This window comes from Lactuca sativa, chromosome 4 (genome assembly GCF_002870075.4).
Source record: "Lactuca sativa cultivar Salinas chromosome 4, Lsat_Salinas_v11, whole genome shotgun sequence".
Classification (NCBI taxonomy): Eukaryota; Viridiplantae; Streptophyta; class Magnoliopsida; order Asterales; family Asteraceae; genus Lactuca; species Lactuca sativa.
This window is the reverse complement of record NC_056626.2, coordinates 39,257,127-39,329,215: the sequence shown is the minus strand read 5'-3', so window position 1 is coordinate 39,329,215 and position 72,089 is coordinate 39,257,127. Positions and strand designations below refer to the sequence as shown.

The following is a 72,089-nucleotide window of genomic DNA, read 5'->3' as shown; positions in this document are numbered from 1 at the left end:
TGTGTAATAAACATATGAGAGGCCTCGTTGTTGTTTGATTTAGTCATCTAGCGGAGTTTAGATGACGACCACTGGCTATTCTAGACAGTCTTGTGGAAACATTAGCAGGTTCGCCACCTGTAGGTGTTAATGAACTTGGATGTTCATTTGCTGTACTCCATCCCCCTCATGGTTGCCTTATTTGACTTATATTGCTGAGGTACCCCCGAAGCATGTGTTGTCGCCCCGATGAAATATTCTTAGACTAGGTCCCTTATGTTAGTTGTCTTAGGGACATAAAGTGAGAATAACGGGAATGGGTAATTGGGTTATTGTTGGTTGGTGAAAATTAAATATGATTATTTATTGTGGGTTGAAAACCCTATATGCTCACCAGGCTCCCAAGCCTGACCCACTCAGTTTTAATTGTATTACAGGAAGTGGCGCGAGGGCATGAGATGGATGAACCATCAGTTGTTTTGATTGCAAGTCTGTATATGTTTATATTTGTTGAATGACTTGTAATGTATTTCGTTTATGCTTATTGGTCTGTATCGGAACATGACACCCCGAGTTTTGATTATAATGAAAATACATTTCTTTTATGAAATGCTTTGGTAAACATTGTTTTATCATGTTTTGTTTTTGGGAACAAATTCCGCAACTCTTTTAAATCAAATGGATTTACTCTGAAAATATTTTAAAAGCATAAATGAAAATCGGTCTTTTCTGGCCGAGATTTTGGGGATGTCACATTAACACAACTGAAAATGTGTTCACAAAGCACGACAATGTTAAACCAGAAATTAAAGAAGTCAACAAGCTATAAAATTAAATTCAAAAGAGTTTAAAGCACAAGTTGAAAAATTCTCAAAAGAAAATAATATTTCTAAACGTCAAGCAAGAACAACAATTTTTTGGCAAACTATTGAGTCATTAAATAAGAAATCATTAAATTTTTCAAAAGGAGGAAAAGATTTTAGAGGAAAATCAAAGATTCGAAATTTTGAAAAGAAAAATACTTCATTTTCAAATATTCAAACAAACTTTTCTAACGAAACAAAAACAATACTTCCAAGAAAAAGTTTTCATGAAAAGGTTGAAAAACAGATTTCAAAATCACAATTCAATACGTCTTATCATGAATCATATCTTTTAAAACCAGAAGTGGATTATGTTCCAAGTTCAGCAAAATGTTATAATCCTTCGAAGAAACAAGCTGACAAAGTATCATATGCGAAGGGTATAACAACTAAAAGAAATATTGATCATTGGTTGGAAGGAAAGGGAAAAATGTATCAATCAAGTAAGTTTTCAAAAGAACAGATACATGAGGCGTATGACAAGTATGCAAATCCTTCAACAAATGGCAGTTCATCATCCAAGGAGTCCAACATTACAGTTAAAGCCTGGAAACTAGTCTCAAAAGAGAAAAGCAACATATCACAAACTCAACATGCGAAGGGGTATATCAGTGAAAATTTGAAAACATTAAAAACTCATATATCTGACCCTTTGAATGAAAATGTTAAATTTGTTGACAGGTTCGAAACAAGAGTTTGTGATTGGGTTAATGGTTGTACTTTACAATTGAAAAGACATCTAATATGAATGGACCCAACAAGTTTTGGGTACCTAAATTTTTTCAATAATTGCAGGTACTTTGTGACGAGCAATATGATAACAAGTGGTATATTGATAGTGGTTGCTCACGTCACATGACTGGGAAGAAGGATAACTTAAGAGATTTTCGAAGTCTAGAGAATGGTGGAGTGGTTAAGTTTGGCAATAATCACAAGTGCAAAGTCAAAGGTTATGGAAAGATAAAGAATGGAACATTCACTGTCAATCAAGTTGCATTTGTCGAAGGCTTACAACATAATTTGATAAGTGTTTCACAACTTGTTGTGGGCACTGTAAATCAAGTTCTTTTTAATGAAGAAGGCAGTGTTATTTCGAATGTTGAGACAAATGAAGTTTTACTCAAGTCAAAACGAAAAGGTGATATGTTTACATTGGATATAGTTCCCATTGTTGGCAAACCTGCTGTGTGTTTACTTTCGAAGGCTGCTGCCGATGTTAGCTGGTTATGGCACAGGAGGTTATCACATCTCAATTTTCGAAACATCAACAAACTTGTCGTACAAGATCTAGTAAGAGGTTTACCCATTCTTAAATATGATAACGACAGTTTGTGTGCAGCCTGTGAAGTAGGAAAACAACACAAACAAGGTCATCCAATCACAATAGATTCAAAGATTGTTGAACCCCTCGAACTTTTGCATATTGATTTATGTGGTCCTTCAACAATTGCTACTCTTAACAAGAAAAGGTACATTCTAGTAATTGTAGATGATTTTTCAAGATTTACGTGGGTTTATTTTCTCAGGTTAAAATCCGAAGTTTCACAAATGATGATTGATTTTATCAAGAAAATGGAAATTTCGTTGAAGAAGCCAGTTCGAAAAATTAAAAGTGATCATGGAACTGAATTCAAAAATCGTGTTTTAGATTCATTTTTGGTGGAAAAAGGTATTTCGCATAATTTTTCATCTCCATATACGCCACAACAAAATGGTATAGTTGAACGAAGAAATCGATCATTATGCGAAGCTGCAAGAACAATGTTGCCATATTCAAATTTACCTCAATATCTTTGGGCCGAAGCTGTTTCAACTGCTTGTTTTACTCAGAATGGATCATTCATTCATAGACGGTTTAATGCTACTCCTTATGAAATCATCAATAATCGAAAACCTAATGTCAAATTTTTTCATGTTTTTGGATGCAGGTGTTTCATAATGAATCTTAAGGATAATCTTTCGAAGTTTCAAACAAAAGCTGATGAAGGAATTTTCTTGGGATATTCACATAATTCTATTGCTTATAGAGTGTTAAATAAGCGAACTCGCAAAGTGGAAGAAACATTCAATTTGACATTTGATGATAATTACATTAAAAAGACTAATCATCAATTTGCAAATTATCCTATTTTGCAAAATTCTTTGAATGAAAATGAACCAATTGAAATGGATGATGCTAATTATGAATCGATTTTTGGTATTTCAGATCAAACAATTCATGCAGAGAGAAATGCGAAAGATAATAAACAATCAGAAAATTCGAAGCTTGATAATGACTCAATTTCGTGTTCAAATCAAAACACAAATGCAATATATGGTGGTCCAATGGAGGGGGAGCACTTGGATTCGAATAGTTTTGTTGAAGGGGAACATTCTTACGAAACAGAAGTAATGTCAACCAATGTTAATGTTGAGGGGGAGCCAATCATCGAAGCGGAGCCAAACATCGAAGCGGAGCCAATAATTGAGGGGGAGTCAATCATCGAGGGGGAGCCCATACTTGAGAAGGATCGAATTCTTGAAGAAGAACATTTTGATGATGCTGAGGATGCGTGTTTAATAAATGGATCAGAAAATGATGCTATGTTTGAAGATGCTCCTTTGGATTTTGATCCTGATTATCCACCATTAGATAAATGGACAAGAAATTGTCCAAAAGAACAAATTCTTGGAGATCCACAAGCGGGAGTATTAACAAGGGCTCAACTTCATGCAAGAAATGAGGTATTAAATACTCACCAAGAGTTGTGCATGTTCAATGTTTTCATTTCCAAAATAGAACCAAAGACAGTTAAGGTTGCAATGGAACACTCTGATTGGGTTGTTGCAATGCAAGCTGAATTGTTTGAATTTGAAAGAAACAAAGTTTGGAGATTAATTCCTAAACCTGTTGATGTTTCAATTGTTGGACTTAAATGGATTTTTAAAAACAAAACTGACAAAGATGGAAATATTATTCGAAATAAGGCCAGACTTGTTGTTAAAGGATATTCTCAACAAGAAGGAATTGATTATGAAGAAACATTTGCCCCTGTCGCAAGACTCGAGGCTGTTCATATTTTTCTAGCTTATGCAGCTCATAAAGACTTCGACGTTTATCAAATGGATGTTAAATGTGTATTCTTAAACAGTGAACTCGAAGAAACGGTTTATGTTGAACAACCACCAGGTTTTATAAATAACGAACATCCTGATCATGTTTATATTTTAGATAAAGCTGTGTATGGGTTGAAATAAGCACCACGAGCATGGTATGCAACATTAACATCATTTTTGAAACAATCTAAATTTAAACAAGGATCAGTTGATCCTACTTTATTTCGAAAGAAAGTTGGGATTCATCTGATGCTTGTTCAAATTTATGTTGATGATATAATTTTTGGCTCTACTGACCCTACTTTATCTAAAGAATTTGAAGACTTGATGAAAAGCAAATTCGAAATGAGTATGATGGGCAAAATCAATAATTTTTTGGGTTTGAATATACGTCAAAACAGAGAAGGCATCTTGATTAATCAGGAGAAATATACGAAGAATTTGTTAGAAAACTTTGGAATGACGAATAGCACACGGTTACGAATACCAATGACAATGGGCATAAAGCTAACTCCTTCGTTAGATAAATCTGCTGTTGATATTACTCTGTATCGAAGCATGATAGGGTCTTTATTGTACTTAAATGCAAGTCGACCTGATATTATGTTTTCTGTTTGTAATTGTGCAAGGTATCAATCGAATCCACGTGAACCACATCTAACAGTAGTGAAGAATATTTTTCGATATTTGAAAGGCACTACTTCGTTATGTTTGTGGTATCCTTCGAAAACAGGGTTCTTTGTACAAGTTTACTCAGATGCGGATCTTGGAGGATGCAGTCTTGATCGAAAAAGCACAACTGGTGGATGTCAATTACTAGATGGAAAATTGGTCAGTTGGCAATCGAAGAAGCAAACATGTGTTTCGATATCCACGACCGAGGCTGAATATGTTGCTGCAGCTGCGTGTACATCACAAATTATTTGGATTCAAAGTCAATTACGTGATTATGCTATAAATATGAAAAAGATTCATTTATATTGTGATTCACAAAGTGCAATAAGAATTTGTCATAATCCTGTGCAGCATTCGAAGACTAAGCATATTGATCTCAGATATCATTTCATAAAAGATCATGTGGAAGAAGGGAATATTGAAGTTCATTTTGTATAAACAACGGAACAATTGGCAGATATTTTTACAAAGGCATTGGATGAAAAATCATTTCTTCATATCTTAGAAGGATTGGGTATGATTGATGGAAATTCACTTACATGTGATAAAAACGAAGAGTGATGGGTCTGAATGATTTGGTGAACTGACGGACAGGGTGATTAAGTGTTCAGAGGTTACTGTTCATGGTCAACGCTTCGAATGGTTCGCATTCGTATGATTTATTCAATGTTGCAGTTCATATTCAAAAACTACTGTTCCAAGTAAATGATTCGGATGCTTCGTGTTCGTATGTTTAGAAGATAATACATATCTCAACTAAGGTTAGAATTCTTGTTTTTTTTTTTATTTTCTTTGCTTTCGAAAAACCTGAAAAATCAAAAATATTTTCTTTTGATCCAAAAAGATTTTATTTTGTTATGTTCTTAATTTTGAAAAATTAAAAATCCAAAAAGATTTTATTTTGTTATGTTCTTAAATTTGAAAAATTAAAAATCCAAAAAGATTTTATTTTGTTATGTTCTTAATTTTGAAAAATTAAAAATCCAAAAAGATTTTATTTTGTTATGTTTTTCATTTTGAAAAATTCAAAAATCACAAAAATATTTTTGTTTTTCTTTGTTCTTTAACCTTTGTGTGCTGAGAATTTAGTACAGGACTAAAATGCGAAGAGCTCATATTTTGTGTCTTCTATGGGAAGGTATGCTTTCAATAAATCGTGTACTAGTTAGGATGTCCCTAGAAGCATGCTGCTGCATGTTGCCTGAAGCCTCATATGACTCTATGTGTGGGAAATGAAAGCCTTGATGAAATTATCTCATGAAAATTTCTTCCCAACAAGGCTTGTATTCGCATAAGTCAACAAGAGCTACCTTACTCTTCTCAAATGAGTTAAGAGTTTTCTGTTTTGTTCATTATAACAGAGGTACATTTCGATTCTTATCCAATCTTTTTATACCAAACAATTCTTTTAATCCAAATTTTTGAAGAGATTTGTCCTTGAGGTCTTTGATTAAACCAATCAAAACTTAGACAAATCACAAGTCTGTGTTTATGATCTCACATCATGAGTCCATGATGGAGGTGAAACCCAAATATCATAAACCTTAAGGAATTGACGGGGAACTATGTTCCAGAACTTACGAAACATTTGTTTCAGTACCTTCTATACTCAAAATCATATTCATTTCTTTTGAGTGATCTTAATCAAACATTCGAAACCTATGATGTTTGTTCCCAACAAGATCCAGCATCAAATTTTTTTTATGAATATGATTTCTGTGTGAGTATATTTCGAAAATCCTAGTTACTTTGAATATCATTCGAAACCAATTTGTCACTGACTACATTGGTCACACAAATAATTTCGGTTACAATTTATCATCTTATGTTAAGATTGATATGTAACGAAATTTTCGAAGCCACCCTTTTGCCTTATAAAAGAAACCCTTCGAAACTTCTCTACAAGTTATCGATTGTAATTCACGGGAAACCAAGCAAGCTGTTAATTATCTCTCTTGATAATTTTCGAAGAAATCTTTGCCCGGGACTCAATTGCTTTGTGTCAAATTAAAAATTTTGACATCACAGGTTTCAAAATTTTTGTTATTTGGTTCTTTTCTAATTTTTTTTGGAACACAGCACAAACAAAATCCTTGAGGTTTGAGTATTACCAACTCAATCTGATGATTTCAAATCTCTGGCATATGACTTCGTTTTTTCAACCCAAAAGCGAAAGAGCCTTACCTCTATTCGAAGGAATCCGACGGTTACACTTATTTTGGGGAATATCAATCAGTCTTGTCTCTTGGTGACGTATGGTATACGATACGAGTTTTAGGCGTGCTGACAGTTACGATTGTTACTTTTTGATGAGTACGACCCGTCTTTCAAGGCGCCATGTCAGCAAGCATTTAATGAATCCCGCTTCAAATTCAAAATTCTAGGGTTACATATAAAAAGGGAACTCAGAGGTCTATAACACTTTACGCGATCACACATTCTCAGTCATACAAATTCTCTGTACAATTCATCTCTCAAACATTTATCTTCTTCAATCATCTTGATCATACTTATCAATGGCGACTCAAAAACAAGACAGTGTTACATCATCACCAACAACTGAAGAAGTCGTTAGTGTTCCAATCTTGAAGATCCAAGGTTCAAATTACCAAGTGGAGTCGGATTTATCCAAATATCCGGATGAACTCAAAATGTTGGTGGTTGCTTTACAGAATTCAGTTCTATCCAAAGCCATGTTTGATTTCTTTGCTGTTCCTATGTCATGGTTATCAAAGGCTGCTTCCACTGCATCGTACAACAAGGAGACTGGTTGCGTGGAATTTACAATGGTGAATGATACTCGTATTAGGGTATCTAAGCGGTTATTTTGCAAAATTTTGGGGATTCCGAATACTGGTACGTATGACGAAATTTCATCTTCTCAAGTAGTGTTCATGTTCAACGAAATGGGACATCAACCTCCATTGACGCGTATCAGTGACTTTAAGAAGTATGGATTACCTACGATATGGAATTTCTTGTTCGGAATTTTTCTTCGATGTCTTACTGGAAGAACTGTAGGTCTCGATAAAGGACGAATGGAAGTTTATGCAATGGTGGCAGAGATTTATTATGATCTGAATGTTGATTACTCTGAACAGCTGTGGACAGAGTTTTTAACAAGTATTTCCAAGACAAGTGCCAAGCAGGGAATCTCATGTGCTCGATATTGGAGTTTGATTATCCAATATGTTTACAACAAGGAGAAGATCGAAGTTCCCGATTTTGAAGAAAAAACAGTGTTTCACATGTATGGCAGTCCGAAGGAAGTTGCTGATGATCCTAAGGTTTTTACATCCATAGCTCGTATTCTGGATGCGATGCCCAGGAAGGTGGATCCAACAAATGAAGTTTTGGTGTCATATTTGCAATCAATTGACACAACAGTTGTGACATGAATGTTGTATGAAGAAGAGAAGAGAAAAGCCAAGAAATCGAAGAAGACAGATGTTGGGTCTTCGAAAAAAGTGGTGAAGGATGAGAAGAAGAAAAAATCTCCACAAACTAAATCTGCTACAAGTGAAGATGTTTCTCTCATTTTAACAACAGTTGCTGATACACCTGTAATTGAAGCATCCCCTTCGAAAGAAACTATTCCATCGAAGACAGGAGTTTTTCGTCGAGTAAAAATAAAGCGAAAGTCTTCGTCTCAGCTTGTTAAGAAAACACAAGTTACACATCAGGGTGTAACTGTTAGGGAAATTCCTGCTCCGGTGTCTCCATCATCCAAAAAGCGAAGGGCTGAAGATCTTGCAAAGTTTCTAAAGAAAAATCAAAGAATAGAAGATGTAGAACAAGTTCCTGAAACACCGGAGATTCGAATTCATGAAGACGCAAAGACCAGTGTGTCTGTTGGTCTTTCGAAGCCTATTGAACAAAGTCCTATTGTTTCATTACCTCAGGTTACATCGACTATTGATTCTCCTACTTTTCAATCTATCATGGATCAACCATTCACTACCATATTTTCAACACAATCAACTGATCCACCAAACCAATCATCCCCAATTGATGAAACTATGGATGCTAATGATGAAACTGATACTGAAGGCTTTGGAGGTACATTCGAAGCTCTTCATTTTGATCATGCCAAAGAAGATTTTCCAGACCACATGTTGATGACAATGAAGCAATTCAAGATCTTAAATTCAAAATTGAATTCAATCTTGCAATCACAAGCTGATGTGGGTAGTAGTGGGGTTACAAGTTTGGAAGTTGATTCCTTAATCAAGATGATGGAGGGCCGTGTGATTTCGAAGGCATCTGGCATCATTCGGGATTCAGAGAGTCGTATTCTTGAAAAAGTTGATCAACATGATGTTTCGAATGAGAATCGTATTAATTCTCAGAGATCTGATTTTGTACGAGAGTTGGAAGATCTTAAAATGGTTACGAAGGAGCGTCATGTGCTCTTCGTACAGGAAGTCAAGAAAGTATGAGAAGATGTCAACTTACAGATCAGAGAACTTCGCGAAGACATGCAGAAGGAAGTTCAGACTGCTCAGCAAGATTATGCTTTAGCAAATAAGAAAATTGACATCATTTGTGATGTTGTTGTCAAATGTGTCAAAATGTTTGAGCAGATAAATCCACAACTGACAACTATTTCTGCCAAAGAAGAACAAATTTTTGGAGAATTGGTCAGGTTATTGAAAGAATTACAAGACTTGTCTTCGAAGAATGTCTCTTCGATTATTTCTCAAGAATTTCTGTCTCAAAAATTTTCTCAATTCGAAGCCATCTTACACAAGAATTTGGCTCCACTACTTCGCATTTCGAGCCTTTTACCAAATGTATCGGATGCCCCACCTACTTTCACAGGGGTGCAAGGGGGAGAAAAGATTGATCATACAAAGGCTGGGGAACAAATAAAGACAACTGAAGATACGAAGGTAGTCGGAAAAGTATATCCTTCGAAAGTGGTAGTAAAGCCAACTGTTGTTTCAGCTGATCTAGTCATTTCAACTGTGATTACAACACTTCCAATTTCAAAAACTATTTCAAAAGGTATTGTAATTGAGAAACAAATTGATGTCTCTTCTTCAAAGAATATAGCTTCGTCAAACATTAAAGACAAGGGAAAAGGAGTTATGATTGAGAAGTCAAATAAAGAGAAGAAAGTTGAGGTGGCAGCTGAGGTTGAAAGAATGAGACATGTTCAAAGTATAATGAGACAAAGAGCTTTGGATAATTCGAAAGTTGACAAGGGTGATCCTTCGAAAGTTTTCAACTACGAAACAATAGAATCCAGGGTGATGTTTGATCACATGTATTCTTTTGAGAAGGTCCCTAAAAAGAGCTATGTGGTTACAAACATAGATTTTGGTCAACTTGATTTTCCTTTCAATGAAATGATGTTTGTTATGCCACAATTCAAAGCTGAAATGAAATCATTGGAAATCGAAGAGAGAAAGAAGATGAAAATAAGATTTCATGTAGTGTTGGCTAAAGCTCAGGAAGAAGTGTGGTTTTTAGAGAAGATTAAAAAGGTGATATCCATAAAAAGGGATGTTGTATTCGAAGGGAAGTTTGAAAAACTCAAGTATACTGCGGCAAGAGCAAGTGGAAAGATACAAGAATTTACAGTGGCAGACTTTTCTTTGATGAATACGTATGATCTAATCAATATCGCCTTGATGCTCAAAGACAAATCATTTTCTTTTCTTCAAGACACTGAGCCAGATGTTTTTAGTCTTGGGTGCAAACACATCAAAATATTTTTGGAGAATTACTTTGAGTGTTTGGCTCAAACAGATGTCGAACTTGCTACTGTCAAAGGCTTTGACATAACTGCACCAATGGCACCAACGAAGAAACAGACTGAGTTGAACAAGTACGAAGATGGTGAAATTTGTTTAAAGCCATTGGGGATTGTTTTTGCAGGAAAAGATAAAGCTGGAAGAGCTAAAAGATTTTTATTTCAAACTTGTGAAGTGGAGAGATACTCAAATTCACAATATACGAATTTAATTGTTCGTATGAATCACTGCAAGAAAAACAATGAAGGAGACAAGAAAGAGATAAAGAAAGTTATCTCATGGTATATGGAAATCCGAAGAGTGCTGATGTATGTTGTCCAATCACTGACGTCTTGAAGACTTCGACCTGATTCCAAAGGGGGAGATTGTAAGGGCTAGAATGTTGTAATAGTCGAAGGGTCAGTTTGATTGTTACGCAGTATCTGTTGTCTTCGTATATATAGGTCTTCGGATGTATTGTTATTTTACTAAGGCATTATAAATTCAAGTTTTAACTCTTAGTCCTTAGTATTGTTATGCTTTTGTTCTCCTATAAATAGGGGTCTGTAATAGTATTCATCAGAGTCTAGAACGGAGATTTACAGCTTAGTCATTGTATATTGTAAACTTAAAAGCATAATACGAGCTGATAAAAGATTCTATTTACTTCTCTGTTCTTCTTTTGAAATCATTTACTCAATTCATACTCGAATTACATTCAAACTCGATTCTAAATCTCATCAAATTATATAACTAGAACATAGTCCTTTTTTTTTACAAAGATATTGTTTCTTTTGGTTTTGCAGGTGGTTATATTATATGTGCGGATGCCATGTGTCATCTCCTAATCCCCAACCAGCTTCTTATCTCGCCCAAGATATGAAACTGAAATTCCGGTTATGCCCTTGTGCTACTTAAAAATTCGATTGTTCATTCCTGATTCGGTGCAATTAAACAATAGAAACAGTCATAATATTCCTACAAAATCAGGAAAAATAATTCTAATTATTGCAAAACTTACTCATATTTACCTGTCATTTAATTCGGATCCTTTTTAATTGGGTCTCCACTTCTCATTCCAAAACAAAAACATTCTTAATGTATGTTCGTGTATGTGTGTTTCTATCGTGTTGTATTTCAAACCATTTTCCATAAAAATATAAAATGGACAACAAACTTTGTATCATATGTTGAAATAGCATTGTACTTTAAAAAAAAAAACTGATTTCTTAACCTTTTTCTTGTTAAACCATTGTACTTTGAATGACCATTCCTGAAAATAAATGGAAATAGTTCAAAAAGTTTATGTATTTTCATTGTTTGACAAATGGTAACATTAAAGCTTTTAAATCATTTTTAATAAGTTTTTGTTTTTCACTTTTACCAATTTTAGCTTTGTACTTTGAATTTATGATTGTTAAACTAAATTGTCAAACTTTTCTTAATTTTTGTTCCCGAGTCAAAATACTCTTTAAAAAATAATTATATGTTAACAATACAAGGGCAGAAGATTCATTTTATTTGTAGGGGTGGAATGGTTATTTTCTGTTTAGGGGCAGAATGGTCATCTTTTTACAATCTTACTTTTCTTTTATGTTTACTAATTATGTTTCTATTGAAAACTTTTTATATTTAGGGCAGTGTACTTTAAAATAGATGGTATAATAAATATATATACTTGAAAGTACATTGTTATTTTTTATACAGTGACCAACAAATCCTGTGAAACTACATATCCAAAAAAATTAAGTATTTTCTTTGTTTGACAAATGATAAGATTATAATTTTTATTGTTAGAAGAAATGAATTAAAGGAACACTAAAGATTGTTATTCGTAGTCATTTTGATATGCTGTTAATTAACTCATTTCTAGAAAAAAAAAGTATGCTAATATTTTCTTTATTACTATTTGTTATGAATATCATGTTATTATCTATTATTATTGATAAATCAGAAAGCATGTTGAAATGTAAAATGGCGATAAATGAATAAGTTTTATCTGCTACTATAGTACGTTATGATGTTATAATATGTCTTTTTTTTTAAAGTGTAGTACAATATGATGCTATAATATGTTATTTGTTTGGAAAAGTTCAATACTATAATATGAGATTGACTATGATTTGTACTTTTGTGAAACTACTTATGTTCTCTATGTTTGTTATGTGTGTATGTCTCTGTGTTGTGTTTGTATGTTTACATTCCTTTATTAGCATTTTAGTTCATAATTAGTTGTTTTAACAGTAACATACTTTACATTCTAAGCTACCTAAATAACTAAGTTTCATTACGGATTGTTAGCTACCAGAATATTGTTGGCAGGGGTAAAATGGACCTTGTGATTTTTTTTAATCGGTCGATTCATTTTTCATTAATAACATTTACAGTTAATCAAAAATAGGGAAAACTAAATTTATGTAATAACTAAAGGGCTGGATTCAATAACTCCTTAACCAGTTCTTCAAATCTAACTATTTTTATCATTGACAAAATCAAAATTATAAAGACATTAACAACAAATAAACAAACATTCTCCATCTTTCTTTTCCTTTTCTTCTGTTTATCATTTTTAAAATATAAAATTACAAATGTCGTTTATATTTTTTTAGAATATAAAATTATAAAATGATCCCCTAAACTATTAATCGGTCTTTATTTATAATATTCCAATGAAATTATATTAGTAATTTGGTAATTGGTCTTTATTAGTAACATTCCAGTGAAACTACATTTATAATTCGTATGGAGACTTCCAATATCTTTCATTAACGATTATAATAGAATTTACGATTTAGAATTATCAAAAGTCATTTAATATACTGATTACTGATAAATTGCGTGCAAAAGATGTTGATCTTTAATTTACCAATAATCCACAAAAGAATGGTGTTGTTTTATAAAGGAAATACTTTTTTTTTTCAAAAATCAATATTAAAAAGAAAGAAATGGAAGAGGGATGTTATAATGAAAGAAAAAAGATGGATATAGTGGGGTTGAAAGATTTATTAGGCTGGTAAGTTACAATGAGAAAAATGACATTTTAGCCAACAAACTTTTTTCTTCCCACGCGCTCTCATGTGGTTGATTTTACAACACATATATGTTCAAAAATAATCATGCACAAAAAGTAAGGGTTTAATAAGAATAAATCTTTTTTACAACTCACACGCTTGTCTTTTGAGTGATACTATATTTCATTATACAAACTCATGACTTTTATAAAATATATGGATTTACATGTATAATTAAATACTTACAAATTACAAAGTTATTAAAAAAATGTAATATTGCAATTCATAAGTTTTTCTAAATTAATGATATATTAATTTATTATATAATCAATTTTTTAATTCTATTTAAAATTATCACCTGTGGGTTCCACGGGTTTTAACCTACTATATATATATATATATATATATATATATATATATATATATATATATATATATTAACTATATTATAAAACATATCTAACTTTTCTTGAAAATTAAGAGGTACATGCTTGATAACTAACTATGTTATGCACAAACCACTCATCTTTAATAAACAAAAACTAATTATGGTAAATAATAATCAACGAAAAAATTTAAGGGAGGAAAACATTAATTAATTTATTTTAACGTGTGCATGATGTTTGTCCAAAGGTTGAACATGAAAATTTTCTAATATATTAGACAAAAAAATTATAGTCATTGAAACAGTCAAATAACATTTTCTGAATAAAACCATTCATCGAAACAGTAATAATTTTTGCCGCCGCTTTGCGCGGGTGTACACCTAGTATATATATATATATATATATATATATATATATATATATATATAGAGAGAGAGAGAGAGAATCTAGATCAAATAAGAATGAAATTTTTGGTAAGAAGGTAAGAAGTTTTTTTTTTCTACATATTTTTTTCGCAAACAAACAAAATGAATCATTATATATATATATATATATATATATATATATATATATATATATATATATATATATATATATATATATATATATATTGAATGATCCATATACTTTCATACCTTATATATATAAGCTAAGTATGAGCTTTAGAACCGGAACAAGTTTTCCTATATTATAAGAACTGGGAACAGGACCGCCGGTTCTAGCGTCGGGTCATGTTCCGATCCCCATTTTTCGTTTTTTTTTTTTTTTTTTTCAAACTAGAACTGCTTGAAATACTATAGATGATATATTATATTCCACAAATTGTAAATGATTCAATATTTAATCAAATTATGATGTTTTATAGTCTAAATTGAAGTATAAAACACTAAATTACATGATGAAAAAAGAATCAAGTAATTTCGACTTCATATGAGTGAGTTATGTGCATTTTAAAAGCGAGACGGATTCAAAAAAAATGTTGAAATAGAAAATACGCAACATTGATATGTTTTCTTCCAAGGTCTATAACTGACTCAACGTCTAACCAAAATATGTGTTTTTATAGTCTAAAATGAAATACAAATACCAAATTACATGTTGGAAAACAATTAAGTAATTCCGACGTCATATTAATGAGTTATGCACGTTTAAAAAAAAAGGCACAAATTCAAAAAAACAAAAAAAATGTTGAAATAGAAAAAACGCAGTATCGTAATTGTTTCTTTTGGGCAATATGTCTGATTCAATATCTAACCAAAACATATGTTTGTACAGTTAAAAATAAATTAGAAACTCCAAATTACAAGTCGGAAAAAATCAAATAATTCAGACTTTATATGAGTGAGTTATGCACATTTAATAAACAAGAAAATTATCAAACCGGTTCCGGTTTTTAGAACCGGGACCGGTTTTCATAAAAATGGAGAACCGGTAACCGGACTTTATTACCAATTTCGATTTCGGTTCCAGTTCGGTTCCGATTCGTTTCCAGTTCTGGTTCTAACGGTCCTAATGCTCATCCCTAATATAACCACTTCTATTTTAACTATATTTTACTTTACATCTTTAATGATAATTTAGTTATAAATAATTTTTTTACTAATTAATTATCACTATTAAATATTACATGACATCTGCTTTGTAAAATATAAACTTTATGAGGATAATATAATATTTTCAATGTTTTTATTTTATTTTTGTAGCTATAACATACTAATTTTTATGTTTTATGTATATAAATAATGAACCAATATATGTATTTATACGTTCGTATTAAAATATTATTTATGTTAAAAATAGACTAATTAAATAAGAAGGTTTTAAAAAACAGTTTAGACAAATGAGCGTAAATAACTAAATTTATAGAAAAATGTTTTATAAATAAACTTAACATGAAGTAATTTATTTAGAAGCGAAATAATAAAAGAATGATATATTAATTTATTTTAAATCATAACATAATACTTATAATCGTTATAAATGCTGTAATAGTTTTTGAATGGTTTAGTTAAAATCAAACATTCTATTATACAATCAAAGAGGAGATCCCATGTCATACGATAACAACATGGAGGCATTATGTTTCGTCCTTTTCTTATGAGTTTTGTTTGCAAGCGGATTATTAAGCCTATAGTGGCAGACAAAAATGCTCAAAAAAAGTCATATATATATATATATATATATATATATATATATATATATCCGGTAAGAAATTTTTTTTGGTAGGAAGGTAAAAAGTTTTTTTTCTACATATTTTTTTGTTGAACAAAAGAAATGAATCACTAGATGATTTATTTGTAAGATGATTCACAAGAAAAAATTCCCAAAAAAATATCTTTATGATTCATTTTTATGTAAATTAAAAAAAAATTCACTTTTGTGACAATTTTAGTGAATAACAACAAAATCATTGTATAAATGAATCATCGAAATGTTTTTTTGAGAATTTTTTCTTGTGAATCACCTTACAAATAAATTATCTAATGATTCATTTTGTTTGTTCGCGAAAAAAATATGTAGAAAAAAAAACTTCTTACCTTCTTACCAAAAATTTCCTTCTTATTTGATCTTGATTATATATATATATATATATATATATATATATATATATATATATATATATATATATATATATATATATATATATATTCTCCCATTAAAGATCCTCTTAGTTAGACGTTTAACTTGTTTTTTTTTATAGTCTAATAGTGTAAAAAATTATTTTAAAAAGTCCTAACAATTAAGTATTTTATAGTTGTAATATAACAGTTGTTTTATTAGATTGTTGTTATGAGCAATAGGCATTTTTAAATATGTTTCTCGATTTTACTATTATTAGAAAATATGAAATCATTGGATGAGATTGAATTTAGAAAAAGTTATTAACCAAAAACAATTTTCTCTAAAAACATAATTTGTGTCATAACATTTAAATATTTGTTTTGGAACTCAAATTTAAATGAGTTGTTTTGGAACCCAAATCGTTGCAAATTTTTTGTTAAATATGGTTATGTGCGCAGTAAAATTTTAGTTAGGGTTCGTAAAGTTGAAGATTGTTATTTCAATGTTTTTATTGTAAGCCGATTCTTTTTTTAAACGAATTTGTATTAAACTAACAAGAAAACAAATTACGAGAAGATAGAATCAACTGGGTTTTTCAAACCCATGTGAAACTAAAATTTGGATTTCTACTACTAATCCAAGAAAACAAATGCAAAATAATACAATCTAAAATCATGTCCTTATATGTTGCATATATTAAGACAACCAAGTTCCATATCTCCACAACATCCAAAAAGTCAAAATCAAAACTCAATTCATCACTACTACCCAAAAAAAATCATTGTTTATCAATACTACACGAAATAATCAAATTGAGATGCACCAACTATACTTAGAATTATAGGCATAAATGTGTTCTAAACTTATTAACTTTTGAAGCCTTAAAAATTAAAAATCTTTATAAATGTATACCACTCATTTTGAATAATACTTATTTTGCATTTCTTTGAATATATAACCAGGAAACAAAACCATAGGATTCGTTTTAGATTATTTCATATATTAATAATAAACACAACTTGATTAAAATAATAATAGCATAAAATTTTTAATTTTAGGTACAAATATCACTTGCATGTAATTTTCAACATTCAACCCCACACTCGACATTTAGATCATACAATGCTCTTGTTGTATCATAGGATATCAGTAACGAGGTCGAACTCTGATTATGTTGGGAGAAGGTTGAAGTATGTGAGCTGCAATTCTAAATAAGTTGGAATGCACGAAAATTCTGAACATTCATGGACAATTGGTATGTGAATAAAAGGTGGGAGAAACGGTAAATTGTATAAGCACAATAAACTTCAGTAAGAGCAATTATGTGGTATGTATTATATACGAATGCATCGTGAAAATCGAATTAGAGTAATTCTATCGTGATGTAAAAATACTAAACAACGTGTACTAGCTAGAAACACTTGGTGTAAAGCGAACAATGATATTTTAAAGTCCCAAAATTTTCATCCAATTTTTTTATAATATAATTTAAAAAACTAAAAACCATCTTCTAAAAGAAACATAAATATCCATTAGATTCAAATGTCATAAAACATATCATAGAGTCAAGTGGAAGTCTCAAAAACATAATCACAAGAAAGATGCAAGTACAGTTATGCTGCACCATTTCTGTAACAACGCAAATTTTCAAACAAATTTTTCATTTTAAAAATATATTTATTTCCATTCAAAACAAGGCATAAATAGTTTAAGTATTCTGTCAAATACAAATAATCAAAATCCCAAGATCATCAAAGCATTCTTCAGTGTGTATCGATCACGCCGGCGCCTTCCCACGGTCCTCGCTAGTACCTGAAATACATGCACAACAACTGTAAGCATAAATGCTTAGTGAGTTCCCCAATATACAACTTACGCACATACGCCTTTCCAGGCCCTGACCTTCCGGTCCATGTGTCTCAGGGGACTTCCGTCCCTGCTGGGTAAACCTTCCGGTCCTACCCACGCCGACCTTCCGGTCCATCACACAATATATTGCCTTCCGGCCCATAACATATTGCCTTCCGGCCCATAATATAACCGCCTTCCGGCCCATAACATGCATAGCACATATAACAAGCAGCTTACCACATATAGCACACATATCACATATCATAGCTGACCTTCCGGTCATACAGTCAAACCCTTCCGGGTACAGTATAGTGAGAAGACTCACCTCGTAAATGCTGAAAGCTAGCAAATCCTGAAATCACTCGTGAACAATCCAACGAGCTACAACCTCCCTATAACATCACATATCTCATTAGCACTTATATCCTCTAAGTGTGACTATCCCTAAGAAGTCAGACTTAGGTCAACTCTGGTCCACGGTCAACGGTCAACGGTCAACTCGACCGGACTCGGCGAGTGTCATGGCGACTCGGCGAGTCTAGACGTCCTCCAACTCTCTGGGATTCCTTATCTACTCGTCGAGTATCCTTCTTGACTCGACGAGATCCTCGTGGAAGAATCGCGGGGCCACCCCGACTCCACTCGTCGAGTCTGAAGAACAGCTCGACGAGTTCCAGCCAATCTCCAAGCTACTCGCCGAGTCTGAAGAACAACTCGGCGAGTCCCAGTAAATCTTCAAGCTACTCGCCGAGTCTGATCATTGGACTCGGCGAGTCCATGCCATGCAGACGAGCAACTGCTCCTGAAATACGTATGGTCCCGAGATATACAATCATGGGACTTTCTGGACTTCTAAACATCTTATTACTGGGGTATAAAACGTCTGGGTAATAACATAATAACCCATCTAATCACTAAATGGGTTTCATAAACCCTAGATTCGTATACACATCAAAATAACAGAAATGGTCCGAGTATTACCTGAAAACGCACTCTCTGTGTCCCCAAAGACGGACAATGACGGCCTAAGAGGCGTTATATACGATCCAAAACCAAACGGCTAGGGTTTCTGCTGAACAGCGTCGACTCGCCGAGTCCATATCTGGACTCGTCGAGTCCAGTCGCGAACCCGCGACCAAGTCTGCGGTCCTACTCGGCGAGTCTGGCTCCAACTCGCCGAGTCCCTTCCTAAAATGCCCCCAAAAATAGTTTTAAAGCAATACCTGAAATTCCGGGCTGTTACAACTCTCCCCCACTAGAACTAGACTTCGCCCTCGAAGTCTCACTCTGCGAATAACTCCGGATGTTGCTCCCGCATCTCACGTTCCGGCTCCCAAGTCATCTCCGATCCCTTCCGGTGTTGCCACTGAATCAACACCAGAGGTACCTCCTTGTTTCGCAGAACCTTGATCTTCCGATCCCTGATAGCTACTGGTCTCTCGGCGTAATTCAGACTCGCATCCACCTGAATATCCTCTAACGGAACCACTGCCGATTCATCGGCTATACACTTCCTCAACTGTGATACGTGAAAGGTATTGTGAATCTGTCCCAACTCTGCTGGCAACTCTAGCCGATAAGCTACCCGACCTACTCTTGCAATTACCCGAAATGGACCTATGAACCGGGGTCCCAACTTGCCCCTCTTTCTGAACCGGATCACTCCTTTCCAAGGAGAAACCTTCAGGAGAACGAAGTCGCCAACCTGGAATTCAAGCTCGGACCGGCGTCTGTCCGCATAACTCTTCTGTCGGCTCTGGGCGGTCAATAACCTCTGCCTAACCTGCTGAATCTGCTCTGTCGTCTGGAGTACGATCTCTGTACTGCCCATCACTCTCTGTCCCACCTCTCCCCAGCAAATGGGAGTCTGACACCTCCTACCATACAACAACTCAAAAGGTGGCATACCAATGCTCGAATGATGGCTGTTGTTGTAGGAAAACTCTGCTAAGGGTAAATATGCATCCCAGCTACCCCCGAAGTCTAACACACATGCTCGAAGCATGTCCTCCAGTGTCTGAATCGTCCGCTCGCTCTGACCGTCTGTCTGGGGATGGTATGCGGTACTAAAATGCAATTTGGTACCCAGCTCCTCATGAAATTTCTTCCAGAACCTGGAAGTGAAACGCACATCACGGTCTGAAACAATCGAGATCGGTACCCCATGCTGAGATACCACCTCTCTCACATATATCTCTGCCAACTTCTCCGCTAAAGAACTCTCACTGATGGCAAGGAAGTGTGCACTCTTCGTCAACCTATCCACAATCACCCAAATTGCATCAACTCCCCTGGCAGTCCTCGGCAATTTGGTGATGAAATCCATGGTGATCTGTTCCCACTTCCACTCGGGAATCTCCAATGGCTGTAACTTGCCATGCGGTCTCTGGTGCTCGGCCTTAACCCTACGACAGGTCAAGCACCTCTCAACGAACCATGCGACGTCCCTCTTCATACAGGGCCACCAATACTCCTTCCTCAAATCCAAATACATCTTTGTAGCACCGGGATGGATCGTGAATTTCGATCTATGAGCCTCTTCCATCAAAGTAATACGCATACCGCCCACGAACGGTACCCAAATCCGACCCTGAAACGTCATAAGCCCTCGTCCATCCTTAACGAACTCTGAAATTAGCCCCACAACCCGCTCTTTCTTCTGCATCTCTGGTAGCACAGCCTCGGACTGTGCCCCACGAATAGCATCCAATACTGGAGTCATCACAGTCAGTCTCAAACATACATCTCGCAATGGAGTGCTCTCCGCCCTACGGCTCAATGCATCGGCTACCACATTAGCCTTGCCTGGGTGGTACAGTATCTCACAATCATAATCCTTGACCACATCCAACCACCTCCTCTGACGCATATTTAGGTTGGGCTGATCCATCAAATACTTCAAACTCTTATGGTCCGTGTATATCATACATCGAACCCCATACAAGTAGTGACGCCAAATCTTGAGAGCGAACACTACTGCCCCCAACTCTAAATCATGCGTGGGATATCTCGCCTCATGAGGCTTCAGCTGCCTCGATGCATATGCTATCACATGGCCCCTCTGCATCAACACTGCACCCAGTCCCGAAATCGATGCGTCGCAATATACTACAAAATCTTCCATCCCTTCCGGGAGAGCTAATACCGGGGCTTCGCACAACCTTTGGCGAAGTGTCTCAAAGGAGGTCTGCTGCTCGGGCCCCCATGAGAATGCAACACCCTTCCGGGTCAACCTGGTGAGCGGCACTACAATCTTGGAGAAATCCTTAATGAACCTCCGATAATACCCTGCCAACCCAAGGAAGCTCCTGATCTCAGAGGGTGACTTCGGCACCTCCCAACTCATCACCGCCCCAACCTTGGCCGGATCGACCAATATCCCTTTCTGATTAACAACATGTCCTAGAAATTGGACCTCCCGCAACCAGAAGTCACATTTGGAGAACTTTGCATAAAGCTTCTCCGACCTCAATACCTCGAGGACCTCCCTCAAATGCTCCTCATGCTGCTCTCTAGATCTAGAATACACCAGAATGTCGTCGATAAATACAATCACTGACCGATCCAACATCGGTCTGCATACCCTATTCATGAGATCCATGAACACAGCCGGGGCATTGGTGAGCCCGAAAGGCATCACCACAAACTCATAATGCCCATATCGCGTCCTAAACGTTGTCTTCTGGACATCCTCGTCCCGCACTCTCACCTGATGGTACCCTGACCTCAGATCGATCTTGGAAAACCAAGACGCTCCCTGCAACTGATCGAACAAATCATCGATCCTCGGTAACGGGTAACGGTTCTTGACCGTCAACTTGTTCAACTCCCGGTAATCAATACACATCCGGTGTGAACCATCCTTCTTCTTGACGAACAGAATAGGTGCTCCCCACGGCGAGCTGCTCGGCCGAATGAATCCCTTCCCCAGCAACTCCTGGAGCTGCGAGGACAACTCTTGCATCTCTGGAGGTGCAAGACGATAAGGCACCTTAACAATAGGCGCGGCCCCCGGAACCAGATCGATACCAAACTCTACTTGCCTCACAGGAGGTACTCCCGGCAGCTCCTCGGGGAAAACATCTGGAAACTCACACACCACAGGGACCTCCTCAACTGATTTCGGTCTCTCGGAAACCTCCTGCGTATCCATCACATACGCCACAAAACCCTTACAGCCCTGCTGTAGACACTGCCTCGCCCTAGCGGCCGAACAAAAAGCTGATCCCGAACGGGTACCCTCGCCGTACACCGAAAGAACTCCCCCACTATGGTCTCGTATAGTCACCAACTGACGCTCACAGTCGATGACAGCGCCGAATCGGCTCAACCAGTCCATGCCCACGATGACACAGACATCACCCATCGCAATAGGAATTAGGTCAATCGGGAATTCAACCCTGAAAATCTCTAGTACGCATCCCCGAAGAACCTCCGTGGCACAAATCACTTTCTCGTCAGCTATAGAAACTCTCAAAGGTCGACTCAACGACTCACGACTAACGCTGATATGCTGACTAAAGGCTAAGGACACAAAGGACCTACTCGCACCCGAGTCAAATAACACTAAGGCAGGCACAGAGTTCACAAGAAAAGTACCTACGCATATAATAACATAAGCATAACATCTCAACATTAAAATAAATACATGAATTACAACATACCTGCCACGACATCGGGCGCAGCGCGGACCTCCTCCGCAGTCAGCTGAAAGGCTCTTCCCCGAGCCCTCGGGGCCTCGGCCTTCACCGGTCGAGTCGCAGTAGCTCCGACAGCAGGTGCAGCTCCCTGAAGAAGCTGAGGGCACTCGGCCTTCCTATGGCCTGTCTGGTTGCAATGAAAGCAAACCGTAAATCCCTTGGGACACTCCCTAGCAATGTGCCCCTCCTTGCCACACTTGTAGCAAGCACCAGATCGACACGCCCCCTCATGACCCTTGCCGCACTTTCCGCAAGTGCGGCCTTTCGAACCTCCTTTGCTCGCATCGGCGGACTTTATCCGCTTGGCTGCCGGCTGGAACTGAGCCGGTCGCCGGTTCACCCGCTGAGACTCGGCCTCCTCCCTGGCCTGGGTCTCCAACTCGATCTCGCGCTTCCTGGCATTTGCCTGAAGCTCAGCAAAAGTATGGTAGGTGGAGTTTGACACAAACTCCCGGATATCCCTCCTCAACACACCCAAGTACCGGCTCATCCGAGCCTGATCAGTGGATACCAGCTCGGGGCAGAACATCGCCCTCTCATGAAACTTCCGCGTGATCACCGCAACAGAATCAGTACCCTGCTTGAAGGTTAAGAACTCCTGTACCAATCGTTCCCTCTCCACCGGGGGAACGTACTCATCCCTGAACATGGCAGTAAATCCCTCCCATGTCACTGCTGTAGTCTCTGCCAAAGTGAAGTTCGCCGTCACGAACTTCCACCAGTCCTTCGCTCCCAGACGGAGCTGGTTCAATGCGAACCGTACCCTCAGGTGCTCCGGGCATGAACAAGTGTAGAAGCACCCATCTATATCCGCGATCCACCTCATCGCAGAAATCGGATCCTGCGTCCCATCGAACTCCGGTGGCTTCGTGTTGCTGAACTCTCGGAACAGCAATGAGTCACCCCCCTGTGGCCTAGCAGCGGCCACAGCTGCGGTAGCTGCAGCGGTTGCAGCCTCAGTCAATGCGGCGTACCGCTCATCAAACGTCTCCATCAGGGTGGTCTTAATAGACCCTAACATCTCCGGGATCTCAGCCCGGATCGCCGCCGCTACCTCCTCGTGAATCATCTGACGAATCTCCTCGTCACTCACACCGCTCGAACTCGCTCCGTGGCGTGGTCTAACCATGATGTCTCTGAAATACAACATAAATCTATCAGAGACTCCATCGAGTATAATCGTACTCGATAAAGCAACCCTACTCAGTCTCCAATATCCAGGGATTCTTACTTGGGCCTCCCACTGACCCAGTGTCTTCGGTAGTACGGGCCCAATACTACCGACCACACCGCATCAGCAGTCATCCCAAATCTTCCTCCCCAAACCCCGGATAGTGAGTACTCTACTTCTGTTATGCACTATCTACTCGTACACTAACAAAGCATCTCATATCGGCAAACTTCCCTAGACTAAGGCATCACAGATCAGGCCACTCTAGTCCTATCATGAATACCTAGTCTTCTAGCATGCATAACAATTCATATCATATAATATTGTAAGGTATTTTGGGGATCTTTACCGTTCGGGCGCTGACTGATCGTACACACTGCTTCTTTCTTGCTTACCACAAAACCATTTACAAAAGTTTATGCCTTTATTTAAAAAGTTTTCCTCAAATCCTCGGTTTGAGTTCAGCTACTCCCGAAGGTGCACCCGAATCCCTCAAACCAAGGCTCTGATACCAATTGTAACAACGCAAATTTTCAAACAAATTTTTCATTTTAAAAATATATTTATTTCCATTCAAAACAAGGCATAAATAGTTTAAGTATTCTGTCAAATACAAATAATCAAAATCCCAAGATCATCAAAGCATTCTTCAGTGTGTATCGATCACGCCGGCGCCTTCCCACGGTCCTCGCTAGTACCTGAAATACATGCACAACAACTGTAAGCATAAATGCTTAGTGAGTTCCCCAATATACAACTTACACACATACGCCTTTCCAGGCCCTGACCTTCCGGTCCATGTGTCTCAGGGGACTTCCGTCCCTGCTGGGTAAACCTTCCGGTCCTACCCACGCCGACCTTCCGGTCCATCACACAATATATTGCCTTCCGGCCCATAACATATTGCCTTCCGGCCCATAATATAACCGCCTTCCGGCCCATAACATGCATAGCACATATAACAAGCAGCTTACCACATATAGCACACATATCACATATCATAGCTGACCTTCCGGTCATACAGTCAAACCCTTCCGGGTACAGTATAGTGAGAAGACTCACCTCGTAAATGCTGAAAGCTAGCAAATCCTGAAATCACTCGTGAACAATCCAACGAGCTACAACCTCCCTATAACATCACATATCTCATTAGCACTTATATCCTCTAAGTGTGACTATCCCTAAGAAGTCAGACTTAGGTCAACTCTGGTCCACGGTCAACGGTCAACGGTCAACTCGACCGGACTCGGCGAGTGCCATGGCGACTCGGCGAGTCTAGACGTCCTCCAACTCTCTGGGATTCCTTATCTACTCGTCGAGTATCCTTCTTGACTCGACGAGATCCTCGTGGAAGAATCGCGGGGCCACCCCGACTCCACTCGTCGAGTCTGAAGAACAGCTCGACGAGTTCCAGCCAATCTCCAAGCTACTCGCCGAGTCTGAAGAACAACTCGGCGAGTCCCAGTAAATCTTCAAGCTACTCGCCGAGTCTGATCATTGGACTCGGCGAGTCCATGCCATGCAGACGAGCAACTGCTCCTGAAATACGTATGGTCCCGAGATATACAATCATGGGACTTTCTGGACTTCTAAACATCTTATTACTGGGGTATAAAACGTCTGGGTAATAACATAATAACCCATCTAATCACTAAATGGGTTTCATAAACCCTAGATTCGTATACACATCAAAATAACAGAAATGGTCCGAGTATTACCTGAAAACGCACTCTCTGTGTCCCCAAACCTCAGGACTCGATCCTCCTTGATATTCCTTTGGCCAAACTCTTCTTCTTCTTGCCTAACAAGTTCCTCCAAGTTCCAATAGCTTTCTCTCCTGCTCTAGACGTCCACAACGATTAGGGTTCTTCTCAATCGACCAAAAGACGGACAATGACGGCCTAAGAGGCGTTATATACGATCCAAAACCAAACGGCTAGGGTTTCTGCTGAACAGCGTCGACTCGCCGAGTCCATATCTGGACTCGTCGAGTCCTGTCGCGAACCCGCGACCAAGTCTGCGGTCCTACTCGGCGAGTCTGGCTCCAACTCGCCGAGTCCCTTCCTAAAATGCCCCCAAAAATAGTTTTAAAGCAATACCTGAAATTTCGGGCTGTTACAATTTCCTTACTCACGAGAACAACCTGAAAAACATTTTATATACAACGAGTAAGCACAAAGCTTAGTGAGTTCCCTAATACGACAATACATGACATATTCCATTTCACAATACATCACATATACAATCGCACATACTTTGCATACCAATTGCAAGCTTACGATCTCAATGTAATTCCCCATCGTTCCGGGCTTGTAGGCTTGCAATCCAAAACCGTTATGTCGTCATCCCATTAGGCATGTAGGCTCTTGTCGTCATCCTATAGAACCTGTAGGTTTATGCCATCATCCTACCAGACCTATAGGCTCATAGACCAATATCGTTCCACCATCATCCCATACGAAGACATGTGACCTCATCATAAGACCTTTCAACTATCATAACAAAAGGCTAATATAGTCTAATCTGTCAAACGATTCTTAACCATACATTCTTACAATAGCAGTACACATACATACTACCACAATGACATAAAATGTAACATAGTGTAGTAAGAAAACTAACTTAAAGCTAGCAATCCAAATCTCACAACCAAGTCTTCACAAGTGAATCAACTAGCCAGAACCACATAAATTCACCATTACACATATCCTAGTAACCATTACCAAATAGAGATTAAACCTCAATCCAAAAGTAAATGTTCGATAATGTTTTAATAAAAGTCAAACGGGTCAAAATGGCAAACACGTTGTTGTGACAACCGTCAAATTCAAGTCAAAGTCAAAGTCAAAAAGTCAAGTCAAAATCAACAAGTCAAAGTCAAGTCAACAAGTCAAACCGGTCAATCTTGTATAATACTTATATGATTAAAAGTTATTTTATGAAAACGCACAATTGTGTGTCAAGAATTCGAGTGTCTTGGTAAATCTATGTGTTTATCAATGAGAAACCCTAAGAAGGGAGTTAAACGCATCAAAACACGTCTATGAACCCTTTTGGGGACTTAAAATAATCATAAACGAAGTATAACGGGGTCCACGGACCTTGCATTGCAAGATTATTCAATGAAAATGGCTAAAAGTGAATCTCTCTCAAATCTCTCCCAATCTCTCCCAAATCTCCGTCAAAATATCTCTCAACTTTTTATAGTCATCCGGGTCATCCCGACCCTTAACTTGGGCAAAAACCACTCAAAACAAGAAGTTATATTGAAAAATAGCCATTTAGGGCTAAAACCCTCTTAGGAACCGAACTCTCTTAGAGGGAACCTCTCATAAGGGCCGAAGCTGTCAGAAGCGAACTCGTCAGAAGCGAAGCCCCCCTTGGACCGAACCCTGCGAACCGAACCTAACCTTCGAGCCCGAGCCTCCACCTTCGGTTCTTTCACCTACCTTCGGTCCCTCCTCCCCTTTCTCTCGGTTCTCATCTCCTAAGAACCGAACTTCGTAGGTTCGCTTCTTTCTCCCGGTTTTCGACTACTTTCGCCTCCTAAACCCGTTTTTGACGGGATTTTTTCACCAAATTCATATTTTTACCATTTTAAAATCCCAGAACTCATATTTTATTTATTTCTCAAGGATTTATTAATTTAAAATCATTATTTTATATTAAGAGGATATTTACCCCACAAGTGGGTTAAGTGTGCCCACTTGCCTTCCATATGTCACCCTCTCACTTGCCACCTTATCCACATCACATAAACCCATGCACACATCACTTCAAGCTCACAACTTGCTCCAACAACTCCTCTATATAAAGAAATCCCTGGAGGATTTCTTGATTCACTTGATCATTCCCACACTTTTACACCTTTCTTACCACACAAAGAAGCTTATTTTCTCTCAACTTCCAACCACTTTTGGAAGTGTTCTTGGGCTATTAATTCACTTTTTGGTAAGTATTTCCTCTAAAATCAAGTGTTATATCATGTTTTCATAACATCCTTGAATCATCTACACACATTCTAACGCCAAAGAATCGTTCTTAGGATCATCCAAGCTTTTACGTGTTCATCAAGTGTTCTTGATACTCCTCGTCTTTGACATTCCACTCTTCTAAGAATCACTAAAGGTGAGTTCATATCCCTAAATTTTATAGTTTCCTTTAGTTTTCAGGGGGGAATACAAGTTAAAACACTAAAACATATTTGAAACTTAACTTGACAGCTTACAACAGAAAAGTTGTGACCTGTTCACGAACTGTTTTACCCAAATTAAACTTAATATTTTTTCAAAAATGTTCAATATGAAAATGTGTTAGGTTTATACATTTAAAATGACTACTTGCACGTCTCCATACGATTTTCCTACAATTTTTGATGATTTTTACAAAATTGTCTATCATTGCAGCAACGAAATCGGACCAGGTTGTGAAAATGAACATTTTCACACTGGGTTGAGACGACCAAAAATTATAAGAAAATTGGTGAACATAGTAGACTCTTTTTCCAAACTCTTCGAGTTTACGGATTTAGTTTTCGATTTACGATTATTTTTCTATAAATAATCTAAAACAGTGACAGGTAAGAGTTAAAATGTTAAAACAAGTTTAAGAGTTATTCACACCTTGTAACATGTTTAGCAAGGTGTGTAAGATTTTATACTTAGCATTTTCAATTCCATTTTATTGAAATACAAATTAATGCATAGCAAGGTTCCATTTACAACATAAAACATTTTGATAAAACTATAATAGGTATAGTTTGGACACCTCAAACGGTAATACTATCGATTTATAAAGCGAGTATTTTATTACAAACTACGTGAACATGTTAAGGAATAAATTTGGGAGAGATTCATCTTAGGGGTACTCTTTAGTACTACATAAAAGTCCTGTAGTTATAGGCAGAATCTCTTGTAGAGAGAGCGTGATAGTTGTATATAGATCTATATTGGGTTTGACAACCCGCACCTGAGCTGCTTGCAACAGCTAGACCAACAGGTCTGGGGTGACAAGTGTCATAACATTCCGACGCGTGAAGAATGTCGAGTACGAGGTCCTCAAGTCATAGTATGGTTATAACAACTCACATGGGAAAAATTAACAAACACACCGTTCACGTGAATTTAATGATTTCACTAAAAGGGGTTTTATTTAAATATAAAACCACATATAAGTATGATGATTTACTTATATATACTAAGTCTTGGTTCAGTTAAGACTATACTAAGCCTTTTAGAAAATATTGGATTTTTAGAAACAAACTTATAACAAACTTTAAGGAACAACATGCATTTTTCATTCATAAATTGCTTATGAACTCAGCAGCTTTAATGTTGATATATACTCTTTTAAAAACAACTTGTATTCTCAGGTAATCACAAGACTTTTTGAAGGCAAGACGCTAAGGCGTAGATTTCTTTTGAACTATTTTGACATCATATGTAATTTATTTGGAAACATGTATTTTGCAACGATGTAACCTTTTAAATTATATTTATGATGGTTGTGTTACTTTCTTCACTATGGTTGTGATACTGAACATGACGTCCTCCGCCCCCGAACGTTTCCGTCGTTCCGGTTTGGGGGTGTGACAGATTGGTATCAGAGCTTTGTTTATAGTGAACTAAGTATATCGAACCACATAAGATATACAAACTATAAATACAACGAAACAAAATTCTCTGACGTAGCCTTTCAAAAATACTTTTAAAAGTAGAAACTCGTATTTTTATAAAAGTATTCGTACCATCACACTCACTAGTTCAATATCAAAATAGTAATAACATAAAAGTATTGAGACAAGTTGGACACCATGATCCAGATTCGGAGTATGTAGTCACTTCTTGGATGAATATAGCCTGATCAACTATACTTAGTCAAGGTATGACCAATGTATGCCAAAGAAGGATCATGATGAGCAACAAGTCTTCAACTTACCAAAAATATTGAGAATCAAACGTAAAAAATACTATAGGAGTATTTTAACGCAAATAATCATATCATAAAATTTCAACAACTAATTTCTTATACTAAAATTTCTCGCCATATCCTTCTTATCCCTATTCTCGTATAGGCGCGATGGCAGGATTTCACTTGTCGGGTGACCCCTACTTCCCCAATCAAGGTAATGCTGGTTGGATTGTGGAAGACCCGGAGGAAGATTCTGATGAGGAACCCATGGAGGATGAAGAACCCATGGAAGAGGAAGAATCAGTAGAAGGTGAAGAAGAAGAAGACTCAGATGGAACCGATTCAGAACCCGAAGTTTACAATCCACACCCTGCCCCTAATCCTCCACAACACTACCAGGGCCCGACGCCCCAATGGGCCGAAACTATACATTGATGGAGCCGAGAGCAAGGTCAACGACCTCCCTATGGCATGCAACGGGGTTTCTACGATCTCAGCAGAGGGGGGGTCAGCCGACCGAGCCCTCCCTGTCATAGTTCATCGTGTTACATGCCACGAAGAGCAAACAAGAGTTAACACACGACATCTCATGGAAGTTGGTGCCACCAGTCAAGTCAACTTCGTTCGTATTCGCCAGTTGGATGATGACCACGATCGAACTCGAGACCGCACTGAGCTTCTTCGACGGGAGATGGCCGCGACCCGAGCTGAAGTACAAGAACTCCGAGAACACCGAGCTGCTCTAGAAGGACGTTTGACAGACGCAGAATGCCAGGCGGCTGAATCCAGAGCCGAAATGAGGAACTTCGTGTCTTCATTTCGTGATCAGCAGAGCTTCAACCACCGCAAGTAGTACTTACACTGCTCGCTTCAGCTTAATCTAGTTTTGCGGATAAATATTACTATTATTTTCTAGTATGTAATGTCCGATCCCGCGATTTAAGTGTTTACACTTCTGGGATCTGTCAGGCGGTCAAATTTTTCCGTACATTGATGTAACATAGACCCTTACAGGGTCAAATTTTCCCAATATTGTATACTAAGTTATATCAATGAAATTGACACGCTATTTGCTTTATCACATCAAGTTCATGATAAGGATTGTTTTCAGACTAAATTTATTGGTGTCCGATTTATGATTGTTTGATTTATAAGTCAAAATATATAATTTTAAGACCATGTCGACCTAGAAATGGTGGTTCCGCCTTGGATCCTGTTCCTTGTTTGGTTGTGGACCCAGGGCAGACCCATTAGATTTGAAAGTTTATTTAATCTTAATTATATGTAAATATTATACATCAAACGATTTATGTGTGGGCCCGGTATGGATTCTATCTCAGACATTTCATGTAAATCAAATCTATCAACATTCATAAAGTCTATATTTTATTATCTATTGACCTCTAGTATGAATGGATTCATACAATAACTTTACAAGTCGAAATCATTATGTACATAAAAAAACTAATAATGTTTATTTTAACTCTCGACTTTTGGAGTGCTATCAAAGACTTATTGTCTTTTCATTCTTGTTATGGCAGAAAATGCCACCTCGTAGAAATCCTAGACGTGGCGGCGCCGCAGGAGCTCCACCACGACCTCCACCACCTCCTCAGTTCGACCCTGTAATGTTCCAGGCTGCCGTAACCGCTGTAGTAGCAGCCGCAATGTCCCAAATCAACACCAATAATGCGGGTGGTGCGAGTAATGGTCCCACAAATTCTAACAACGGGGACAGTCAGGGACGCTCGAGAGAGTGTACCTACAAAGACTTTACTAATGCCAAACCTAAAACTTTCAATGGGAGCGGAGGTGTCATAGCATTGCTTCAATGGTTCGAGAAGACCGAATCAGTCTTTGAAATATGTGCATGCCCTGAAGCAAACAAATTCAAGTTTGCAGCATGCACATTCTCTGAAAGGGCACTCACCTGGTGGAATGGCCACGTCAAGACATTGACACTTCCGGTGGCTAACTCGATAACATGGGAAGACCTAAAAACCATGTTGATGAAGGAGTACTGCCCAAGGGGCGAGATAAAAAAGTTGGAAGAGGAACTTTGGGGTCTCAAAATGACAGGCTCCGACATCCTGTCTTATACCTCAATATTTAATGATCTGGCCATTCTGTGTCCAGGAATGGTTCCGTCGGAAAGCAAGAAGGTCGAAAGATACATTTGGGGACTATCTTCCCAACTTCAAGGAAGCGTATTGGCCTCAAAGCTAACTACCTTTGATAGTGCCCAAGAACTGGCACAGCAACTCATCGACCATAAAGCCAGTCATGGCACTGTGACAACCACCTCCGAACAAGCTAAAGGAGGAAACAACAAAAGGAAGTTCTGGAACAAGAAGAAGGGTCAACCTACACAAGACCCTGCCAAGAAACAACAATTGGTTGTTGTAAACGCCGCCACAACTGCTGCCAACCCAACTCCAATAAGGCAATACGCCAGGAACCTGCCAAAGTGAAACAAATGCAACTTTCACCATAATGGCGCTTTTCGTGAAATGCATTGCACCAACTGTAACAAAAAGGGGGCACACCGCTCGATTTTGTAAAGCTCCAGTCCAACAAAATGCAGAAGCTGCCAACGCAAGAGCAAGTCAAACCTGCTATGGTTGTGGAGAGGCAAGACACTTCAAGCGGAACTGCCTAAAGGCAAGAAACCCCAACACTGGTGGAGTGGGCAGAGTTCTAGCGATAGGTCATGAGCAAGTAGTTGCAGACCCAACTGTGGTCACCGGTACGTTTCTCCTCAACAATACATACACATGCATTCTTTTCGATAGTGGCGTGGAGAAAATCTTTGTGAGCCATCAATTTAAACGCTTGCTTAAACAAAAACCACAAATACTAAAAGACACATTCACCGTAGAAATGGCTAATGGAAAAACAGAGAACACTAACGACATTTACATTGGGTGTATCCTCACCCTAAACAATCACTCTTTCCAAATCGACCTTATGCCGGTCACCATAAAAAGTTTTGATGTCATTATTGGCATGGATTGGTTATGCCCTTACCATGCCGAAATCCTATGTCACAAAAAGGCAGTTCGCCTTAATCTGCCAAGTGGTGAAACTCTCTTCGTCTATGGCGACAAACCCAGTTCAAACTTTCAGATCATTTCGTGTGTCAAGGCCCAAAAGTACCTCCGCAAGGAGTACCACGCCTTCCTAGCCAATGTCGTGGATAGGAATCAAGAAGCTAAAAACATAAAGGACATTCCGGAGGTCTGTAATTTCCCTGACGTATTCCCAGAAGACCTTCCAGGAGTGCCCCCTGCTACACAAGTCGAATTCCGAATCGACCTAATTCCTGGAGCTACTCCTTTATCCAAATCGTCATACCGTCTGGCCCCAACCGAGATGCAGGAACTGTCCAGTCAACTAAACGAACTACTGAGCAAAGTCTTCATTAGACCAAGCTTCTCGCCTTGGGGAGCATTGGTTTTGTTCGATAAGAAGAAGGACGGATCGTTCCATATGTGCATTAACTACCGCAAATTAAACAAAATCACCATAAAAAACCGATACCCTTTGCCACGAATCGATGACCTCTTCGACCAATTACAAGGAGCAAGTTTCTTCTCGAAGATTGACCTTAGATTTGGATACCATCAACTACGAATTCAAGAGGAGGATATTCCCAGGACAGCCTTCAGAACGCGCTATGGTCACTACGAGTTTGTAGTGATGCCCTTCGGCTTAACAAATGCACCTGCGGTGTTTATGAACCTGATGAATAGGGTGTGTCGACATTACTTAGACAACTTTGTGATTGTTTTCATCGACGATATACTAGTCTACTCCCGAAGTGAGGAAGAACACAACCAACAATTACGTCGAGTCCTGGAAACACTGAGGGCGGAGAAATTGTATGCAAAATTCTCGAAAGTGTGAGTTCTGGATTCGAGAAGTGGATTTCCTCCGACATGTAGTCTGCAAGGAAGGAATACATGTGGACCCTTCAAAGATCAAGGCAATTGAAAGCTGGGTAGCGCCAAGAACACCCACAGAAATCCATCAATTTTTAGGACTCGTCGGTTACTATCGAAGGTTCATCCAAAACTTCTCCAAAATCGCAAAAACATTCACCACCTTGACTCAAAAGGAGTGACCTTCGCATGGGAGGATAAGCAAGAGGTTGCATTCTAAACGCAGAAATGAGCTCTGTGTAGTGCTCTGATCTTGTCCCTACCAGAGGGAACAGAGGACTTTGTGGTTTATTGCAATGCATCAAACCAAGGTCTTGGATGTGTGTTGATGCAACGAGGAAAGTGAAGGGTTTGAGCCATAAGAACATTCCTATGTGCACATACAAACCCTAATGCTTGGATCTAGGTTTCTCTAATTGAACATGCAATGTATCCAAGACTTTGATGATAGATCTAGTATAATAACACAAGAAAAAACAGATCTAGAGAATTACCTTAAGTTTCTTGCTTGAATCTTCTTGTCCTTGGAGCTTAGAGTCACAAATGTCACTCCTCTAATGGCTTACAAACACCAACTTAGCAAGTGGATGATTAGAGAGAGAGAGGAGAGGGCAAGAAGTCGGCCAGGGTTTCTTCAAAGGCAAGAGTGTCGATTTCCTTGACCCCATGGGTCTATTTATACTAGTGAGGCTCCTAGGGTTTCACCCTTAAAACCCTAATTGGATAACTTAGGCCCTAAGCAATCCAATCTCCTTATTGACAAGCCTTGGACGATTTCTAGGTCCTTCCAAACACCAAAACTGTCCACCCCTTATCCATGAGGGATTATAGCCCAAAGTACAACTATCATACAATTGACAGTTTATGCCCCTTTATTTAATTAATCTCTTTAAGTCACCAAATTAATTCCTAATTAATTTATGACTTATATTAATCAAATAACAATATTATTATTCCTTATATTATTCTCATAATATATTAATAATATTTCTTCTCTCATTATAAATCATCCTGTCAAGTTGCTATGGTGAAGGCAACCCAAAAGGACCATGCACAACCGGGTCAAATACTTGCTTAATATAGTTGCAGCCTTAGACACTATTCCAACAGTCTCCCACTTGGATAAGTCTAGTAACTATATATATAAGCATAATCCGATTAGCAATCGTATCTCTCAAAGATGTTGTCTAACTCTGATCATATCAATCTTGTCCTTTAGATAAGGGATCGTACAGTCCTCTATTTAGATATCATGCGGACAATTCTATGGAACCAATTGTCCAGCAGTTGGTTTCTCGATCTCAAATTTATTTGACATAGAACTTAATCGAACACATCAATTCAGTTCTGACCGGGCCCGACACATAAGTCAAATCAAATCATCGAGTGGCCGAGATATCGCTTTTACCCTCTTAGGATAAAAGTAACAGATAAACTTCGACTTATATGCATTTACTTATTCATTAATCAATTATACACAACAATGCGTCTTATAACATAAAATTACTGATGCGGTTTCGCATTATCAATGTACAACCAATTGACAAATAACAAACCATATATCTAGGTTTTAAGACCATATGATATTATCGTCTTGCGATCACCCTTTTTTATCACATTCCATAAGGTGATTCCAGCAAGCGCGAGTTTGTTCCAATGCTCAAAACTAGTTCATAAGAACTCATGACTGTTGCAACAAACTTTTGCTATGTCTAATACCATTTAGACAATCTACACACCAATTCATGAAAATCTTCATTCATACCTACTTCCAACATATGAATGATTGTGGGTTGTTTGAATAATTCGATTATTCTAAATAAACTCAATTATTCTGGAAGTCAAAACATGCAAAGTGAAACAATAGTTAAACAATTAACATAAGACAGTAGCTTTACTTATAATAATACTCCTTTATTTAATCATCAAATGTTAATTACATTTATCTATTACAAGTTTCTAAAACTATCTAATCTAATCTAATATCATCTCTCAGTCCAGTACTCCTAGCACGCTGCAAATGTTTAACCCTACTCAGTCCCTTCGTAAGCGGATCTGCTGGGTTATCTTCTGATGATATCCTCTTAACCACGAGTTGTCCTTCTTCTACACGATGTCTAATAAAGTGATACTTTCTGTCGATATGACGAGATCTACCATGATCCCTTGGTTCCTTGGTCAAGGCAACCGTTCCTTCATTATCACATAAAATTTCCATAGGCTCCTTTATGGCAGGCACAACTCCAAGATCACCAATGAAGTTCTTCAACCATATTGCCTCCTTCGACGCTTCGCTCGCTGCAATGTACTCTGATTCACACGTTGAATCAACTACGGTTTCCTGCTTGGAACTTTTCCAAGTCACTGCTCCTCCATTCAGGGTAAAGACCCAGCCCGACTGCGAACGGTAGTTGTCCCTGTCGGTCTGAAAGCTGGCGTCACTATACCCTTGCACCTTCAAGTCATCACTCCCCCCGAGGACTAAAAACCATTCCTTGATCCTCCGAAGGTATTTAAGGATATTCTTGACCGTAATCCAATGGGTTCTGCCTGGGTTCCCTTGATATCTACTAACCATGCTCAAAGCAAAGGCTACATCAGGGCGAGTACAAGTCATAGCATACATGATTGAGCCAACTGCGGAAGCGTATGGTACTCGGCTCATTTATGCTATTTCGGCTTCGGTACTCGGACTTTGAGTCTTACTCAACTTGGCATTACTTTGTATCGGTAATTCTCCCTTCTTTGGATTCTCCATACTAAAACGTTTTAGTACTTTATCTAAGTAAGTGTTATGACTAAGTCCTATCAGTCTCTTACTTTTTTCTCTCACTATCCTTATTCCCAAAATATAGGAAGCCTCTCCGAGGTCCTTTATAGCGAAGCACTTCCCGAGCCAGGACTTAACCTCCTGTAGTGTCGGGATGTCGTTTCGTATGAGCAGTATGTCATCGACATACAGAACGAGGAAGCTTACTATACTCCCACTGGTTTTGACATATACACACGATTCATCTTCGCTTCGTACAAATCCAAACTCTTTGACTTTCTCATCGAAACAAAGATTCCATCTGCGAGACGCTTGCTTAAGTCCATAAATGGACTTCTCAAGCTTACACACTCTATTTGGATGCTTTGGATCAACAAAACCCTCTGGCTGAGCCATGTAAACATCCTCAGCCAACTTCCCATTAAGGAAAGCGGTCTTGACATCCATTTGCCAAATTTCATAATCATGAAATGCGGCAATAGCTAGCATCACTCTAATAGACTTTATCTTCGCAACTTGTGAGAAGGTCTCATCATAGTCAACTCCGGGAGTTTGAGTAAAGCCCTTCGCAACCAATCGCGCCTTATATTTGTGTACATTTCCATCCACGTCGGTCTTCTTCTTGAAGATCCATTTGCACCCAACGGTCTTACGTCCGTGCACAATATCAACCAAATTCCAAACTTGGTTGTCAGACATGGATTGGATCTCACCGTCCATTGCCTCTTTCCATTTCACAGACTCCGGGCCTGCCATGGCTTCCTTATAGCTATTAGGTTCATCTAGATTTATTAGTGTACCATCACTAATATACGTGTCCCCTTCGGTAGTAATATGAAAACCATAAAACTGGGTTTGAACTCTAACTCTTTCGGAACGTCTAAGAGGTAAGGCTCGTCAATCGGTTCAACCGGAGTTTCCTCCTCAGGTTGAGTGCCAGCGGTAGAGGTTCCTTCATCAATCGATTCTTGAATCTCTTCAAGCTTGAGTTGCCTCCCACTGTCTCCTTGGCTTATGAGTTCTCGCTCTCGGAAAACTCATCTCCTCGCAACGAAGACAACATTGTCCTTCGGTCTATAGAAGAGATATCCAAAGGATTTCTGCGGGTAGCCGATGAAAATACATCGCTCACTACGAGGTTCGAGCATGTCGTGAGTATCTCGTCTTACGAAATCCTCGCAACCCCAAACCTTGATGTGTGCTAACGAGGGAACTTTCCCTGTCCACATCTCGTGAGGTGTTTTGGCAACCTTCTTAGTAGGGACTCAGTTAAGGATATGGGTGGCAGTCTCTAAGGCATACCCCCAGAATGAGATAGGTAGTGAAGCACGACTCATCATAGAGCGGACCATGTCTAGCAAGGTTCGATTACGCCTTTCTGCCACACCATTCAACTGCGGTGTCCTAGGTGGCGTCAATTGTCAAACTATTCCACACTCTTTGAGATAGTCATGGAATTCAAGACTTAGGTACTCTCCTCCTCGATCGGATCGAAGCATCTTGATTTTCCCACCCAATTGATTCTCCACTTCATTCTTGAACTCTTTGAACTTTTCAAACGTTTCTGACTTTTGCTTGATTAAGTAGATATACCCATATCTACTATAGTCATCGGTAAAAGTCACCTAGAAGCGGTTCCCATCCTTTGTGGTTGATCTAAAGGGTCCACATACATCGGTATGTATGAGATCCAATAAACCCTCACCCCTTTCACATGTGCTAGTGAAGGGTGACTTGGTCATCTTTCCAAGTAAACAAGACTCGCATGTGTCATCTTCCCTAAGGTCGAATGACTCCAACACTCCATCCTTTTGGAGTTGGGCTATGCGCTTCTTGTTGACATGTCCAAGACGACAATGCCACAAGGATGCTTTATCCATACTATTGGAAGAATCCATGCATAAAACATCATTTCCTAGGTTATCTACAATCATAACAGTTTCATAAATTCCATTACATGGCATTGCTTCAAAATATAAGACACCATTTAGATAAGCATAAATTGAACCATTCTCATTATTAAAAGAAAATCTAAATCCCCGTCTCAACAAACCATGAAACGAAATGATGTTTCTTGCCATTTCTGGAGAGTAGCAACAATTATTCAAATCTAAACATAATCCATTACTAAGCATTAGAGAATACACTCCAATCTTGGTCACATGCGACGATCTTCTGTTCCCCATGATTAGATTTATTCTTCCACGCTCCACATCCCTATTTCTTCTTAGTCCCTGTAATTCAGAGCAAATTTGGTAACCACACCCGGTATTGAGGACCCAAGAAATAGCATGAGATGAATCATTAGATTTAATTGTGTAAATACCTGCGAAAGACGGCTTGATCTTTCCTTCCCTGATGGCTTGCAGGTATTCTGGGCAGCTTCTCTTTCAATGCCCTATTTTGTGGCAATGGTGGCACTCTGCCTCCTTTGGGTTAGGGTTAGGCTTCGCAGGATCAACTTTGGTCCCACTAGAAGAGGAACCATCTCGGGACTTTCCCTTGTGGTGGCTCTTAGACGGAGCCTTCCTCTTCTTGCCCCTTCCCTGCCCAATAGCCAAAACAGGAGCAGCGGGTGGATTGGGAGTGGGTGCAACAGACTTGTCCTTGAGGTTGCTCTCTGCAACCCTAAGGAGACCTTGGAGCTTACTTAGGATGACCTCTTCCTTTTTCATGTGTTAGGTCATCCTAAATTGGTTGTAACACGGAGGCAAGGAGTGAAGGACCATGTCGATAGCCAAGTCTTCCCCAAAGTCGACATTCAACTTGCGAAGACGATCGACATACCTTTGCATCTTTTGCAAGTGTACGGTTAGAGATTCTCCATGTCCCATTTTAGCGGAGATCATGTTAGTGAAGATCTCGTAACTTTCCTGCCTCGCGTTTTGATGGTATCTCTCCAATAAGTCATTGTGCGTTTTGTATGGATACAGGTCCTCATAGGACTTTTGGAATTCAGTGTTCATTGTGGCTATAATGATGCAATGAACCTTCGTCGCATCACGTTCATGAGTCTCAAAAGCAGTCATTTCAGCCGGAGTAGCGATTTCTGGGTTGATCTTCTCGAGCTTCTCGTCAAGGACATACTCCTTGTCCTCGTAGCGTGCAATCGTGCGAATGTATCTTATCCATTCGCTAAAGTTTGTTCCATCAAAAGTCACCTTTTGGCAAATGCTCATCAATGTGAACGAGCTAGCAGCAGTGTTGTTCGCGTTCGACATCTACAAATAGAAAGGACAAAGATTGATTAGAATTTAAAATCCCTAATTATCACCCAATAAGAAAAATTAGGGCTAGGATCCAACAACATTATTTACATATTAGAAAAGGGATGTCGTAATCCAACATGCAAACAATTTGAAGGTAAGTGAATGACGATTCACTAATTCTCCACCATGAAAACCTAACTTTAAGCTCTAAATGTATTGAGAATTCCTAGGTTTCGATGAGATTCATTGAACTTTTCAATGGCATGTTTAAATCTTGATATGCCCCTCTCGTTTGTGACTAGGATACCGAGGATCACAAAGTGGGTGTGAATAACCATGCAAATCTACACGGTGCCTTCATTGTAACAATCACCTATTCGATGTTCCGGTAAACCACACATGCTCCATCGTACTATGATAAACAAAGAATCACCCTTTGCCACCTATGCTTAGAACCAATTAGTGTGCCGCTAAACCACACACGCTCCATTAACTTCTTAGCAAGGGTGCAAAGTGTAATTTCATGGGATTGCATCAATTCACTTTTCCTAAAGTAACTAGGATTGGGAATTTGAAAAACATGTAGTTACTTTGTATTTAATATTATACTTTTAATGAGGAGATAGAGTTGCCCTATCCTACCCGTTCGGCTAACGACCTTCCACCGATCAAGCAAGCGGTGGGTGTGAGTGTACACCCATTAAGCGTCATTTTATAGGCAGCAACCTTATACCCACCTTATAGACCGGCTTCGTGAATGAGGTCTACTAACGGTAAGACTAGCATTTTAATTATACATATATATATATATATATATATATATATATATATATATATATATATTAACCTTGTAATATTATATTAGTATAGGGTTGAATTTTAAACTTGTAAAATTCTAGGGTTTGAAATTTAAATTGTCTAAATTAAATTTTTAATCACAAAACATAAATTTCAAAACTTGAGGACAAGTTTTAAACTTTTCAAAACATAAGGGATCAAATAACAAATAATCTAAATTAACATTTAATCACATAATTATCCATATTTGATTTATTTAATTGTTTCTTGCAAAACAATTTACCAATTTAATTAAAATAATCGTTAAATTATCACATAAGGAAATTATTATTCAGTTTATTGGTAAATATCTTTAATTAGGTCAAGGATATACTCAAATATATGTTAAAATCGGGTTTATATTGACCCATTAAGATAAAGGCAAGTTTCCATAAGATAAACAACAAGAAATCCCGAAACTAGCGCCTTCTGACGCTCGAACTTGCCGAGTACCACAATGTACTCGCCGAGTACACAGTGGTACTCGCTGAGTTCATCAGGCAGAAGGAAAAAAAACGAATTTCGCAATCAACAATCAAGCAACCAATGCATCAATTCAATAGAAACCGATCAAGGCTCTGATACCACTGAAGGGTTTGAGCCATAAGAACATTCCTATGTGCACATACAAACCCTAATGCTTGGATCTAGGTTTCTCTAATTGAACATGCAATGTATCCAAGACTTTGATGATAGATCTAGTATAATAACACAAGAAAAAACAGATCTAAAGAATTACCTTAAGTTTCTTGCTTGAATCTTCTTGTCCTTGGAGCTTAGAGTCACAAATGTCACTCCTCTAATGGCTTACAAACACCAACTTAACAAGAGGATGATTAGAGAGAGAGTGAGGAGAGGGCAAGAAGTCAGCCAAGGTTTCTTCAAAGGCAAGAGTGCCGATTTCCTTGACCCCATGGGTCTATTTATACTAGTGAGGCTCCTAGGGTTTCACCCTTAAAACCCTAATTGGATAACTTAGGCCCTAAGCAATCAAATCTCCTTATTGATAAGCCTTGGATGATTTCTAGGTCCTTCCAAACCCCCAAACCGTCCACCCCTTATCCATGAGGGATTATAGCCCAAAGTACAACTATCATACAATTGGCAGTTTATGCCCCTTTATTTAATTAATCTCTTTAAGTCACCAAATTAATTCCTAATTAATTTATGACTTATATTAATCAAATAAAAATATTATTATTCCTTATATTATTCTCATAATATATTAATAATATTTTTCTTTCATTATAAATCATCCTGTCAAGTTGGTATGGTGAAGGCAACCCAAAAGGACCATGCACAATCGGGTCAAATACTTGCTTAATATAGTTGCAGCCTTAGACACTATTCCAACAGAAAGGTCATTACCTACGCCTCAAGACAGCTGAAGACGCACAAGGTAAGCTATACGACGCATGATCGCGAACTAGGAGTGGTAGTTTCCGCCCTAAAAATCTGGAGGCATTACCTCTACGGCACCAAATGCACTATCTTCACCGATCATAAAAGCCTTCAACATATCCTCAAACAAAAAGAACTCAACATGAGACAAAGACGATGTGTAGAATTGCTAAATGATTACGAATGCGAGATTCGTTACCACCCAGGAAAAGCCAACGTAGTGGCAAACGCTTTAAGCAGAAAGGAATACTCTGGCCGCCGAGTAAAGGCATTAACCATGACCATCCATTCACACCTGTCCACACAAATCAAGGAGGCACAAGAAGAAGCCTTGAAACCAGAGAACATGGCAGGCGAGGCATTGAGAGGAATGGATAGAAATCTTGAAGTTAGGTATGACGGAGTTCGTTGTCTCATGAAGCGGATCTGGACACCGAAATTTGGTGGATTCAGGGACGTTGTCATGAACCAAGCTCACAAAACTCGTTACTCAGTGCATCCTGACTCAGAAGAGATGTATTTAGACCTCAAGAAGCTGTATTGGCGGCCGAACATGAAAGCCGAAATAGCTACTTTCGTGGGCAAGTGTCCGACTTGCGCAAAAGTTAAGGTAGAGTATCAGAAGCCCTCGGGACTACTTCAACAGCCAGTGATGCCCGAATGGAAATGGGAGAGAATTGTAATGGACTTCATTTCCAAGTTATCTAAGAAAACTGGTGGACTTGACACCATTTGGGTAATCGTCGACAGATTGACCAAATCCGCTCACTTCCTGCCGATAAAGGAAACCGAAAAAATAGAGAAACTGACGAGGATCTACATTAAAGAAGTTGTGCGACTTCACGGAGTACCGATATCCATTCTCTCCAATAGAGATTGTCGGTTCACGTCACGATTCTGGCAGTCACTACAAAAAGCTATAGGAACTAGGCTGGACATGAGTACAACCTACCACCCACAGACTGACGAGCAGAGTGAAATGACCATTCAAATGTTAGAGGACATGCTAAGAGCTTGTGTGATGGCTTTGGTAAAGCGTGGGATGCTCACCTACCCCTTATTGAATTCTCATACAATAATAGTTATCACACTAGCATCAAAGTTGCTCCGTTCGAAGCCCTCTATGCCCGTAAGTGCAAATCACCCCTGTACTGGGATGAGGTGGGCGATATGCAACTAGCAAAAGGGCAAGTTCCTAATAGCACACTCACTGGCCCGAAGATCATAAGGGAAACAACAAAAAAGATCGTCCAAATTCGAGAACGGATTAAGGCTTCTCAAGACCGACAAAAGAGCTATGCCGATAAAAGACGGAAGCCTTTGGAGTTCCAAGTTGGAGATCGAGTACTACTGAAAGTATCACCTTGGAAGGGATTAATACATTTTGGAAAACGTGGGAAGTTAAATCCAAGGTATATCGGGCCATTCGAAATCCTCGCCAGGATTGGCCCGGTGGCATACAAGCTTCCATTACCATAGGAACTCAGCAACGTGCACCATACCATTCATGTGTCGAACTTAAAGAAATGTTTGTATGATGGGAGCCTTGTCATTCCTTTGGAAGAAATTGAAATCAATGAGAACCTCCACTTTATAGAGGAACCTGTTGAAATCATGGATCGAGAGGTCAAATCAAAGAAACAAATCCGCATCCCCATCGTAAAGGTCCGCTGGAACGCCAAGCGAGGACCCGAATTTACATGGGAACGTGAGGATCAAATGAAGCAAAAGTATCGACATCTATTCCCTAACCCTTAAGGTCCCTCTCAAAAATGCAAATTTTGGGACGAAATTCCTTCTAACGGGGGGATAATGTGACAACTGTCAAATTCAAGTCAAAGTCAAAGTCAACAAGTCAAGTCAAAATCAACAAGTCAAAGTCAATTCAACAAGTCAAACCGGTCAATCTTGTATAATACTTGTATGATTAAATGTTATTCTATGAAAACGTATAATTGTGTGTCAAGAATTCGAGTGTCTCGGTAAATCTATCTGTTTATCAATGTGAAACCCTAAGAAGGGAGTTAAACGCATCAAAACACATCTATGAACCCTTTTGGTGACTTAAAATAATCATAAACGAAGTATAACAGGGTCCAAGGACCTTGCATTGCAAGATTATTCAATGAAAATGGCTAAAAGTGAATATCTCTCAAATCTCTCCCAATCTCTCCCAAATCTCTCTCAAAATCTCTATCAACTTTTTATAGTCATCCGGGTCATCCCGACCCTTAACTTGGCCAAAAATCACTCAAAACGAGAAGTTATATTAAAAAATAGCCATTTAGGGCCGAAACCCTCTTAGGAACCGAACCCTCTTAGAGGGAACCTCTCATAAGGGTCGAAGCTTTCAGAAGCGAATTCGTCAGAAGCGAAGCCCCCCTCGGACCGAACCCTGCGAACCGAACCTGACCTTCGGGCCCGAGCCTCCACCTTCGGTTCTTTCACCTACCTTCGGTCCCTCCTTCTCCCTTTTCTCGGTTCTCATCTCCTAAGGGCCGAACCTCGCAAATTTGCTTCCTTCTCTCGGATTACAATTGATGTTTTGTAGGATCGAAGAAAAGAAAAGGACGCTTAAGGGAAGAAGTGAGCAGAATCTAACCGAGAAGGAATGGATTTCGATCGCCTTACTTGAAGATTAGATTCTTGAGCTACTACTTAGAGTTAGAATTAGATTGCTAAGAAAGATGTATTAGCATAGTTTTTCAATGAATTGCATTGTAAGGACAAAAATTTTCCGCAATAAAATAAAATTTGATTTTAAATTTTATTTATCCCTGCAATGGTGTGTATGAAAAATTGATGTTAAAATGTTTCTATAATGGATTTGGTTCTTATTATGTTATTTATGGAAAGTCGAGAGTTTACCAAATAGGAAGAGTTTCTCATCGCCCAAGTTTCAATTGGACAGAAACTTGGAATCATGCAACTTGGTTGCACGATGAATGAGAAATTTCATATTTGGAAATTAGACTAATTCATTGACAAAGTGTCAAGTGAAGGACTAGGAGATCGAGCACACAAAGTTGCGTGTTAATCAAATCCACCATAAGAGTAACAAAGATATTTGTCATGATTTACTAAAGGTGTAGTAAATATGATTATACTTACAAGATTAAGTGTAATTCTGAATTGATTGAAAAGGTTAAAATCAATAGCAGAACGAATAAGAAGAATCAAGTAGGCAGAAAGATAAAAGTTTCTCCATTCTAAGAATAAGGGAGAGTAGCTTTTATGCTTTATGATAGGTCTTAATGATTAAGAACCATATATCAATTGATCCTCTATGTGAGTCTTAGTACAATTGTATGTCTAAGAAGAGGAATCAAGTATTGAAGAAATGGTTAAATCAAGAAGTCTATCATACTTCGTTCCAATAACAAGTCTTAAAGTTAAGATTGTGACATTGAGTGAAAAGTATTAAGAAGGTTTGTAACATTCATCAAATGTGGAAAGTTGTGATGTCTTGGATAAGACAAAGACCAACTAGGACCAATTTATGAAGAGTTTTGATAAAAGCTACACTAACTCTTGAATATTTGTTTGTCAAGAAATGTTTTGACAAGAGAATCTTATATGTCAAGGAGTCAGTGGGAGTCTTAATGGTCTTGAATGGTTTCAAGAACAAATCAAATAAACCTTATCGATCATCACTAGCACACGAGTTGAGGTTTACAACCTATCGTACTGTGCCGATCCAATCGAGTTAGTTATGCATGTGAGTCCTATGAGTTCTCATTTGAATGCATAAAAGGCAAGGACCTTGATCAATGAAAAGTACATTGATAAGAAAAAGGTGAGCTGCTTAACTACTTGGAAGACATGGTGGGCAGCTGTGCTACCATAAGGCAAGAAATCAAGATTAAGAAAGTTCGATCCATATGAGTTTGAATTTGTCGTAAACTTTGGTTTTGACAAATTCACATGGATAGGAACAAATACACCGTTTAAATCTAAGTGTCATAAGATTTCCTCCTTCATGAAAATGATTGTGAGGAAATGCTTTCACTAAGAAAGATTTTAGGAAGATAGTGATTGTAAAATTGCATTCTCGAATTCGATTATGGTTACGGTATCCCTTTCCATAATTTGAATTGTGAGGTTTGGCAATTGTTTACACATACATATGAACTATCTAAGGCAAAGGTGTATAAGTTCAAGAAGCCTTGATAAAAGATTATCAAAGCACTAAGTATTAGAAACATGAACTTAAGAAATTCAATAAGCATTGTTTTTCTGAAAGTTAAGTTGTTTCTACAAACATGTCGAAGCTAGTGGGAGCATAAGTGTTATGTTTTATAATAATCATCATGATAGTGGGAGCATAAAAGTTATGATTGTATGATTATTAAGGCACGTATTTCAAGTTGGCAATATTAATTATAGAAAACAAGAGTTATACCTTGCAAAGTCATAAGGGTTGTAAAGTTGTTTTGCTATAATTAAGGGAGAGAATATTATGCTTCATTTCAAATCTAAAGGATTAGGTTGAGAAATGTTAATAAATTTAGTCAAGGGTACGTAGTGTGTTCTTAAAATTTCGATTATGATTACGACATTCATCTTCACAATTCGAATATTGAGAACATAGCAAATAAAACATTATGCGTCGTGTCCCATACGCTTCGGGTATAGGATCGATTGCAAATGCTTTAATGTTTGACCATTCTAAAATTTTCCAAATGTCGAGCGCATTTAGAGGGAAAAGGGAATAGAATTGGTTTTGACTAAAATGATTAAACAACTATCAAAGGACAATCCAAAGTTCGACGAGGATTGGTTGCTTGTGAGTAGTTGGAAGTATAGTATTAGAAAATATGGAAATGTTTCCATATTGGATGGACCATATCGACTCTATTATGAATAGAAAATATTCTATTAAGAATGAGTTGTCATATGGAAAATATGGAAGCGTGTCCATATTGGGATTTAAATATTGAAAATCTATGACTAGATTAGAAACTTTTATGCAAAAGGATGTTCAAAGGAATGTACTTTGAGTGAGAGACATCATATCTAAGGAATTGTCTTGTAACAATCTCCGATAGAGGACTTTGTAATATCATTGGCAATAGTCTTTGTGACTTTGGTGCAGTGACATTACGAAAGGATCATTGTATAAAGTGTTAGAATCTAGCATATTCTATAAGTAGCAAGAATTTGATATTCTTTCACTTATGAAAAAGGATTTGGAGTTGTGAAATGAGAATGATTGGAAATGTGCTCAATTTGGTCTATTTCACAAAGTAAGAACCATAGGTAAACATTATGTGCATGGTAGGAGCATGGGACAAGTGTAATAATTCAAGTAAGAAGTTGATTACCCGAAACGACAAATAATGAGTAATTGATATGGTGATAAATAAAAGGTGTTTTATTTATACTCAAAGGTTTGAGGCCATATGGGATTAGTATTATTCTTGTGTTTCACATTTGCATGTTTAACTTCCAGAATAATTGAATTTATTAAGAATAATCGAATTATTCGAATGGGCCACAGTCGTTCATATGTTGGAAGTAGATATGAATAAAGACTGTCGTGAATTGGTGTGTGGATTGTCTAAAAGAGTATTAGACATAAGCAAATGTTTGCTGCAACGTTCATGAGTGCTTATGAATATGATTTGAGCATTGGATTAAACCCACGCTCACTTGGATCACTCCATGAATTGTATCACGAGTGATTGGTGAGACGATAACATCTTATATTCTTGAAACCGAGATGTGTGAGTTGTATCTTGCAAATCGGTTGCACATTGATAATATGTAAACGCACTAGTAAATTGGTGTTATAAAACATATTGTTGTGTGTGATTCGGTGAGTGAGTGAAAGCAAGCATTGTATCAAAGTTTATCCGTTCCTTTTATCCAAAGTAGGATAAAAGCGATATCTTTGGGCCCCTCGATGATTTAGTGATGACAAACGTAAATGCTCGGCCGGGCTAGGGCTAATTTGATTTGTTCAATTAGTCAGTCGTCATAAACCGGAAATCGAGATATAGTACAAAGAGAATGATTTGAAATCATATCTCATATGATATCTAGAATGGAGGAATATATGATCCCTTATCTAAGGACACGCGTATCTGATATGATCAGAGTTGACATCGGCTTTGGAAAGCTACGATTGCAGACCAGGATCTGAAGTCATACACATAATAGTTATTAGACTTATCCAAGTGGGAGACTGTTGGATTAGTGTCTAAGTCCATAACTATTTTGGTATGTACTTGACCCGATGGTGCATGGTCCTTTTGGGTTGCCTTCACCAAAGCAACTTGATAGGATGAATTATGGAGAGAAAGGATTAAATATGATTTATTAATATATTATGGGAATAATATATTAAAGGAGAAATCATATTGTTTAATTAATATTAGTCAATAATTAATTGGTAATTAGTTTTGTGACTAAAAGAGATTAATTAAACTTAAGGGACTGGAATTGTAATTATAAGATAATTGCAATTTGGGCCATGGATTGCCTTTTATTATAAGGTAGACGAATTCTATGGGGGAAGCCCATATGAAATCGTCCAAGGCCTTATGGAAAGGGCTCCATGGGTTGCTTAGGGCTTAAGCATCCAAATTAGGGTTTCCATGTTAGATAACCCTAATTGCCTCACTATATATGGATCCCTTAAGGACCAAAAACGTGGCTAAGCAACCTTCTAGGGTTTTCACACGGTTTTGGCAGGCTCCATCCTCTCTCCTCTTCATCCTCTTGCTTATGGTGTTTGTAAACCATTAGAGGAGTGACACTTGTGACTCTAAGCCTTCCAAAGTCAATACAAGGAGATTTGGGATTGTTATTGCAACATAACAATCAAGGTAACATCTTAAACCTAATTATATGTTAACATCTATTTCCATATGCTAGAATTAGGGTTTATAGTCTTGGATTCAAAGCATGTACAATAGAGAAACCTAGATCCAAGCATTAGGGTTTGTATGAGCACATAGGATGTCTTATGACCAAAACCCATCAGTTATAACAACTCACATGGGAAAAATTAACAAACACACCGTTCACGTGAATTTAATGATTTCACGAAAAGGGGTTTTATTTAAATATAAAACCACATATAAGTATGATGATTTACTTACATATACTAAGTCTTGGTTCAGTTAAGACTACACTAAACCTTTTAGAAAATATTGGATTTTTAGAAGCAAACTTATAACAAACTTTAAGGAACAACATGCATTTTTTATTCATAAATTGCTTATGAACTCACCAGCTTTAATGCTGATACTCTTTCAAAAACAACTTGTATTCTCAGGTAATCAGTAACAGAGGTAATCACAAGACTTTTTGAAGGCAAGACGCTAAGGCATAGATTTCTTTTGAACTATTTTGACATCATATGTAATTTATTTGGAAACATGTATATTGCAACGATGTAACCTTTTAAATTATATTTATGATGGTTGTCTTTACTTTCTTTACTATGGTTATGATACTGAACATGACGTCCTCCGCCCCCGAACGTTTCCGCCGTTCCGGTTTGGGGGTGTGACAGTCGTGTACCGTAGGTGGACGTGCCACGTTCACAACAGCCCAAAATAATCAGATTTTTTCCTACTCTTTGTGCCACTTTCAAGGGTTGGATGCGCCACATTTTCTCGACAATTCAGCAACCCTAAAAATTGCTTAATCCATTAAGTCATGGGCTATGACTTTCTATACACCATCATAGAAGGTGTCCAATGGATAAAATCCAAAATTTACTAACATGCAAGCCCCAAACATGATAAACACTAACTCTAGATCCAAAAAAAGCTAAAAGGGGCAGAGATTTCTTTAATGGATTAAGGAGAGCTTATGTATGCACTATAATAAGTCCAAAAGAGTCATCTAAACAACTCACAAACCTAGAGCTTGAAAACTTCATTGAATAACATAGAAAAAGGGATCAAAAATGACCAAAAAACTAGATGTTGAAGTAAAAGTCATAAAAGGTGCAAGCTTACTCACTTACAAAGGAAGATGTGATGACAAGAATAAGCATAAAGCCTCTTGAATCAATGAAATAAGCTAGAGTTTCATGCTTCTAGGGTTTCTGTAAGTTTGCAGCCAACGAGAGAGAAAACCGTAGGGATTAATGACTTTAAATAATGTTCAAAACCCAAGATTAGGGTTTTGGGTTGTCGACGGAAACGCATCACAAAGTACATCAACCCATGCCGCGTCCAACCTGCTCCCGCTCCTTGCTTCAAGATCATGATCGTACCGCGTAAGTCACTTCTCACCCAAAAACATATTTTTTATTTCTTAAAATAAATGAATCGACGATTAGCAACATAATTGAAAAGTAGGTTTTATAAAAATCTTCGTTTCGCAGAGTAAATTGGGCTTGAAGTATGTTGATCAGACAATCATCTCGGTAATGACACTAAAAACAAATTGTAAGAATCATACATCTTGCTCCTTATGAAACATCACCCCACACTTATGCGATTTCAAGGCTAAAAATTGTAAGAATCATAAAATACCAAGAGCACATCTTATGAAAATTAACAAAAACAAAAATTTTAACTCTATAAAAATAAAAATAAAATAAAAACAAGTCCTTAATGAAAATAATAACAAAATATTTCAAACTAAATGAAACCATTTCCCGGTAATGACACAAAAAAAAATTAATGTGTTATTTAGAGTCTTAAATTTCTAATCCATTTCATCGGAACCATAGACTAATACACAACTGAGAAAGTGTACACAATCATATCCTAGTATAGCTTTGGTAAGAAAGAGTTTGGAACTTTAGAAGAATGAGTATGATTCAGTTCATAAAAATCTGATTATTAATTAAATTAAAGACAACAAAACAAAGAACGAAAATTTATTATATTAAAATAAATAGAAACAAATAAAGAAATTGAAGATGGAAAACTAATTAGAAACAAATAACTAAATGTACTAGTCTTAGACTTGATTACACCTTTTATAAGTGGTTGATTCGGTTGATTCGAGTGTCGTGCAACAGATTTTAGTTTTTATTGGTTCGTTAAAATTGTGGAATTATACCTTCCAAATGTGACAATTATTCAATAGTTCAAGGGCTATTTGTGTAATTTTGCTTTATAATTATTGAATCATTAGTGATTCAATTTAAAACCCTACGTGTTACTTCTTTTCTTTGGCAGCAAGTAAAGCGACAACGACATCAATAAAACGGTTTAACCATAATCTCCAAATCACCATTAAAACTTATTGCAATTTCTTTTTTCTCAAGCTCTGTAAACACAACAAGTCATAGTATATTGATTTTAGGCTAGTTATAGTATATTGATTTTAGGCTTTTTCTGTCCGTGGTTTTTCATGTTTTGGGTTTTCCATATAAATCTGTATGTCCCTTTTATTTACTGCATCGATATTCTCGTTGGTGGTTGTCTACGTTTAATATCTTAAATCTATTCCACTTCAACTAATATTATTTTAGTTATTCGGATTTATGGCATGTTTTTTCATTCACGTTTACTAAAATTGGTATCACAGCGTCCAGGGTTTAATATAGTTTATGGAATTGTTTTATCATCTGATTAATCATTTTTACGATTGTAGTACCCCATTTTCATCTTTACTGTAGATTTTAATATAAATTGTTTGTTATAAAACTTGAAGCATAAATATATTAATTTAGCCAAAATAATTATTATGAATATGTAGTAGACATCAATTCAAAATTATGCATATAAAGAACGCCAAAATCTGACTTCGTATAAAGAAGTTACGATTTTTAGAAGTTTCACGCTCAACCCGATATACAATGGATGTCATAAAAAGTGAAATAGATATTGTTTACTCTTTAGCCAAACAATCAAAACGGAATCAAAGTACTCGTTAATACAAATCTGTTGATATAGAGAATATCGAGAACAGAGTTCATATGAAGAAGTTATGATTTTTGCAATAATTTTAGCAGTATAAGCCTTCGCAAAATATAAGGTTAAGTTTAAAATGAGAATTAGTTTTTGAGAGCTAAAGGAAAGTTGTAGTACTCATCGAGACTAACACGTGGATATAAAGAACATTGAAAACGGAGCTCATATGCGACAGTTGTTATATTTCGAATGTTATGAAAAATGTTCGCGAAGGTGATGGTGTGGAGCTCTGAGCTGCCAGAGAATTGACCAAGATAAACTTTTGGGTCAAAGTTTTGCCTGCAAACTTTAAGAACTTTTGTCAGTAAACTCTATAAGTTAAGCTCTAATTACTATGCTTTAATTATAACTTATATTTAGATTCATAATTGTCATTATGAATCTATAAATAAGATTTAGCAGTGATTCCAAGTCATAATAATGATTGATCTAGTTACAGGAGTGGCGTCTAGGCTAGATCTAGTGACGTGTTTAAAGTAGATTTTCAAAACAGTATACTCAGTATACCAAATGGATCCTACCTCCAATATAATTTTACCTGATTATTCCTTATTTGATAGAAATCAATATTCATTGTGATTATTGAAGAATCTAAATACTAATCATTATCCTCAAATGGTTAATAATTAGAAGAGTATATAGCAGGTTAATACATGTTGGTCATGCTACCATCAAAACTACAAGCTTAGCTGCTTCGAGATTGTTCAGGTAAGTTACCTCACAATACTATGTATTACAATATATATATATATATATATATATATATATATATATATATATATATATATATATATATCCATGTATGTTAGGATATAAGAGATAGTAGAGTAGAGTCGAAGGTACAGTCTATGTGCTTTCGTGTATTATACTTGATTTATTCATTATTGTTATATGAAGAGTTGACGATGGAACGAGTCAGACCATGTACCTACAGGATCGTGTTGAAGACGGAATGGGGATAGGTCGAGAGTCCAGACACATGTTATCGGTAGAATGAAAAAGGTTGTGAGTCATGGTTTGTATACATGTATATGTATTGTGGTCTATGATATCTTGCGGAACTCACTAAGTCTCGACTTACAATTGTTAAATAACTATTTTCAGGTTGTTCTTCTTATCGTGGAAAGGTTCCAGCATGATTGTACTCGCATCAAATGAATTAATAATGTTTTTAGACTTTCGCTAAAACTCTCTTTAATAAATATATGACGATGATCTTGTAATGAAACACGTTGTTGAAATTATGTTGTATATATAAAAAAAAATTGTTTAAAAAACAAGCGTTACAAGTTCATATCAAAGCCTTGGTTTTATAGGACTGGATGAATACTCGTGTGATTCCAGACTCAAAGAAAGGATCTGAATCTCTTTATAAATCTTTTTAAAATTATTCTATACAAAGGAAAAAAAATGCAATGCTACAATGAGCCAGAACTTAAAAAGGATAGTGATTCCAAATATATCCACACTGTTTATATCTATTAATGTATGAATTGTTAGAAATGCATACTGGTATGAAGGCTAAGGATATTTTTAGGAACTACCTATTAGAGTTTCTTGATATTTAGGATGCCTTGTAGCCTTAGAGATTGCTTTTATGTGCTATTTTTAAACCTGTGCTGATATTATATGAGTATCAAGTGTATGCTTTATAGTTGTACCTAACTAGGATTCTATAACCTTTTAATGCTTAGTTTAGCCTTACTTCTTATTCTTTGTTTGGTTGTGGGCTTAGGGTAGAATCATTTATTTGATTGTTTATCCAATCCTGTATTTCGTATGACTTGCATACACAAGTCAACTATTGATGTTAGCAAAGACTTTTAATGGTTCAAGTGCACAAATAGAGAGAATCCTATAAGAAAAGCTAAGAAAGTTAGTGATTAGGCCCTTGTAACATTAGGTGTGTGAAAAGACCTATCAGTAGAAGAGTGTAGTAACTTTGAAACATCAGGAAAGTTACTAGATATAGTATGGATAGGTGTGGAAGGTAGTATGGGACCGTACTACCAGAAACACAGGATGGGGTTTCCAAAATCAAGAATTAGGAAGAGCCACATGGTTACTAAGGAACTAGTGAAGGTTAAAATTCTATTACAAGTTAGTTCCACAATTTTGTCTTAATCTATTTCATTTATATCTTCAGTATCGTGATGATCACTAGATCAAGTGGTTTTGGTTCTGGAACGGGGTCGCATGGGTCAGGTCCAAGCGAGACTGATATGCAGGATTAGATAGATAAGATGGTATCAACGGTGGTAACGAAGATGATTCTATAAATTTATGGATCTATCAAGACCAGATTAATATATATGTTGGATAAGCAGTATGCTGCCATTGCTAGTACTGACGTCGTCGTTGTTGTTGTTTCTGCTGCAACACCATCTAGAGACAAAGAAATGCCCTACCAAGAGTTCAATATCACCAAACCCTCAGAATTTTATGGTTTCAAGGATCCAATTATTTCCAAGAGATGGATTTTGTATGTAGAAGGATGTTTCTACACTTGCACATATCCGGATAAACTGAAGTTTAAATATGCACAAAACCTTCTTCGTTTGGGGGCAAAAGACTGGTGCATCTTTGTCACTAAGAAATATTCACTTGTTGAGAAGAATGTAGTAACATGGGACCAGTTTGGTGAAAAGTGTAGGGCAGAGTAGGTCCTAATGGTAGAAAGGGAGTGACTAGCTCAGGAACATATTTTCTTCAAACAAGCAATGCAATCGGTGACGGAGATCACCAAGATGTTCACCGAAAGAGCCTTTTTTTTCCTAGAATATGCATCCTCAAAACAGGTGAAAATGTCTTGATGCCTGAATATCCTCAAGACGGAGATCAAGGAGTTTCTATCAACCAATGAATATCATACCTTAATAAAGATGCAACCGCATGCTAGGAAAAGAGATATTGAATTAGAAACCCAGAAAAAGGAGAAAAGGCAAAGTCTGGCTTCATCTTAGCCATCAACCAAGATGCTCAAACCTACTGATTCAAGGTCTGGAGAGTAAAGGGGTCCTAGGTGTATCAAGTATGGGAAATGACACGAGGGAGTTTTTCATGCTTTGGTACGCTACAAGTGCGGCAAGGAGGGACATTACAGTCAAGACTGTAAATAAGGGGTGTAGGGGATGCACATTTTGTTTCCACTACAACCAGATGAGCCATATCAAGGCCAAATGTACCCTTCTAAAACCAATAGGCGCAATACAAGCTCCAATACCTACAACTTTGAAGATAAACGATGGACGTCAGGGCAGGGCTGAAGCCCTAAGGGCTAAGGGATGAGCTTTTCAGCTCACGGTAGAAGAGGCCTAGATGGCACCAGACGTCATAATCTGTATGTTATCCTTGATTTTATGAAGTCGCTTTTATACCATTTAGTGCTTATATTTGTTATATATAGGATTAGGTACGTTCATAGTCAACTCTATGCCTGCCATAGTATTATTTGATTTGGGAGCAAGTCATTCATTTGTATCACTTAAGTTTAGCAAGAGCCTTGACGTCACCATAGGAGATTTGGATTACCCTCTAAAGGTCGAGACAACTGACAAACAAAATAGTTAAAGCATCAAAATTTTACCATAGTTGTACCCTAAAGATTTATGATGCTAGTTTTCTGATAAATCTTATTCCACTTTCTATGCGAGAGATGGATATAATAGTAGGTATGGAATAGTTGAACCAGTTTGAGACCCTAATCGATTGTAAGAAGAAATTAGTGTGATTTTAGACTCCAAGTGAGGGAGAACTGAGCATCTAATGCAAGGGTTCCAAAAGTAGTTTAATCTTTTTGTTCTGTCGTATGGGCCAGAAGATACCTACAACATGGTTGTAATGGATTTTTGGCCTATGTGATCGACACCCGAAAGAATAAGAAAGAAATCATTGTAGGAATACATGTTGTTTATGAATTCCCTGATGTTTTACCTGAGGACTTACCTGGTGTGCCTACAGAGAAACAGGTGGAGTTTAGAATTGATCTAATCCCTGGTGCAACGCTGACAGCCAAAGCACCATATCGTCTTGAACCACTCGAAATGTAAGAGTTGTCCACTCAAATTTAAGAACTGATGGAGAAATGGTCATTCGACCCAACAGTTCACCTTGTAGAGTATTGATTCTATTCATCAAGAAAAAAGATGGGTCGCATAGAATGTGCATTGACTACAAGGAACTTAACAAGCTCACAGTAAAGAATCGTTATCCATTACCTAATATTTACAAATCTTTTTTATCAACTTCAGGGACCATTGTGTTTTTCCAAGATTGATTTATATTCATGATACCACCAAATATGAGTAAGGGAGGAGGATATACCAAAGGTAGCCTTTAGAACTCGATATGGTCACTATGGGTTTGTAGTGATGCATTTCGCGCTCACCAATGCGCCTGCCACATTCAAGGATTTGAAGAATCGTGTGTACAAGCCTATGATCGATCGACCAATAATTGTGTTTATCAATGATATCTTGGTCTTTTCCAAGACTTAAGAGCAACATGAGGAGCAACTAAGGGAGATACTCAAGGTTCTAATAAGGGAGAATCTTTATGCAAAATTCTCCAAGTGTGAATTCTAGTTACGAGAGGTCCAGTTCCTTGTGCATCTTGTCAACCGGGATGGTATTTGTTGGATTAGATGTCTAAGCCCATAACTATTATTGGTATGTACTCGACCGGAGAGTAGCATGGTCCATTTCGGTTGCATATCATCAGGACAGTTTGTTAGGATAGACTTTTGAGAAGAGCTTATATATGATTTATTAATATATTATAAATTCTAATATATTAATATGAAATCATATGATTTAATTAATATTGATCAAGAATTAGTTTGGAATCAATTTATTAATCAAAAGAGACTAATTAAATCTATGGGGACTAATTATGGTAATTGGTTATATTTATATGTGTTGAGCTTATGATTCATAATGGACTAAGTTTATGTATGGATACATAAAGAGTTGGGCCACTTGAACCATGGATCATAAACCCATGGGTATAAATATGGGTTTTACCCATGACCTTTGGAATCCTACATATAAATATGTTACTTCATGATCAATTTTGTGGGCTTCCATTCTTAGAGAAAGATGAACGATTTTGGTGCATGGAATTCTCTCTCAAAATGGCATCCTTTGTACTAGATGTGTTGTGATTCCATTTGAGGTGCAACACTTGGAGCAGTAAGTTCTTAAAGGCCAAAGTCTTCCTATCAACATCAACAACATCAAGATGTACGTCTAAAACTTGTTTTCTTATACATATGTTATTTGTATGCTAGTTATAGGCTTAATGCTTTGGAAAGACTATTACATGTATAATTAGAAAAAACATAGATCCAAGGCATTTAGGGTTGTATGTGCACCATAGGATGTTGTAGTATACAAAACCCAACAATGGTATCAGAGCTACAGGTTGTTTTCTATTATACTTGATGTTCTTATTGGTTTTCAAATAAAAAAATATCAGTTTTTCTGCATTCTGACATCAAGACTCGCCGAGTCCACTGGGTGACTTGGCGAATTGCTTGAAGATACTCTTGGACTCGTCGAGTGCATTAAGGAACTTGACGAGTTGGTTGCCCTGGATGCAGATTTTCGAGTTGCTTGGTCTGTTTTGGATTAGGATCATTACCGCAAAATGTTTTTGTTCATAAAATTTGATTTTGATGCTATGGTAATGATTATCCTCATCCAAACACAAGATAATTGTCAAAGTTTCAAGATTTGTATTAGTTTTTATGATTAGCCAGTTTCTTGAAAATTGTTGATGTGAATTATCTTTACTTATGAGTTTGATCTAGATCATAGAAAAATTATTTGATTATTGTGTTAATTGGAATAATTGATCTTAATGGTTTTTATGAACTCCATAACTTATCCTCAACTTATGGAAAATGATGAGTTTTTCTTTTTAAAATATTCATTTAAAGTTCATAGGTTATGAAAAATGAAAGGTCTTGTTTTAAATGTCATCATAAAATAGTTTTATGTCTTCCATAACTTGTCCTCAAGTTATGGAACTTGAAAAGTCTTCCATAAAACCATAATAAACTCATAAGTTATGGAAACGAAAAGTGTTTTTTGAATTGTTCAAAACTTGCCCTCAAGTTTTGGAATTTGTAAAGTTACCCCCCCATGTTTACTTTAATTCCAACCCTTAGAATTTTAAAAGTTAAAATTCAAACCTTATACTATTATAATATTAAAAGTTTAATATATATATATATATATATATATATATATATATATATATATAAGAACAAAGTCAATCTTACCGTTAGTAAGCCTCATTCACGAAGTCGGTCTGTAAGGGGGGTATAAGGTTACTGCCTATACTATGACAGTTTAATGGGTGTCCACTCTCACTTACCGTTTCCTTGACGGGTGGAGGGTCGTTAGCCGAATGGGTAGGACAGGACATTAATTCTCCATTCATTAAAAGTATAATGATAAATATAAAGTAACTAAAACTTTTATTAAATTCTCAATCTTAGTTACTTTAGGAAAATGTGAATTTGGTGCTAACCCATGAAATTGCACTTTGCACCTTGTTAAGTCGTTAGTGGAGCATGTGTGGTTAACCGACACACTAATCTGGGACTGGAAATGCATGGCAAAGGGTAGCTTGATGTTAATCATAGATCAATGGAGCGTGTGTGGTTAACCGACACATTGATAATGTGGTTGTAACATTAAGTGTACCAAGCTAATTTGCATGGTTATTCACTCCTTGTTTGGGATCCTCGACATCGCAGTCACAAACTTGAAGGGCACAATCGAGATTTAAACATGCCATTGAATAGTTCAATGAATCTCAAAGGATCTAGGAATTTCGATTCATTAAAAACCTAATGTTAAATTTTGTTTTTCACGGTGGGAATTGGTAAATCGTCATTTACCTACCTTCAAATATTTTGCAAATTGGATTACGGCATCCCTCTTCTAATTTGTTGAATATTGTGTTGGTTCCTAGCCTTAATATTTCATATTGGGTGTTATATTAAGGACTTAAATCAACTTGCTTGAATTGCTCCCTCATAGATGTCTAGTTCATACAACTATGGTCTTCTTTATCCTTTTGGATTAAGCTTTCCTAATGAAGATGATATCCCACATGGCGATCAAGGTGAAAGATTAATCCCTTTATCGTGCATTAATGGGACTGGAAATCATACTTCACTTCCTCTACCTCCTCCAATTATTCTCCCTAACCCACAAGTTCTTGAAAAGTTCAAGGTCACTCACTCCCTATTGGCAAGAAATGTCTATATGTGCTCACATCTTGAAGATGAAGTCACATATTGACAAGCTGGGAGAGTTGGGTGTCGAAGTCTCGATGAAGTTGACTATTGACTGGGTTCTTTAGTCATTCCTTGATGACAGATCACAACATGACCCTTATTGATCTTACTTATTTGCTTGTTCCTGCTGAATCAGCAATGATTTGGAGCACTGGTAAACCAAATTTGATTGGAATATATACTTCCCAAACTTCCATGGACATTGACAATGGTAACATTAGAAGTCTAGAAAATCTTTATCTTCCAAATGGAAATGGATCGTGTTAGGATTAAAACCCTAATTGAGATTTGATGAACAAGATGCGGAAAATATGAACAAACACAAATATGAAGATTATGTCGAATGATCACTCGATTTATTCAAACAAGAGATATAAATTACACTTAAAGCATAGACTAAAGAATCTAACACTACATAAGAAACCTCACGTGGCGGCTACATTTTGCCTCACTCTTAACCCTAATTGTAAATAATACATGACTATTTATAGGGAAAAGACAAGTCTTGGGCTTTTAACCTATAATTCATCAAAAGGGCCCATTGCCATCATCCATGGAGTACTTTGAAACCCTACAATCTCCCCCTCAAAGTATGGAATGGATGACAATGCTTTAACTTCCAAAACAAGTATCTAGCAAATAAAAAGATCTGCAACGAGGAATATATGAAGCAATCCACGAATCTTGATTCTTTAATAGTCTTCAAACACGGGCTCTAGGATATATAAATAAAGCACTGAAGTAATGTCTTTAAACTTCATTTTTGAATGTAATCCCAAAGAATCTTCATCAAAACCAAACCCGCCATAAAAAACCCATTTCAGAACAAAGAAACCGAATCACTTCTTGGCTTTGAAGAGCTCCCCCTCCAAGTCACAATGATCTTCAAATAAGCTAATGATATAAGCCATCAAAAAATATCATGTAACAACCCAAACTTTAAGATTCGTAACGCCACTTGATCGAGAAAATACAAGAAGTCGGAGATATAACAAGTCCTTAGCAGAGCTCGATAAAGAACTTTCGCTGTAAAGGATACTTCTCTGTAAAAGCTTTAGCAGAGCTCGATGAAGAACTTCCGCTATAAAAGCTACCTTCATGATTCTACCACAAGCTTTATCAAAAAAACTTCAACTTTGAAAAGTCACAAATCCAATTTCGAATGGCCATACCAAATTCTCCCCCGATTTATAATCAAAAACATGATTATAAAGCCTTCAAATGGTCATGAGAATGATCTTGAATGGATAAAAATTTACCATGCTCCCCCGTGACAAAATGATATACACAATAATGTATAAAATCCGAAGAAAGTCGTAAAAATTTGACGTTATCACGAAAAACGACTTTCCGAACCGCCAAGACTTGATGGAATCATTATTTTGCTGTTCACGAAAAAATATGAGCGTTGAAAAATCCAAAACTGTTCACCGGCCCTCAATTTAGTAAACTTTTCTGAATATTGGGCCGAAACTGTCACTTGCTGAAAGAAGGGTGCTGAAATGGTAATTCAGCATCAATATACCCCTTCATTTGAAGCAAAAACTGGAAATGATCCAAAAATACCAATCTGTGAAAACAACAGGGACCAAAAGTGCCAATGCGTTGAAGTTGTAGGGACCAAAAATTAAATTTACTATCTTCTTCCCCATTTAGACGTAGATGAAAGAGCACAACATCATACTCCTGTTGATCTTTCAACGATGAATCAAACCAGACGCGAAACCTTGAATTGGCACATATAAACATCGACTGCAATAGGTTCGCTCAGAGTGCAAGCAACCAAAACCAAGTTCGGTCCAGGTTCATTGAACCGAAACCATGTTCGGTCCGAGCATAGGTTCGCTTTCGGTGCATCCTCCGTTCGCTCCAACCATTAACAAGCGAACCCAATTGATGAGTTTATAAAACTCTTTGATCGATTAGATCTTTATAACAGGCAAACAAATCAAGTAAAAACAGTGAGATAATAACACAAGTATGGATTTGAATGAGTCGAATGATTAAAACCAATCCTCAGCGGAGCTTGATGAAGAACTTCCGCTGTAGAGGATTCTAGGGTTACAAAAGATAAGAACGTAAACGCTATTAAATCTCTATATAATCTTCTCTGATCTTGCGATAAAGAATGCATGCAAGCATCTATATATAATAACCCTACAAATAACTCACGGATGGACAGGCCCATACCGGAGACAAAACTGGACTAGCTAAAGAGCCCAAAGACGCAACACTAAACTGGACCTAACAATCTCCCCTTTGCGTCAATTTGGAGCGAGACTATCACTTCTTCTTGCTGGGTCCAGCTGCTAGAACCTTCTTGGTGGTATCAAACAGACGAGAGATAAGTGCGAGAATTGTCTGTCTGAAGCGAATGTACCATTGAATCATATCATCAAAGTACTTCTTGTCATCTGCTCAATTCTGCTTGCACCGATGAATGATCCCTAAGACGTGTTCCAGACATGCAGTGGTATAGAGATGCTTGTCTGCCAAAGCGAACAAGCATTTTTGGCCTTCGTTTCTGGTAAACATAATTGAATTTCTCTTTGGGTCTATCTTCCCCATCTGCATCATGTTGAGATCACTTGCTGAGCCAACAGGAGAAATAATAGGCTTTTTCTTGAAGACACTCGCTATCTCCTGATCCATCTTGGCGACTTCCATGATGTAGCAGACAAGCATCCTCTTGAAGTGGTCAATGATCGGACCATATTCTGCTTCATTTGTAAGAAGGATGTTGTGCAAAATAATCCAGTTGTGTGGATTCAAGTTGGGAAGATCAGCAAGCGAGATGGCATGTTCGGTCTTGGCAGATCCTCTCAGCACCTTAAACCGAACGTTGGTGAAGTTTCCTTCCAGATACGGCTTGAGGACCCAAACATTGACTATCTTCCGAGCGCTCCATGTTTGATACTGTGGTTGAGCGGCCCTCAGATAGAACTCGACCAAATCCCGGTCAAACTTTGAATGAGGATGAAGGAACTTGGCAATGTTGTCAAAGGCATGAAAGACGAACGCCTTTCGGGTCAGTGGCATGCCGAACTGAGAATCGACAGAATTATCACGATCAAGTGAGATCACTGGTTCTAGCCACAAGATGCTTGGAGTTTCGATGGCTTCTTTCAGCAACTTCTCAAGAGTCCAAGGAGGAAAAAGAGTTTTCCTGCTCTCGAGAAGGTCGTGAGCTTCTTTCTGTTTTCGTTCAGCTTCTTCAGCCTCTCTAGCAACCCGAGCGCTAATGTCAGCGTCCTTGTCTCGACCTTGCTTTTTCAAAAGATCGGCAATGGTCTCTTTATCTTCATTGTCACTATCTTCATCAATTTTCTTGCCCTTGTCTTTGACACCCGAACCTGAGGCTTGGCCTGTTGGAGGAGGTTCGGTTGTTTTGGTTGCTGTAGAAGTAGGAGGCGGTTGAGACACATTTTCATTTTCTACCCCTTGTTTCGGAATGGACACGAAATCAAGGAGCCCTTCAATCTTGCTCAGGAGAGAAAGGGCAGGAGTAAGCTTTTCTATGAGAGTTCGCCTCACAGAGTAGTTTAAAATCGGGTCATGTGCTTCCAGGATGTTTGAGATGGCTGCGTGGACATCCGAAACACACGAAGACACAATCTCTCTCTTTCAGATCGAAGAGACTCAATCTCCTTTTGAGAATTGGAGAGTTGAAGACTCTTGACCTTCAGAGCAGTGGTCTTTCTGGCAAGAGCATCCATAAGAGAATTTTCAGCAGCAAGATCTTCTTGGAGCTTGGATAGTCGCTCCTCAATCGTCACCTTAAAGGATGAGTTGTCGTCTGAAAGATTTTGACGAAGATTGGCAAATGACTTCAGTTCTGAGGCAACTGAGGTAGCCAGCGTGTTGACGATGGGGTCAAGCTTTGTTTTGGTGGCTTCGGCAGTTTGCTGTAAAGACTTCAACAGAGAGGAAGCATCAGTAAATAGTTTTTCGACTTTTTCGGTTGCAGCCTCACAGGCTTTGGTGGATTCAGCAATGGCGGTAGTAGCTGAGCTAACTGAGGCTTCATGAGCCTTAGTAAAAGCGTCAACTATTCTCTGAATAGAAGCTTCAGAGATGGAGGACTGTGATGAAGAAGAGGAGGCGATGAGCGAATCAATCTTTTCGTGAAGCTCCTTAAGATGCTTCTTGGTAACGGGAGCATCATCATCGTCGTCACTCTGTACCTGAAACGGAATGTAATAGACCGAATCAAATGTCATATCATCCCCGCCGAGGAATGGTTCTTCCTCCTCTGCTGCCTGAGCAGGAGATGAGGGTGGAGGTGAAGGTGGAGGCTCGGTAGTTGTAGTAGGTTCGAGTTGTGAAGTAGGTTTGGTAGTGGGAGTGGGTTCGGGTGCTTTAATAGGAGCCCCCGTATCAGATACGTTGGTTCTTACTTCAACAGTGGTTGTAGCAGCGTCTGTAAAAATGGGAGGGGGTACGGGGATGGAGGTAGGTGGTATATGAGTGGTGGAGGTTATGGGGGGAATGGAAATAGGAATGGTAACTAGTGGAGAAGATATAGGTGAAGTGGAAAAGTGAACTTCTGGGGTATGCGATCGTGAAGGAGTGTTGCCACGAGGAGACTCATCAGAGCCTGAATTATCTTCCTCATATTTGCTTGAGGAGGAAGCTAAGATCAACTTTCGCCTTGGTTGGGTTTTTCTCTTCTTCAGCGGAGGGGATTGGGCAGCTTTGGTAGTTTTGCGTTTCTTGGGAGAAGGGCCTTTCGCTCCCTTGCCAATCTGCTTGTCTTTGCCTTTTTCATTCTTCTTTCCCCTTGGGGCAGGCTTGTCAGCTTCATGGATGGATCTGATCAACTCAGGAGTTAGCTCTCTTGGACCAGAGCGACGAAACTCCTTGTAGGTTTGGATTATCCGGCTGTCTGCAGGAACATCTCCATACATCGACTCAGGGATAGAGCCAATGAATTGAAACTTGGATGCGTCGGAGACAATGATCTTCGTGGTATGGAAAGTACCAATCGAAGACATTGGAGAACCAGCAACAATGGGGACGTGGTACTTGTCCATCACCCATTTTGTAATGAGAGTCCAAAAACGAGTATAGGAAATCTCGGAATGCCGAGAAGTAGGAGCCAGACTCTGAATGAGCTGCTGCCATAGCACCGACCCATAATCCAGGTTGATATCGTTGTAGATCCCATATAGAATCATGATGAACAGACGACTCGCTCCGTCTGATCCAGCACTGCGTTCAGACAACCCTTTGAACAACACTGTAAACAACCCATTCCACTGAGGAGGCAGGCACGATTTCTTGAACTTCGTGACCGTTGTTAGCACCTCAGTATACCCGATGTTGTAGAACATAGAGAACTTGTGACCCACCAGAATCGATTCAGGGTTAACCCTAGATGAATCAGGTTCAAACCCTCAAATTGAGCAGAATTGCTGCTTGGAGATTGACGCCTTGTGATCAACCACGTCGAAGAAGATCCTATCGACTGACTTGTCGTAATGAGCAATGGCGAAAATCTGAGATAAGAACTCTATAGGAACTGCTTCAGCTTTGGTGAGTGCAGGAGCAAGTGGCGAGCATTTGAGGCACTCGATGATCGGGAACATGAAGGCATCGTAGACCTAAGGAGTAAGATCAATGATCAAACTCTGTTGGGGACGAATCGGCAGGATGTGGGAAGTGGCATGAACTGATGATGAATCCGCCATTGTTGTGAAGAAGTTGAGAGAGATGATGAACAGTAGAATACGTGAAGAATTTCTTGCTCTCTGAAATTTGCGTGCAGTAAAGAGGTAAACAATGGTTGAAGTTACCTTTTATACTGTGGGTAGAGGAGAGAGAAGAATCTGTCCCAAATCTTCGAAGGAAATACGAATAGTTTTTCGGAAGTGATTGATGCGTGACAGTTGGTAGCACCGATGATTACGCATGAGAGAGAATGACAGTCCCGATTCACACGCCTTCCCATCAGGCGTCGTTTTTAAACGAAACGGTTCCACTTCGCACGCCTAGCCTCCAAGCGTCGTTTGAAAATCAAATCGATTGGACTCCCGCCTGAGTCAGCATCTTATCCTTTTAGCTTAAACGTCATCTTAAAGCAAAATTGACCACATGGATCAATGTGAGCCACAACTCTTTTATGACTTCAAATCCCATTTTAAAAAATATCCCTTGTAACTAATGAAACCAGAATTTTGGAAAATCAAAAAGATTTCCGTGCTTAGTGTGTAAAAGAAAAAGAAATAAAGCAACACATATGAGGGAATTTGTGATGTCAGTAAAGACACGAAACAAAGGATCCCGGGCACGAATCTCTTCCTTCAAAGTCAAGAGAGACTTTAAAGTGTTTGTGTGGTTTCCCGTTGAATAAGGATCAAACACTTATTGAGAAGTGTTGAAAGGCTTCTTTTAATCAGGCTAATTTGGGTGGCTTTCGCTTCAGTTCAGAATTCCTGATCTTGATATACGACAGTAATCGAACGAAGTACTTGTGAGACCAATGTAGTCTGTTGAACAAGTAGGTTTGAAATATTTTAAGTGACAATGAAAAATAATTTATGTAAAATCTCAAAAAAATTAAAACTGGATTCCAAGGGAAGAAATGTTATGGGATTTAACAATTTCATAGAAATCACACAAAAGAAAATCAAAGATTTTACTTTCCATCCTCATTGATAAGTCCGTCAATTCATTAGTGAAAGCTAGAGCAAAATTGATTGTTCACCGTCAATGCATAGTAGGTATTGAATTGTGGGTTTCACTTAGTACGTAGTGACACGAAGCTAAGATCATAAACACAAAAATTATGTAACCATAAACCTCAGTGGTAATTTCTAAGAGTCTCAAGGGTTACGTTTATGAAGCGAATGAGATGGAGAAAAGTAGTGTCGATGGTGCAAAGAAAAGCCAAAGTACCTCTGCTGTTAAAATAAGGACCAAGCAGAAAACACTTATCTCATGTAAGAGGAGAGTTAGGTAGCTCATGATTAGAATAAATATGAAAGCCTAATTAGGAAGACAAGGTTTGTATGTACCAAGTCAGTAAGGCTATTATTCATAATCAGGTGAGGCTTTGGACACATACAACAACATGCTTCTAGGGACACTTAACTGATGAAAGATTTTTCACACAAATAGCGACACAAAAATAAGAGATAAAAGAAATATCGTACAAATAAAAAAAATAAAATAAAAAAAAATGTTTTTGGAGTTTTTGATTTCAATAAAAAAATGAGACACACACAAAATTTTTTTTGGAACCGAACCCGAGTGTTCGGTTTATTTCGGCTAAAAAAAATTTGGAACCAAACCCGAGTGTTCGGTCGATTTCGATTGCAAAGAAAAATAAGTTTGAAAAAGAAAAGAACTTTGAAAATAAGAAAGGTGAATTTGAGAAAATGATACAAAAGATTTACAACCAAAGAAACTACCTTTGAGTGATGAGCGAAGATCAGATGAGAGGACCGAACCCGAGCGTTCGGTTCATTTCGGCACACAAGTGACTCGAACCTAAACGTTCGGTACATTTCGCTTCCGACTTTTAATGTTGTGAAGTAGTCTTTGGTACTGACTCCGATTCCATCATACCAAGCCCTTGTAGAATTTTATTGAAAGATGCTTCAGGAAGAGCTTTGGTGAAGATGTCAGCCAGTTGATCAGTGGTTCGAACAAAGTGAATTTCGACGTTCCCATCTTCCACATGATCCTTAATAAAGTGATACCTCAGTGCTATATGCTTTGTCTTGGAATGTTGCACTGGGTTATGACAGATCCTAATTGCACTTTCTGAATCGCAATATAGTGGGATCTTTTTCATATTGAGTCCATAGTCCCGGAGCTGGCTTTGGATCCAAATTACTTGAGATGTACAGGAGGCAGCTGCAATGTACTCTGCTTCGGCTGTAGACAGAGAAACACATGTCTGTTTCTTTGATTGCCAGCTAACCAACTTCCCGTCTAGGAATTGGCAGCCTCCAGTGGTGCTTTTCCTGTCTAAACCACAACCTCCAAGGTCTGCATCTGAGTAGGCTTCAACGAAGAAACCTGAGTTTGATGGATACCATAAACCAAGAGAGGTAGTTCGTTTCAGATACCGGAGTATGTTTTTCGCTGCAAGCATATGTGGTTCACGAGGATTCGCCTGAAACCTAGCACAGTAACACACAGAAAACATTATATCAGGCCTGCTAGCAGTGAGGTACATTAAAGAACCAATCCTCTGTCGGTATAGCGTAATATCGACTGCCGGTTTTTCCAAGGATGGTGTGAGCTTGGTGCCAAACGCCATTGGAACTTTAACATTTGAGTCTCCCATCATGCCGAATTTAGCAAGAAGAGTCTTGGTGTATGCTTCCTGGTTGATAAAGATGCCTGCGGGTCCCTGTCTAATATTTAAACCAAGGAAAAAGTTAATCGGACCCATTGAGCTCATTTCAAATTTAGTCTCCATCAGCTTTCTGAATTCAGCTGTTAAGCTAGGATTCGTTGAGCCAAAGATGATATCATCGACATAGATTTGAACAATCATAAGGTGGTTACCTTCCTTCTTACGAAAGAAGGTTGGGTCAACCGAACCTTGTTTGAATTTTGACAGCTTTAAAAACTTGGTTAGCGTTTCATACCATGCCCTTGGTGCTTGTTTCAGACCATAAACTGCTTTGTCCAGAATATAACATTGATTTGGGTACTTTTCATTAACAAAAACAGGAGGTTGCTCCACGTAAACCGTTTTTTCAAGTTCTCCATTCAGAAAGGCGCATTTCACGTCCATTTGGTAGACCTCGAAGTTCTTGTGTGCAGCATAGGCCAGAAATATTCGAACAGATTCCAGCCTCGCTACCGGAGCAAAAGTTTCCTTATAATCAATTCCCTCTTCCTGGCAGTATCCTTTCACCACGAGACGAGCTTTGTTTCGAATCACATTGCCTTCCTTATCCATTTTATTTCTGAATACCCATTTGAGACCAACAACTGAGGCATCTTTAGGAGTTGGAATGAGGCGCCATACCTTGTTTCTTTCGAACTCGTTGAGTTCATCTTGCATAGCTTGAACTCAGTCAGAATGATCAAGAGCAGTATTTACTGTCTTCGGTTCAACTTTTGATACGAAAGAATTATACATGCAGAACTCTACTTTGGAGAATAGAGATGTTTGCTTTGCCTTCAGTTCAGATCGGGTCAGGAACTTTTCAGAGACATTACCCACTATCTGAGATACAGGATGATCTCTGGTCCATTTGACAAGAAGAGGGTGATTTGGATCATAGGAGGGATCCAATTCAGCATTGACCATTTCTTCTAATTCAGATTGAATATCGTCGTGGTAGAACATATCGGAGTTCTCCCCCTCGACTGATGAACTTTCAGGTGTAGCTAGACTTTCTGGTGCTACAGGACTTTCGGGTGTTGTCGAGCTTTCGGGTGCTGATGGTCAATCGGGTGCTGTTGAGCTTTCGGGTGCTGATGGTCTTTCGGGTGCTGTTGAGCTTTTGGGTGGAACTGTAATAGAATTCTCCCCCTCAAGTTGTGAGCTCGGTTCTTTTGAAGAAGGTGGATTCTCCCTCTCAACTGAAGCGCCTTGCTGAGGAGGTTCGTTTGGAACTTGTTCTCCTTCACCCATTCGTTTGGTGGCATCTTCGACAATTTGCTTCAGATGGTCGACTTTGTTGTCTGCTGCCTTGGCTTCCGAGAGAGTAGCTTTCTCAGGTTCATCGAATAGTTCCACAAACTGATCGAACAGATTAGCAATGGAGGCCGTGACTTGACCTGTTTGAGTGAATATCTCTCCAATTGTTTCTTAAGTAGCTTTTAGCTTTTTGATGTAGTTATCATCGAAAGTCACATAATATGTTTCTTTGATCTTCCTAGAGCGCTTATTTAAGACCCGGTAAGCTTTTGAAGTAAGAGAATATCCCAGAAAAATTCCTTCATCAACTTTAACGTCAAACTTGTTACGATGTTCTTTGGAGTTGAAGACGAAGCATCGTGAGCCGAACACATGGAAGAATTTTACGTTCGGCTTCCTGTTATTGATGATCTCATAAGGAGTAAGAGAGAAGCGCTTGTTGAGATACGACCTGTTCTATGTGAAACATGCTGCAGCAATAGCATCAGCCCAGAAATATAAAGGAAGTGAAGCGAAACTTAGCATCGTTCGGGCCGCCTCACACAAGGATCGGTTTCGTCTTTCGACAATTCCATTCTGTTGAGGCGTGTAGGGGGATGAGAAGTTGTGACTGGTTCCTTTTTCTGCCAAAAAGTCTTCAAATTCTTTATTCTTGAATTCCAGTCCATTGTTGCTTCTGATGTTGCGAACGACTTTTCTCAGTTGCACTTCAACCTGCTTAATAAACATCTTTAGCTTAGGAGTAGCCTCAGATTTGTGCTTCAGAAAGAACACCCATGTAAAACGTGAGAAATCATCAATAATAACAAGAATATACTTGCTACCGCCAATGCTTTCGATTGACGATGGACCACACAAGTCAATGTGAAGCAACTCAAGTGGTTCAACAACTTTTGTGTTTATAATGGATGGGTGACTTTGACGACTTTGCTTCCCCATTTCACATGCAGCGCACAAATGTTCTCGATCAAACTTGAGCAATGGGAGACCCCGGACATGACCTCCTGTGACAAGCTTGTTGATGTCTTTGAAGTTGAGATGTGAGAGTCTTTGGTGCCACAACCAGCTTTTGTCAGAATGAGCTTTGGATAAAAGACATATAGCTGGATTTCCTTTCATTGGTTTGAGATTGAGGGGAGACATTTCGCCTTTGCGTTCTGATTTGAGAATCACCCTTTTTGATTTCTTCTCTATGATTTCTGAACCTTCATCTTCAAATGAAACCTTAAGACCGGTACCTCCCACCAGTTGAGACACACTGATGAGATTATGTTGTAGCCCTTCAACGTACGCCACCTTTCTTATTGTGAAGTCTCCATTAGTTATCATCCCATAACCCTTTATCGTTCCATAAGAGTTGTTGCAGAACTTGACATTCCCACCATTCTGAAGAGATCGAAACTCTCTTAGCTCTTCCTTCCTCCCTGTCATGTGACATGAGCAGCCACTGTCAATATACCATTCTTCGTCGAACTGCTCGTGACTTATAACCTGCAAAAATTAAGCAGATTTAGGAACCCAAAGTTTCTTGGATCCATGTGAGCCTTTCATAGGAACAGGAATAGTAAGAGAAACATCAACAAGATATGTTCTTTTTATTAATGTTGTTTCATCTTTTCGTTTAATGGTAAACACTTTAATTTTGTTGGGGTTAGCAACAGTTGGTTTGGTTTCAGGTTTTGGTGTTTGGGCCTTAGGCTGCTTTCGGTCTTCCTTGGACACAGGAAATCTTCGATTTTCCTATCAGGTTCGTTGACGATTTAGAGTTTTGTACAGGAACAGAATTGGGTTTGGAAGAGAATTGAGAACGAGAAGAATTAGAATGAGAATTTCTTCTGACTTGTGGTTCTAAATGACCCTTTTGTTTATGGTCATTAGAGGGACCGAACCAGGACGTTCGGTAGCTATTGCTTTCGGGACCGAACCTGTCCTTTCGGTTCTGTTCCTCATGTGGCCTGAAAGCCTTTTCTTCTGACTTTTAATCTTTATCATGATAGGAGAAATGGGCGTTTTGAGATCGCCAAAACTGCTTTCGGTCTGAGAGATTCCTTTTGTATGTCAGATTCCTTTGCTGCTTTTGATTTTTCACTTGTTTCGGCTATCTGTGGATGTTAGCCTTTTGTTTCAGCTTCTTGTCAGCTGGTTCACTTTTCACAGATGATGTTTCGCTTGTGGAAGTGACTTCTTCTACAGGTATTTCTTTTGTGCCACTTGTGCTTGGTACGTCAAAGTTGTCAGGCTTATTCAACGGCTCTGGTACATATCTTCCTTTTGTTTTCCAGGACGTTCGCTCTGACAAACCAATTGTTTCGTCGGCATTATCTATAGGAGCTGACCAGAAGAAATCATCACAGCCATCTGTGTTATCTTCGTTCACTATGGCAGTGAGTTTAGCTGTTTGATGCTCGGTTACTCCTGTGACCTTATACACCTGATTTGGTGTTGTTCTCACCTTTTGGTACACAACAGCCTTTTCTTCAAGAATCGGGGACTTATTTTGGGACAAACGAGCGAACTGTACAGAGTTTTCAGAAATCAGATTTTTGTGGTTTTCGGGTTCGCTCTTGACAAACTCAGAACAGTCGACTACATCCTTTACAGAAATTTCACTCATATCATCGTCCTCATTAAGTTCAGATGCGTTTTCAACATCAATTTTATTTTCTGAACTTAAATTAGCATTCATTGATTCAAATTTTTGTATGGTTTCGGTCCTTAGTTTCAGTTTATCGTTTTCATCCAAAAGATTTTTCAGCATGTCCTTATGGTCTTTCGACTTTATAAAATATTCTATTTTGTCCAGACCATACATGTAAGTGGGATTCACATCATCAGACGATACAACACTTTCACAGTTGTATGCTTCAACATTGATTTCATCCTCCTTAAACTCAAGGAAGGGTAAAATCATGCGATGTATTTTCTGCCCTATTTCATAATTCAGATGCGGTTGAGTAATGTTAGCATAAAGTCTTTTAGCAATCAAACAAAAAACATTTCTTTGTTTTAACAGTTTTAAATTGTCTCTTTGTCAATAAATATTTTCATCCTTAGACTTAATCAGCTCTGACTCCTTCTACTCAATCCACATCCTTCGCTCCTCACTCTTGGATGACACCCTGCTTATTTGGTCAGTTAGGTTAGAATTGGTGACCCGTGTTTGAGTTAAACAACTATCTAGATTTG

The 72,089-nt window shown here is 38.0% G+C and overlaps 1 protein-coding gene across 1 annotated transcript; it reads left to right on the top strand.

The window, feature by feature from the left end:
* The first annotated feature begins 31,486 nt into the window (after positions 1–31,486).
* Positions 31,487–32,413, top strand: LOC111917756 (uncharacterized). Its single transcript, XM_023913414.2, has one exon. It carries the CDS (start codon positions 31,487–31,489, stop codon positions 32,411–32,413), a length of 927 nt encoding a protein of 308 aa, XP_023769182.1.
* Positions 32,414–72,089: the final 39,676 nt, after the last annotated feature.

Coding starts and splice junctions, on each gene's coding strand:
- LOC111917756 (XM_023913414.2), top strand. CDS start 31,487: ATGCCACCTCGTAGAAATCCTAGACGTGGCGGCGCCGCAGGAGCTCCA.